This window comes from Cydia fagiglandana, chromosome 20, assembly GCF_963556715.1.
Source record: "Cydia fagiglandana chromosome 20, ilCydFagi1.1, whole genome shotgun sequence".
Classification (NCBI taxonomy): domain Eukaryota; kingdom Metazoa; phylum Arthropoda; class Insecta; order Lepidoptera; family Tortricidae; genus Cydia; species Cydia fagiglandana.
This window is the reverse complement of record NC_085951.1, coordinates 12,663,602-12,735,690: the sequence shown is the minus strand read 5'-3', so window position 1 is coordinate 12,735,690 and position 72,089 is coordinate 12,663,602. Positions and strand designations below refer to the sequence as shown.

Genomic DNA, 72,089 nt, shown 5'->3' with positions numbered 1-72,089 from the left:
GTTAGTAGGTATATCCTTTATTTTTTTAGGAAACTCCTGTGCTTTTATATCTAGCCGATTGGAGAGTTTAAAAGTAAAAATGTAATACTTAGAGTTAGACCGAGATAAGTATGCAACGATTTTGACAGCACACGCAGTGCAAGTGTTATTTTTAACGTCAAACTTCTATGAAATGATTAGGTACTTGCACTGCGAATGCTGTCAAAATCGTTGCAGACTTAAGGATGACTCACACTTGAGTCATCCGTTATGTTGGTCTCATCATCATCATTATTCTTAAGAGCCTAGCTCTTGTCGGTGGAGTACTTAATCGCCATTCCGTTCTTTTCTCTGCCACTGTTTTGAGCTCCTGATACGTCACTACGTTGATTTTCTCTTTGGCCTCGTCAATATACTTATGCACGTCTTGGTCTTCCTCTGCCTCTCTGTTCTACTATTTTGCCTTCATTCTTATTAAAGCCCCCCCCCCCCACATCTGGCGTCTTTCGAGCGTCGTAAAAAATTTTTATTTTTGAAAAATCTGATTTATAATCATCGTTTTAGGAAGGGTTCTTAACAACAAAAAATATACTGTATGAGGCACCTCTGTACTTATTATAGTTAGCTAGATATGGGCGTTTAAAGATCGACATTTGTATGCCACTATTTAGCCTTTCTTAAGGCGCTCTTGACATGTATAAGGCATTTTTTCGACATTATATGGCAGTATCGACATGTATATGCCACTATTTATTATTTTTCTTGCATTTATAAGACCCTGACGACATTTGTATGGTACCTTCTCGACATCTGTATGACACTATGTCGACATTTGTATCTTATACTTAGAAGTATCTTGGTATAACTCTAATAAACATGATTTCAGGGTCCTTTTATTGCCACTTTGGTGCGAGCCGAGAAATGCAAGGATCCGTCCCCACCATACGCAAAAGACTTGTCCGGAGATGTCTCAGTACAGTTATATAATACGAGCAAGAAGACGTTCCTGCGGGGAAACTATACGGCTTATAAGGCAGATCGGGGTCTGAAGGTAACATGAATTAGTACAGTACCTACCCACAACAATAGGTCAGGCAACGAATGCTCAAAAAATGTAGTAGAGGGAAATGCTAGGAACCCAATCCCCTCTCCCCCCGGCATTGGGGCTACGGCCGGGGAGTTTTAATATGTTCAGGTCCTAACTAGTCCAAAAAAAGTTACCAAAATTGTGTTCCTAGCATTTCCCTCTATACCTTCTTATTGCTTGGCCTACAAGCTAAGCCAAACAAACTCCCGCTCGGCGCCTGTCTTTCGGCGCGATTCGTGGCGTTCCACGGCAAAAGGTACTATTGCCCCGGCTGAATATTGAAGCGGCGTCGCTATCGCTTCGACAACGAAAAGCATTATGTCTCTCTATCACTCTTCCGTATTAGTGTGACAGTGACAGTTGCGTTTCGATCGCTACGGAGCGTAAGCGATTGGTATCTTGGCTACGCGGCCTGATGACCTGGTAAAGGTCGCGGGAGTCTGTTGGATGCGGGTGGCTCAAGACCGGTCATTGTGGTACTCTTTAGGGAAGGCCTATGCAGTGGACGTCCTAGCTCTGGCTGATATGATGATGAAGATGATTTGTATTGCAGCTTACACTCCAAGATTATTTTCTGGTGAACGGCGAATGGCAGCAGACCTTCCGTATCGGCGACATGAGCTGCCGAGGCCGCCTCGTCGGCATGATGGGTCAGATATTCGGCATAAAGTTTGATAAAAAGACCTGCTCAGTCCCGAAAGTAAGTTTACTTTCAGCCTTCGTGTCAAAAGTGACTCGTGTTTTTGTTTTAAGAAACGTCATCTTTAAGAGCCCATCAACGTGCACACTAGCGCCACTGCTAAATAATCGTGATTATTTAAATTTGGGCTGTCAAAGAGAAGGCGGAGGACCGCCAAACATGGAAATTGCTCCACCGACAAGAGTCATACTCTTAAATATATGATGATGATTTAAATTTAACGAAAGATATTTAAAAAAGATATTTCAATCTATGCGTCCAAAATTAAAACGGCCGTATTTATTTTAAGTTCGTAGATCGACGAAACCAGCATCATAAAAACTAGTCTGATGTATTCAAAAGGTACTTAAATACAAAATACAGTCCGTAGCAGCCCCCTTTTTTAAATATCTTACGTTAAATTTAAATAATCACGATTATTATGCAGTGGCGCTAGTGTGCACGTTGATGGGCTCTTAACAGTGACATACCTATTTAATCCGCGGTCTCGGATCTACCGCGATATAATTTGATTGTTTTTACCTTAAATTCACATCGCAGTAGACCCGTTTTTGTAATTAAAAAAACCTTGTTTCCAAATTCAAATGGCACTTTGTTTTATGGTGGGTCAGGAGGATATTACGCAGCGTACTAATATGTAGGCGAACAACACGCGAACGCGACGCGAATCGATGCGGCGCGGGGTGAATCAATCCTTATGATACATATATTAAGCCCCCTCCAGACTATGCGCGTGAATCGAGGGCGAAGCCGCGAACGCAAGTGTGGCGTCGATTTCGCAGATTGTTCACGCCTTCGCGCCTTGTTTGCCGTTTTTTGTCGGTATTTCGGCACGCGTCAAAGGACGAGACGCGAAGCGCGAACTTGCAAGACTCCACATTACACAATATTTTGGCTCCTCTGTGGCAAGATAAATATGAATTATATTATGATTATATTATATTAAGCAGCTATATTTTACGGTTTTACAATAAAACAAAATGGAAAAACAGCTAAATCACGTATGATGCCATAGATAACTGACAGTTAAACTCGATCAGCTGATGCTTTTCCGCCATATTGCCGCAAACCAAACTGCGAAATCGCCGTAAAGTGTGCGAGTGTGGAGTCATACGTCAACTTCGCGATATGTTCGCTCCGCGACGTCGCGCCGCGATTCACGCACATAGTCTGGAGGGGGCTTTATAGAAGTGTAGTGTCCCACGTGGGCGATCTCGTTGCGAACGCGAACGCCTTGGGCCCGCCGCGTCGCGCCACGCCGCTTCGCTTCGCATTCGCGAGTTGTTCGCTTACGTAAGACGCACCGTTAAACAGAGAGTCCATTTCAGGGTGTGTACGTGTTCACCAACGTAGATTATGACTTGGTTGACCACGTGTTCGTGACGAGCAGAGACTACGGCCGCGCGCTGAGGAAGGTGACGGTAGCCAGCAGGACGGGGACTTCCGTGTGTCTCGAGTTCGAGTCTGTTGTCACCGCTAAGATACAATAAACCGAGTACGATACACGTGCGAAGAGTGGGAAATTCGCAACGAGTGGCGATAAACTAAAACAGTATGACATTAAATAATTGCGAACTGGTATAGAAACATATACTATCTTGCCGTAAGTTGCTGACCAAGTATCAATTTCGGCTGACCAAATATATATTTTTGTTCGTCAAAATAGGAATATTCTGTAGATCGATTAAATGACATCCAATTTAAAGCATTTTCAATTGAAAAAGTTGTATTTATTTCGTTTCTTTCGATTACAAATCAAAGCGAAAAATACCTTATTTCCTTGTTTCAATTCAAATGGCATTTTTTGGTATGGTGGGCCTCAGAAGGATTGAACAGAGAGTCCTTTTCAGGGTGTGTACGTGTTCACCAACGTAGACTACGACTTGGTTGACCACGTGACTACATGTTATTTCTATTTTAATATTAATAAAGGCCGGTAGCTTGAACATGTCATGCTCGCTTAAAAGTCTTTGCTTACGGTGGCGTCGTTGATCGGGTCGCCACTTTATCGAATGAAGGTTGAGGGAGGCGATGGCTGAGATACGCGTCATACTCGTGAACGGGTGCTGTTTGTGGAGACTGGTCTGTTTAAGCTAACACGAGCTATTATACTTAGCAACTTTATTTTTATTAATTAATTTGAGTGAGACGCCTCATTCTGCTCTCGTATGTTTCTTTTCTCTTAATGAATGTATAATTATACAGGATATTTACTCTTGGAGACCTTATACATCTCTAAGGATAACTTGATAAACTATAATCTTATAGTTCTGACACCTAGAGACTTTTACACCTCTAAATATTATAGATTTTTTTTGTGTGTTTTGTATGTAATTCGACATTAAGAGACCATATACATCTCTTAGTAATTGTAATACGTTAGATTGAATTGTTAGTAATATTTTGTAAAATTGTTGATGTTATTATTTTTGCTTTTATGTAAATTCAATGTTGACGTGTAAAAGTGCCCTTGTGGCCTATTTGCTGAATAAATGTTGATGTTGATGTTTCTTTGACGTGTTCGCTACGAGCCAGGACTACGGCCGCGCGCTGAGGAAGGTGACGGTCGGCAGCAGGACGGGCACGTCCGTGTGTCTTGAGTTTGAGTCTGTTGTCACCGCTAAGATACAATAAACCGAATAGTACATTACGATTTGGGCTGCCATCTCTAAATTTGCTGAACCCGGACACCCAAATATTTGGCGTAAATCATTTTTCCCCGGACGTTTATTTATACGGTTTTTACCTATTTTGTACACAATAATTCCGGTAAATAATTAAATTCAATAAGATGTCTCCTCACATAAAAAGTGTCCGGGTGGTACAAGTGCGAAAAGTAGGAAATTCGTAACGTGTGGCGATAAACTAAAACAAGACCAAAATCGACACGACTTGCGAATTACCTTTTCGCACGTGTATTGTACAACGTTTTACAGTACATAATGGCCCTTTTTTAGACATACGCACGTACCTATAAGTAGTACTAGTTACCGCACTAGGGCGCCGCCTTCGGTCGTGCTTTAATTTGCGCACTCGTTGCGAATTTCCTACTTTTCGCACGAGTATCGTAATGTATTATTATATTACTACATAATAATATGGAGCTACTTAACTTCCCCGCAGTAGTGCGAATAAGCACTTTCCGTGCCTACGCCGAAAATTTAAAGGGCCTTATGTAAAAACGTTGTACGATACACTCACGAACAGATAATTTGCAACTCGTGTCGATTTAAAATACTCCCATCGCTCGTGTTTTAATTTATCGTCACTCGTTGCGAATTTGCTACTTCCTGCAAGTGTACTTTACTTACACACGTCACTTTGCACATCACATGTTTACACATCTTTATTCAATATGCATCTTTGCTCATAAGTCATACCTAATTCTGTCAGGTCTGGTCATATAATCACCTTACTATAAGTATTACTAGTATGTACTAGTATTACTACGACAATTAGGTATACTGCTTTATAAATGTATTTATAGGGTTTGCGTGTGGGAACAAGGAGAGAAAATTATTTGCATAAGTTTAAAATTTCGTCGCGACCTTTAAAGTCAGAACTCGGGATATTTTCGGTAGGGATGTCTTTAGGTTTCGGAGTTTAGTGAAGACATGCATTAACTTATTTTAATGACTCTACGACTTAAAACATTTTTATGTTACGTCCTGTAACGTAGACATTTTCTTAGATTTTTAATTAATATTTTTGGGTTGAATTCCTTTTCTTATTTCAACGTTTTTAACAATATCCCAAACTAACTCGATTGATTGCACTTCTTTGCATAATCTGTTGCATTCAGATGCACCTTTTGATGCTTATCTGTTGTCGGGGTTGTCATATGAGTAAAAATAATTAAAACTTGAGATATTTATGTTGTCACTCCAGGAAAACTTTGTATGATTTAGGTATGACTTTTTTAGATAAAAAATAATATTGATGTAAAACAAAACATAGAAATTATAGACTGACAAAGTGGCTCTGGAATGAAACATTATTAGATTTAATGATAAAATATATTTCTTAGGCTCAAGAGTGAGTTGTTAAGTTAATCAGTTCAGAAATTTCGAAGGATTTGTGTCTTCAGGGATTGGCACCCTACTTTTGTTTTTTTGCCTTTTGTTCTCAAGATATGAGGAGGTCATTCTGAGGTGACATGCACTTTTGATGTGTGGACCCCTCCGGGGACGCACGCTCGCATGAGCCCTATTTTGTGATAAGTCCACACATTCCACATGGTGGTCAAAATGGTGGAAGCAGTTCGAGTCCTTCGGTGTGTTCCACTGAGTAAGTATAAATGGAATTTAGTTGTGATCAATTCCACAATGGCGCGAAACATTGTGGGTTTGTTCTTAACCAAGTTTTGGTTCTTTACAGAGTTGGCTCCTGCTCGAGGGAAGGGAGCGCTCCGCCAGAAGTCCTAACAGCTTCCAGTGCGGTGAGCTAAATTTCCAATTGTTTCATTTTTTCTCTAGCGGCCATAAAGGGCATCGGCTAATATATCCTTTTCTCGCTTTGCAGGAGCCGGGATGTTTCTAGATGTTTCTAGAAGCTTTCGATGCTTCTAGATGTTTCAAGATGTTTTAAGAGCTTTCGATTTCTTATGAAATTTATTTTGAAGATGTTTGGAACTTTTAAAATGCTGTGGGATCTGTCCCACGCCATCTGCACTGGCCGGCTCCAACCAGGTCAGCAGCCAGCTTCCCGGGGATTGGAGAGGTCACTCCCCGCTGCTCCAGTTCCAGCAGCTGTTTTGAGGTCGGTCCAATGCATCCTTGAATTTTGTAGGGCATCTGCGCTCAGCTACAAATTTAAAATGTAATTGAAGAGAGATAGTTTTTTTTAATTTAAAGTTTTGAAAGTTCTGGTGCATAAAACTTAGGTATTTCGAAATTTAGTCTTTAGTAATTAATTAATTGGTGTAAACCTTATAACATGAACCTGTGAAGCGACCCAGCTATACCACTGAGCTTTTACACTATAACTTTAGGTTAATAAAGTTTGTTAGATTTAAATTTGTTTAATTGTTTCTCCTCTTAGCTTTCCTACAGCAAGGTTTCCATTTAGTTTATTTTATTTTATTTTGATTTAATTTTATTTTGTTAACATGGCTGTTTTCATTTTAGACAAGCCGGAGCTTTTCAATCATTTATTTTACCCCCTTTCAAAACACCCGTGTTACAGTCCTTTTTCAAATGCTATGGTTTTTTTATTCAAATTGATATCCACGTATAGCCTGATTTTAGGACAATCAATCAAATCACTTATTTCAGAAACATGACTATAGTTAGTGCAAAAACAAATATCATTGCCAGCAATCCGTAGTTCCTATACTGCAAAACGTAATTTAAGACCAAAAAAAGGAAGAAAATGTTGGCACTTTTTACTAGCGCGTCTTGTTTTTATGTAAAAATAAGTAAATAAAAATACTTTTTTAAATCGTAGACCTACGCCTGTGTAAAATTACTAATAAATAAATAACCTTAGCGTGATTATTTATCAAAAGGAATTTACTATTTCGCAAACAAATTATTGCAGTAGCAATATTGTCTTATTTTTTTGGTCTTGAATTACGTTTTGCAGTTTAGTAGAAATTATAAGACCCTGACATCTATCTGTAACGCTACGTCTTACGTAGGCGAACAACGCGCGAACGCGGCGCGGCGCGGCGCGGCGAAATCAATCCTTTGATGCCCATAGAAGTGTCCTACGTAAGCGATCTCGTTGCGAACGCGGTGCGGCGCGATTTGCACGCGAATGTCAGGCGGCGCGGCGCGGCGCGGCGCGGCGGCGGCCGCTTTCGCCGCGCCGCGCCGCGCCGCGTTCGCGCGTTGTTCGCCTACGTAAGACGTAGCGTAATGGTGTTTGAGCTGCCCCGGAACCCGCCTCGTCTAAATTATAATATTATGAATATGTTAATAATAACATACGTGCGGGAAAATGCAACGAAAGTCTTTGACGTTCGTATAGTAAATGCTGACGCTTCCTCTTACAGCAAACTCACCTGGCAAAAAACTGCACCGAGACACGGCCGAGAGAAACATTTAAAATACCACAGAGCAACATAGGACCTAGAGCCTCTTTTACACCACTATATAGTAATTTCATGCGACGTAGCCCTAGGGACTGAATACAATAGTTTCTTAAAGAAATCAGTATTAAAATTAAAAGAGGAAAGGCATAATCACCAATAATTTTCTGGCCGAAAGTTAAAATCCCTGTCATAAGAACTATCTCCGTAAGAGTCAGAGGCACGAAACGACATATTATTATCAAAGCGTTCGAATGCGAAAACGGAGCAGGAATCCTGTACTGAAGATTTTCACGTTCCGATCTTCATCCATTCTCTCAAGGTGGCCCAACCAACGGAGTCTGTGAGCTTTAGTCTCTCCCATGATGTTAGGTTCTCTCCCATAATTGTTTTCGTCGAAATAAATGTTGCCTGCTTCTAATATTACATGCACCAGGTACCTAGGTACCCGTCTATAATAATATTTAATCCGGTTTTCGGTTTCAGACCAAACTGCCGCTATCCGACACTAATGCCGGCTCATTCTTGGCAAACTGAAATTTGCAACGAAATATTCACCGATTTATGTCATTCTGCCGGACGTATTTATTCCCCGGCTAGTAAAATGGAAAGAATAGAGTTTGTGAATACAAAATGTAGCCGGAAATTCAACGGTGAAAGAAGATTTATGCATCAGTGGTTATAAATAAGTAAATAAATCATGTAGATTAATTAGAATTCTTCCCTTTATTCAATGTACTTATTAAAACAGGCCACTTACGTTTTTAGAGTCGCAGATAGCTCAAATTCGCGACCTTATTGAACGACAGACGTGTTGCAGATGTAGTGCATAATTATTTACAGTACATATAGTCCTATTTTCCCGCACTAGTGCGTGAAATAGCACTTTTCGTGCGTATGACAAAAGTTCAAAGGGCCCTATCTACTCTAAAATGTTGTACGATACATGTGCGAATACGTAATTCGCAACTCGTGCCGATTTAAAACACTCCCTTCGGTCGTGTTTTAATTTATCGCCACTCGTTTCGAATTTTCTCTATTCCGCACTTGTGTCGTAAATTACGATTTCCTTCGTATTTTCACGGAAACGTACGAACGCGTCTTGCTATTGCAGTCAAGGTTGACTGCAGTATATAGAATCCCGTATGGTGACTGTGCCTGTCATTGTAACACTACTTAACTAATCTTAAAAAACAATGGGAAAGCGATTAATATAAACAAAGACATATAGGTACCTATAACTTCGTATTAAGATGAATAAAGTCTAAGAAAAAAACGTGCCTCGGAAATCAAGAATAAGTCATTCTCGGATAGATGCCGCACACACCTTTGGCCTATGCTCGGCTAGATGGCGTGACGATACCGTTTCATATTTAACAATTGTAACACATAGATATCAAAGAATGACCATGGGTCAAAATGATATAAAAATAATAAAATAATTTATCCATTTATATATACACTATTTTGATAATTTTATACGTACGTGTTTATTTTGAGTTTTAGTCGTGTGTCGATAGATGGCAGTAATTTACTATGACAGGACCCCTCTATACTATCTATATAAATAAAAGCGAAGTTATATATTGGTAGAGACCACGACCAATAAGGAATGCGACTCAAAGAGAAGGAAAATACGGCATGGATAATAGGTATAGGTTTCAGTTGGCATTTAAATAGGTACCTAGTTAAATAGATGCAATACTTTATAACTTTCGGTGTATCACCCACTCTACACAAGAAGGCGCTCCTACGTGAGACGGTCTCGCAAACACAATTTGTCGGTGTATCCGCATTTGCATACATATTGGAGTGTTTCGGGGGCATTGAAAGATTGCCCTTTATCGAGTTGCGGGTTTTAAATAAATGCAGTTCCAAATTCTTCAAATTGCAAGCAATTTTTCCTTCATAAACATGCGCACATTATTGTAATTGTAGGTACAAGTTATCAATCGTTTCTCGGTAAAAGGGGTGCCCCTTAATATGCCTAACATTAAGTGTCATAATATGAATTCGCATAACAGTTTTGGCATAACATTGAACAGGCATAATATTAAAAAAGCATACCACTTATTGCGCATAATAATGAATTCGCATAATTTAAATATGTATAACATTATTAATTATGTATAACTTTATTTGGCACAAAGTCTACGGTAGCATGGGTGCCTTAAATGATTACTTATTTAAATACATTCATACAAAATGTTTTTACTTTTATTCCGATAGTGTTATAACCGGACAATTTTCCTTAAATGTTAGGTAGACTAAAAGTCTAAAGCTACACAGGTTTAAGGATGACTCACGTTAGACCGGGCCGTGTCCGACCCGGAACTTCTGGCGCATCGTTTTCTATGGAAACCGTCACGTGATCGCCTGTCATGTCATAGAAAAGGAAGTTCCGGGTCGGACACGGCCCGGTTAAACGTCAGTCATCCTTAAACCTGTGTAGTTTTAAACTTTTAGTCTACCTAACATTTAAGTAAAATTTTCTACCGGTTATAACACTTTTTGTTACAACTACCTTGGTCCTGTTATTGGTCGCGATGCAGGCATGCCTAATAGTGCTGGTGCCAAAGCACAGAATAAATAATAGTTCTAAGACTTCTAAGTACAGAAGACTCACTCTCTAACAAAACGCGTCTGTTACGATCAGCACAGATATGGCCGCTAGGTGGCGATAGCGCCACACGCGGCTTATGGCAAACCCCAAAATTGGAGCCGAACGGATGTACTTTTAGCTACCTGTAGCAAAGCGATGAAATCGCGGAGTGAGACACGCCTGGCCAAAGTAAAGGATGACTCACGTTAGACCGGGCCGTGTCCGGGCCGGAGCTTCCGGCGCATCGTGTTCTAATTTTCTATGGAAAGCATCACGTGATCACCTGTCATATCATAGAAAAGTAAGCGCCAGAAGCTCCGGCCCTTTAATCTTGTAGGAAGTGTAAACTCGATGATAAATATTTTTCATTTTTAGGGTTCCGTACCCAAAGGGTAAAACGGGACCCTATTACTAAGACTTCGCTGTCCGTCCGTCCGTCCGTCCGTGCGTCCGTCCGTCCGTCCGTCCGTCTGTCACCAGGCTGTATCTCACGAACCGTGATAGCTAGACAGTTGAAATTTTCACAGATGATGTATTTCTGTTGCCGCTATAACAACAAATACTAAAAACAGAATAAAATAAAGATTTATAAGGGGCTCCCATACAACAAACGTGATTTTTGACCAAAGTTAAGCAACGTCGGGAGGGGTACTTGGATGGGTGACCGTTTTTTTTGCTTTTTTTGTTTTTTTTTTTTGCATTGTGGTACGGAACCCTTCGTGTGCGAGTCCGACTCGCACTTGCCCGGTTTTTTTAAACCGCAATAAAAATGTAAAACACCCACAATATTCGTCCAAAAACAATAACTGGTTAATTGATTTACAGCCTTTCCATTGCCATGCAGACTGTTTCAAATAGAATTTGCATCCACTCGCAATGTTTTTAAAGCTATTATCTGAAATAAATCGCATGCCCAAGAGAATAAAAGTGAATTTCAGAAGGCAGAAACCGATTTTAGAAATCAGAAAACATTTTTCGATTTGCGTTTCCTATAACGTTCGTCTTTTTACAAAAGGCTACCCGACCCTTTTAATTAAATCAGTTAGAAAAAGATTAATAATTTTACTTGCACTCGTGGTAAAAAAAATGTCCTATAATATATTAATATAATATATAATATAATACTTTGGAGGCGCATCAGTGTCTGACTAAAGAAGATTTTTGATTTTTGAGCATATTAATTATGCATCAAAATAAGTCCAATTTGATCTACATCTGCCGGCCTAGCCAAGGTTACAATCGCTATCGCTTCGACAACGAAAAGCATTATGTCTCTCTATCACTCTTCCGTATTAGTGCGACAGTGACAGTTGCGTTTCAATCGCTACGGAGCGTAAGCGATCGGCATCTTGGCTACGCGGCCTGTGTCGTCTGTGGGTTTCTATAACGAAACTCGCTTGCGTTCGCTAAAGCAATGAGAATATAAACTAGTGACTCGGCGCGGATAATCTAATGCCGGAAAATCTAAAGCTTAGTCAGGCGTGGCTCACTCCGCGATTTCGTCGCTTTGCTACAGGTAGCTAAAAGTACATCCGTTCCACACCAATTTTGGTGGCTAGCCATAAGCCACGCGTGGCACTGTCGCCACCTGGCGGCCATATTTGTCCTGATCGTAACAGACGCGTTTTGTTAGAGAGTGAGTCTTCTGTACCCAGTACTATTATTTATTCTGTGTCTACGTGGAGTTAAATGTAAAAAAGTTGTTATTAAAAAACTAGTCTAGCCTAGCCCGACGTACGAGCAGGTAAGTATTGTGGTGCGCTGCGCGCGATCCAACGACAGGCGCGCGGGCGCATGTCGCCTCAAACTGATTTATCCATGGAGATCGGTGCCATCCCAAAAATAAATATAATTATTATAAAGCCGTGTAAAGCAAGTTACTTTTTATAGTATGCAACCGGTAGGTTGTATATATATTTAGTACAAGAAGAAACATCGGTAAATTGCCGGTTTTCCGGCAATTTCTATGCAACTTTTACCAGGCTGCATTCCCTACTTGTAAGCCCTCCCTAGATCCACTCAACATATGTGTACACCGTCACGTACAAACATTATGCGAGAAGTTTTGACTAAAATTTTTACACAAAACATGTGCAGAAACGCGTGCTGCCTCGTTATGGTTTCATACTTTTCAAGTCTTCCTATTCAACATTTTCGCTTAGAATGACGTTGCAATAAAATTTCGTGTTTCTGTGTAGACATTTTTAGTAGACCTGAGATTCTGTTGTGTTTTATTGTTAATAAAATGTATTTTTATTCTTAGAACACGACGGCTATAATAAATATTTTTTCGATTAATGATTTGTTATCGATTATGTTTTGTCCCATCACTAGCTATGTAAGTTCTGAGGAGTAGGTATATTCTCGTAAAATTTAGGGTTTTAAAAACGTCTATAACTTTTGGATTTTTACATAGATCCCTGGAAAAAGGCAGGTGCAAATACACAGGGATGTAGTCTTACATTCAGAATTATTTTTATTTAAAATCGATAATATTCCACCACCTGTAGCCACCGTGCCAATGGTTAATGCACCGTAGCGTATCGTAGTCATCCCTCTCTATCACTCTACCCCACTAGTGTGACAGTGACAGTTGCCTTGCGTTTCGTTCGCTACGGAGTGTTAACGATTGCACGTTAGAGTCAGACTATGAAAAGTCTGCAGCGGATTTGATAGCCCACGCAGTGTACGTGTTATTGTAAACGTCAAACTTCTATGAAATTATGACGTAAAATAACCCTTACACTGCGCGAGCTATCAAATCCGCTGCAGACTTTTCTTGGTCTGACTCTAGCTGTACTCTAAAAACCTAGCCAATCGTTTAGGCCGTAGCAAATGAAACTGTAATGTCTCTCTATGACTCTTTCATAATTATAAGTGCGACAGAGAGACATTAGCGTTTCGTTTGCTACGGCGCAAACGATTGGCATCTTGGCTCCCAGGTCTATAGGGACCTTTAAATTCAGGACATTGTACGGGAAAATGTAGGCCATAATCTCAAATCAGGCAGTCTTTTTAAGGGTATATATGACTCGTAAAGCACTGGTTGCACGTTTTGGTTTGGCGCTGCCGCATCAAATGTATTAGGAAAATCGTATTTTGGACTAATTGTAATCACTGTAAGAAAGCCAAAGCTCAATTAAAAAAACAACGGGGTGCACTCCTGGAGTGCCGGCAGAAGTGAAAACTCAACGACATTGTAACTCAAAATATTGATGACAGCGCCATTTAGTGCAAAATATCTGCAGACTATGTATGAGTTACTTGACTTAATACAGTTATACTTATATTATTACCAGTTTGACGGACACTCACTAGATGGGGTAAGTAATATAATATATACCAATTATTAATACATATAACATTGACAAGATATACGCTCACTTTGTATAATTTTGATTAATATAAGTTTTGCATTGTATAAAACCCAAATAGTATAATGTCAAAATGGCTAATTTGTTTTTGAATAACATTCAATGTAGATAATTTCATATTGTATAAAACTTGAATGTCATAAAAATTATATAGTCGAACGATCAAAAACTATATCAGTTACTAGATCTAAGAACATGAATGAATAATAAATTCTGGTAAGTTATTAAACCATGGACCAATTTCGTTCTGGCGCTTCGCCGGCCGCTGCCGCGGCACGCTCGCTTCGCTCGCTCGGCTCGCGCACTGTTTGTTCGCAGTTCAACCTAACACTCCTCCTCGCTTCGCTCGTCGTCGTACCTAACGGAGACCTGCTTTAGTAAAGAACAACCGGCAGAAGATACTAATTACTTTGTTACATGTATGATCATATATTTTGGAAGGTATTTTTCTCATGTAATTGTTATGTTATAATATAATATATAAGATATTTCAACTATCTTTATTTGTAATAATTCCTATAAGTTATGAATGTTATATAAAAAATAATTAGCCAATACAAACTTTATATTATTTATTAATATATACGAAGTATGTTAGAGAATTTCTACCATATATGTTATAAACATATATTATTTGTTGGTAGCCCCAACGTGTGTTATATGTTGTGAATGATATTAAAATTAGATTATATTAAATGTTGGTATATATTATACGACGCACCCCACTAGATGGCATTTAAATAAAAAAACAATGACATTGTCCGTCACACATGACGTCACTCAAAGCCTTACGCGTTACGCTGTCTCGAGTTTAACATTTTTTTCCCACCTCAAAAAGTGCACAGTGCCGCTAAAGAAGTTTTCACTTCAAAAATAAACACCAAAAATTAATATTGATTTGATTAGTTATCTTAATTAATTGACAGGCTTGATATCAGACTCAAAATCGCGGCAAAAGATGGTCCCAGCGTTGCTCCGCGCCTCCAAACGCCTTATCATCCGGCCGTACGCGCGCAGAGGCATCCAGAGGTGATCCAACTTGTTGTAGTCAACCTCAAACAGGAATGAGCCCTGAAATAATAGAAATACTATGTAAGTGACAACGGCAGGGACCGTGGGCGTTGGAGGGTCTGCCATCTTGTGGCCTGAATCGGAAACATATGTGCACATGTACTTTGCCAAAGCAAGTGCTAATCCATACCATACCATACTTAAGCCTATTGCTATTCTTAGGCTACTTGGATAGAACCGTGCCTATTGCCTTGGAAGGGAGAGCCTGTAACTAGTGGCCCGACTCGGGGGTCGAAACTGCCAGAATTCGAGCGTGTCCAAAGTAGCAATGCACGCACGAGAACTTTCCAAAGTTGCGAAACTTTCCACATGAGAAATTCTCGGTAACTTCTGAGAATGTTCTCGAGAACGAGAATTTATTTATTTATCGTAGTTTATACCTTGAATATTCACGACAGTTTAGGTGTAGTCCTTACCCCCAGAAAATTCCGACTTTTGGTCGTCCGCTTCCGGTCAGAAAAATGTATGACGGCCCGACCAAACGGTCAGACTTAGGTGGGGGGTGCTCGACCAAATGTCATAGAGGGACCCTGGCAGTTTTTGACGCCGCCATTTGTTTTCAATATGGCCGACTTTTTTTTTAAACTTTTTTAATTTTGTCCTAGCGCGCTGAAATTTTGGTCACGGACCCCTAGATACTTATGAAAAATTTTTTTTTGGAAAAATGCGACAATTGGGGGAAAACTGGCCACTTTTATTTTGTATGGCAACTTTTAAACGGTGCGTGACAGGTGGTGGGTGCTCGACCAAATGTGATAGAGGGCCCCGAGACAAAACAATCTGCATTAAAAAAAAACAAAATGGCCGACTTCTTTTTTAAATTTTTTCCAGGTTGGTCCGAGCGCGCTGAGATTTGGCATGGCGGGAGATAGAGGCCTCTAGATGCTAATAAAAACAAAAAAAAATTTTGGAAAATATTGTTGTAAGTCGAAATGTTCTCTGATATACAGTGAGAATTTAAGCAACTTTTTGGTAAATTTATCACATCAACAAAATAGCTAACTGTAATAGACAATAATATATGCATAATAACGTTTAGTTTTAAGTTATGCCTATTTAAACTTTATTTCAAGTATATTCTCTTGTTTAAACAATAATTTCCATGTTGCAAGAATGTTCTGAGAACATTCTCGAGAACGTTTCCGCTTTTTGGGAATGTTCTGCAATTTGTACATTGCTAGTCCAAAGTCGTCCGGGCTGTTTTCTATAAGTGTGGCATGGACTACCTCTAGGCGAGGGGAGTCCCAAGCCCGTTGAACGTGCCTGGTGTCTGGCATGTCCGCACTCGGGCATGACTGACACCAGGCTTCTCTGGCCTCTCTGAGGCTCGCTACCTCATCATCGAGTATCTGTGGAAGGTTTAGAATGACACCCATGAGAGACAGCGAGCCATACACGGAAGACAGAAAAGCAGGTAAAGCCCAGCTGGCCGAAGTGTGAACTCCGAGCCTCCCAAACGTAATTGGAAGAACCGCCTGGGTCCATGACCTAGTATCAAACTGTATATATTTAAAATTTTGCACGCTATCATAGAAGGGAGGTGTCAATGGAAGAAAGAATAGAGGGAAACTTCCAAATTGGGCAGCTGCGTAACAGGTACACGAATTTTGGGGTGAATAGACAGAAACGGATGATGAAGATAGAGCTATATGCGGGTTTATTTTAAAAAGTAACTCTGATATGTACATGTAAACCTGGGTAATTCGTATTAAAAGATCATAGGACCTGCCTTAGCTATCGTACAGGTTTTCTTGTTAAATCGCATGCCGACAAACTCCATCATGATAGAGATGAGTTTGCTGCGACAACTCAAGTCACTGGCGATGAAGGTTGTCGTCCATTTGCCGTCGATGTAGTACAGGTCTTGCAAAGTGGCCTGAGGATGATTATTAAATTGATTAATCACAGGCCAGTTAGAACGAGCTCTACTCGTATAATCGTATGTAGATTCGTAACAGACCCCGAACTGGTAATCCTTTGTCTATTGTTAAGTAAAACGACAATTGCTACTTACCTGCAAAAAAGGTCTTAATTATTCTAATTGGCACCTGAGCGCGGGCTAGTCCAACGCTCAAAAAACCAGTGTAGGTGCGCTCTCCGATAATGCGCCTTCGTTACGCATCTCGATGACACATTTTAGACTGGTTCGACTCGTCAGCACTCATCAGTAACCATAGAGAATTACACGACCCTTTTTTTACAGGTAGAGGCACGTGCGGTTTTACTAACAATAGACAAAGGATTAGCGGCTCGGGTCCAATCACAAATAGAATCTACAGACTATACAACAAAGCGATATACTCTGAAAGTACGCTTCTAATTAGAATTCCGCTAGTCAAATTCCTCGGCTATATTACTAGGTACAAGATGTTTGCATAATTTTTTACCATAAAGATCAAAAAGATAAACCATAAAGATTGTTTTGTAGTGCAGAAAGACCTTAGCGAGCTCGGCGCCGTCGACTGGACAGAAACGGCTTTGGACAGAGTAGCATGGCGCTCTTTGGTGTCGGAGGCCAAGATGTGGATCTTGGCCTCCGACCTTCGAGTCGTTGCGCCACAGCAGTAAGTAAGTAAGTTTACCATCGTATTTTCTCGGAAGAATTTACTTTTCACGGAAACGTTCGTATTTGTCATGCTACTTCAGCCAACCTCAGTACTTTTTGTACCGAGATACACTGAAATAGCAAGACACGTTCATACGTTTCCATGAAAACATAATGGAAAATAACTATGCACTACGTTTGTACCTATTTTATACTAAAATTATACTGCTATAGACATGTTGTCGTGGTTTTTTGGGTTCCGTACCTCAAAAGGAAGAAAACGGAACCCTTATAGGATCACTCGTGTGTCTGGCTGTCCGTCATCAACCGAACTTTAACATTTTAAGCTTTTGAGTCTGCTTTCTCATAATATGCGTACATATATTATACTTAGGGGAAGCCCGGACAATACGCATAATGTGGGTAAAAAAATAATTCATTTTTCTAAAAATGGGTAATGGATGGCGCTTTGACATTTGCCACCATGATTTGGCATGCGGTGACGCCATGGCAGTTTGACCAAAACAATGTAATCGCTCGTTTGTTGCTAAGAAAAAAAAAAGAATTCGATTTTCGCAAAAGTTTGTGCAGAAACTTTTTTACTATACATGTAGTGTATAAATGTAAGTTTTATTTGTTTAATGGCATATTCATTTAAGTATAATTTGTGATAGTAGTTTTTTCATAATCTACAAATAACATTTGAATTTTGTTCATCGATCTAATAATGGCATTATGGGCAAAACGAATACGGGCAAGACGGATAATTATTACAGACCGTTTTATTACCGATGTTTTTCAGGTGGTTTTAAAATTACAAAAGAAAGCATGATAGGGCATCGTGATCAGAAAAATCGTTAGAGCAAGCTGTAAAAGCAGTAAAAAAAGAAGGAAAGTCTATAAATTCTGCCTCAAAAATGTTTCGGATTCCACTTATTACCTTGCAATGACACTTAAAATCAAGAAGTGTCTCGAATGCCAAAATTGCGTGTATGAAAATAGCACATCATAAGCAGTTGTAGGCAGCTATTTTTGTGACGAATGCCAAGACTGACTGACATTTTAAGTTATCCTTTGTGCCCTAGTGGCATATTCGTTTTGCTCGACCCCTGCGGGCAAAAAGGATAATAGACACTTTTTGATTTTAGTGGTGTTAATAGAAGAAATTGTATAAGTTTTAATTTTTTTTATAGCTGTTTCCAAAGTTTATGAAAGGACGTACAAATTAAAAGTAAAAAGAGTTAAAATTATTAGATACTTGTATTTAAGGCATTTACTCACGTATGTACCAATTTATTAAAACTTATACGAACTATTATTAAAATTAAGTATAGACTAAATAAATTAAAACTAAAACTAATAAAATAAATAAATAAATAAATTAATAAATAAAACTTACCCACCTACCTTGTATTTTATTTTGTCACTTTCCCTTAACATATGCGTTTTACCCGGGCTTCCCCTATAGTCTAGATTACGAGGTTAAAGTAACATTTGGTTAAAAGTTACTTGCCCGGACATTACTAGTTTTCCCAGTAAAAGTTATATTTCCTATAATAATACTCGTATTTTCTTTGATGCGAAGATCCATAATGACTTTTGGATCCTTCACAAAAGGTGCTTCAGGGTTCTGACATGGTACTATACGGTTGAGTACATTAATGTAGGAATTCTGAAAAATATTTGAATAAAAAAAATAATTAGAAATACTTACATATAATATATAAAAACAAAAACATGAAAGAAACAAAAAAAAAGTTTAACTTGTGAAAGGTTAAAAGTATAAGTAGGTAGGTACATTTTTGTGTTCAGGTACATGGATACCAGGCAGAACATAATACTTGATCAAGCAGATCTTGTCAGTAGAAAAAGGCGGCAAATTTGAAAAATATAGGCACGAAAGGATATCGTGTTATAGAAAATTTGAATTTCGCGCCTTTTTCTACTGACAAGATTTGCTTGACCATCCATAATTATGCACGAAGGGTTCCGTACCATTACGCCAAAACGGCAAAAAATCACATTCGTTGTAAGGGAGCCCCACTTAAATACCTATTTATTTAATTTTATTCTGTTTTAAGTATTTGTTGTTACAGCGGCAACAGAAATACATCATCTGTGAACATTTCTACTGTCTAGCTATCACGGCTCGTGAGATACGTATGTACAGCCTGGTGACAGACGGACAGTGGAGTTTTAGGTTCCCATTTTTACCCTTTGGGTACGGAACACTAAAAACAGATTTTCGTACCCAAGTCTCTTTAGGGTTTGCGCCAGTATTAACTGTGGGGACAAATATCAAAAAAATACAAAATACACAAAATTGTAACCAAATAAACGACATCTCTCTACTGCGGTACCAGTCAGGTATATTTTTGTGTAAAACATGTTTTTTTGATAGAATGCAAAGTAAATTGATAAATTATAATTAATTTGAATGTTTAAAAGGACATTAGGTGTAGATGTATGATCATAATATATCAATACTAAAATAGATTCAAAGACTAAAATATATTTCACATTAATGAAACGTTTACAAAGACGTCTAGAGGTCACCATAACACGTGCCGCAGGATTTTAATTGTAATACCTAGGTCAGTGGTTCTTAACCTTTTCAGTCCGGTCACCCCTATGACTAACTAGGGAACCTGATTTTACCCCTCCTCCCAATGGTAATAAAAAATAAAACGTGTACGTTTGTTGTATTGTTATAATTAGGTTAGCTTATTACCCCCGTAAAATACCAGTTTTACCCCCACGGGGGTAATTACCCCTAGGTTAAGAACCACTGACCTAGGTACTGTTCGAAGTAAAACATTTTCTTCTTCCTCGTGTTATTCCGGAATTTTACGGCTGATGGGAGTCTGGGGTCCGCTTGGCAACTAATCTCATGGTTTGGCGTAGGCACCAGTTTTTCTTTGTTCCAGTACAAAACAATATCCGTTCTTATGGTCCCTTTGTTTCCCATAAAGTTTTAAGTCATAATGTATTGTTTGTCATATTATCGTTATTCATAAAACTGTAATCGTTAACTTTTCAGGATTTTCGTAAGGTTATTCTATAGATAGGTTAGGTTTGTTTTATGGCAATCCTGAAAAGCTACACGTTTCTGAGAAAAACCAATTATGACTTACGAAAATTCGGACAAACAATACATTATGACTTAAAACTATTAGGGAAACAATAGAGACCCATCTGTTCTGACCGCGGCGCCATGTTGATTATTACTAATTAATTTACAATGATTCTTGTGTCCATTATTCTTTTCTTTAATAAAGGAGGGTAGCACGACATATTTATACTTACTTACTTACTTACTTTGTTGGCGCGGTGACCCAAAATGAGTCTTGGCCTCCAACACAAGAGCACGCCACTTTGATCGGTCCAGAGCGGTATCCCGCCAGCTTTCGCCGACGCCGAGCTCACGGAGATCTGCCTCCACTCTATCTGCCCAACGGTATTTAGGACGACCAACAGGACGGCGCCCAGTTGGTCGACCCAGGTAGGCCCTTTTGGCTGCCCGATCTTCACCCATCCTTTGGAGATGGCCAAGCCAGCGGAGACGATGCGCATCGTCTCCACGACATATTTATGGCAGAATTATTTTGTTAGAGAATAAACTGAACCTGTTGTTCCATGTATCACGGGTGTTGCTATGCCAAGATAAGGGTGAAATGCCTATGAAATTATGACGTTTAAAATAACACTTGCACGCTCTATGCTATCAAACTCGCTGCAAACTTATCTTGGTACGATTCTACACCATTTTATACTACAACACTCTATCCTCCTAAGGCCCAGACATACAAATGAAAAATCCAGAATTTTCCACAGAAATTTGAACCTTTAGTGCAGGGAATAGAGTTGCTTTTGGTTTTGTTTGAAAATTGAACGAAAAAAAAACAAACTGTCAAAGGTTTGCATAGATGGCGCCATCATAGCTTGCCCCTTTTTCTATGAGATTTGGCTTAAAGGGCTGGCATCCAGGGTATTAAAAAAACAAAAATTTGACACAATTCTAGGGATTGACAGGGCAAGCTATGATGGCGCCATCTGCTAAAAACTTCCACCGGCCATCCCCATTGAATATGATTTAAATTTCATCGAACTGAATAAGTACTATAGGTCATGGGAGGCTGTATTCACTCGTTGAATTAGCCCACTTTTGGTTTGTCATCAGATTTCGACTTATTTGGTCCCAGCGCGCATAAGTTGTTCGCAGAAATCGCGAAGCGTCTGGTTGACGTAACTGCCGGCTTAGCCAAGGTTACAATCGCTATCGCTTCGCCAACGAAAAGCATTATGTCTCTCTATCACTCTTCCATATTAGTGCGACAGTGACAGTTGCATTTCGATCGCTACGGAGCGTAAAGCGATCGGCATCTTCGCTACGGGGCCTAGTGACCGAAGAGCTGGCGGCTACCTCACACAACGTATCAGTATTGCGATATAGCGGGGAAATGCCGCCAGCATCCTTGGTACAATGCCTCAGGGGCCTATTTTAGATTTAAGCTAGTTAAAAATTTCGTTTAGTTGTACCACTGTATATATATTGTATGTAAATAAATGTTTTATATTTGTGTGAATAGAAAGAGTTCCCTATTTAATGAGTGTGCTGTATTTTCGTAACACAACGAACATTGTTTTTATTACAAAATTAAATGTTTAAAAATACATTAGGCAGATGCTTTGATCTTATCAATAGGTGCTTAACGTTGTTTTGTTCAAAATGCTCAATCATAGATCTCATCAGCGGAAGTTTTATTATCCGATCCCGTATTGGGATACTCTCCTACAATTTAGGAGGGAATTAAATCTTCTCGGGTCAGAGGTGTAGGGTTAGAGCCGGCATAGTTTTATCGCGTACGAGTATCTTTAACTTTACTTTAAAATAGTTGTAAAAATGTAAAGCTGTTGTTTGTCTGGTAGGTCAGGAAATGAATGCTCAAAAAACGTTGTAGAGGGAAATGCTAGGAACACAATTTTTGACTCCGTAACTTTGTTTGGACTAGTTAGGAGGTGAACATATCAAAAGTCCCCGGATGTAGCCCCGGTGCTGGGGGGTAGAGGGGGGTAAGAAGGTCGAATTTTTCGGTTTTTCATTGATATCTTGGAAACTTTGCGTCTTAGCGACATGACTACTAAGACAAACCGAAAGCTGATAAAATTAGTTACAAGTTTTATCCAGTCAAGTTTTTCGATATCTTGAATAGTTTTTGAGATACCCGCTCTTGAAAGTTTATTTAGGGATTTTAATTTTATCTTGATATCTACATCAGTGAAGCTGTTAGGCCATGTTTGGTATCATTTTCGTATAAATCGGGGGTGCTGAATTCATTTATGGTATCACATTGACACTATTCCGAAGTAAAACCAAAATTAAAAAAAATATATTTTTTTAAATCCCTCTTCACGCTTAAACCGCTGAACCAATTTCGTTGAAATTTGGTATAGAAATAGTTTCAGTCTCGACACAGGACATAGGATAGTTTTTATAACCAAAAGCATCTTTTGAGGGTGTGAAAAGTGGGGTGGAAATTTGTATGGGGAGTCAATAACCGCTGAACCGGTTTAGATGAAATTTAGGATGGTATACATCTGTGTTTAGATGAAAATGATACCAAACATGACTTCAAACCTTACCTTAAGCAGTATTAACCTCAGGAATTCAGTTTCGTCGACGAAGTTGAATTCCCCCCATACTCCATTTCACAACTTTAAAGGATGATTATTGAGATAAAAAGTATCTTATGTCCTGTCTAGGGACTCGATATATCGGTATACCAAATTTCAATTAAATCGGTCAAGCGGTTTAAGCGTGAAGAGGAATTGAAAAAAAAAGGTATTTGTTTAAAGTTGATATGTTTTTTCTTAGGAATGGTGTCAATGTGATACCAGAAATGAATTCAGCAACCCCAATTTATATGAAAATGATACCAAACACGGCCTAGTAGCTTCACTAATGTAGATATCAAGATAAAATTGAAAGCCCTAAATAAACTTTCAAGAGTGGGTATCTCAAAACTATTCAAGATATCGAAAAACTTGACTGGATAAAACTTGTAACTAATTTTATCAGCTTTCGGTTTGTCTTAGTAGTCATGTGGCTAAGACGCAAAGTTTTCAAGATATCAATGAAAAACCGAAAAATTCGACCTTGTTACCCCCCTCTACCCCCCAGCACCGGGGCTACGGCCGGGGACTTTTGATATGTTCACCTCCTAACTAGACCAAACAAAGTTACGGAGTCAAAAATTGTGTTCCTAGCATTTCCCTCTATACCTTCATATTGCTTGGCCTATGGGTAAAAAACTTTTACTAAAATATACTTTACTTAATATACTTTTACTTAATATACTTTTACTAAATTGACTTAATATACTTTTACTAAAGATAGCTTTCCAAGCATTGTATTGAAGCAAGCTGCTGCTGTGATATCCCCGAAACTGTCAGAAGTTATGAATTGCTCTTTTACCTCTGGTTGTATACCCCGGGATTGGAAACATGCTCTAGTAACCCCAATTTTTAAAAATGGTGACAAGACCGACCCTTCCAAATTTAGACCAATAAGTCTCACGAGCATCATCTGCAAGTGTATGGAAAAAATTATATGTAAGGAGTTGACGGGTTTCCTCAATAGGGAAAATTTAATATCGGTGAAGCAGCATGGTTTTGTACAAAAAAGATCGACAGTCACTAATCTCTTAACCTGTGTACATGCGTGGACCAAAAGTATGGACCTTAACCTCCCGGTAGATATTATATATTTAGATTTTGAACGTGCATTCGACAAAGTTCCTCATCAGAGACTACTTTTGAAACTAGATCATTTTGGAATCCGTGGAAAGTTACTAAAATGGATAGAAGGGTACCTGTCAGACAGAACCTTCAGTGTGCGAGTTGGTGACTGCCTCTCTCAACCACTAAACGTGCTGAGTGGAGTACCTCAAGGATCTGTCCTCTCTCCAACTCTGTTTGGAATATTTGTGACTGACTTAATAGCACTAATAGAGTCGGAGTCGTGCTTTTTTGCAGATGATGGCAAGTTCTTTGCTGACCCTCATGTTTCTTCGGGCCAGCTGCAAGCTGACTTGGATCGGTTAACGGAGTGGACCTCGCAGTGGATATTGAAATTGAATGTTAACAAATGCGCAGTTCTGCACTTCGGTAAAAAAAATCCTATGGTCCAATACATGATAGGAAACTCTCCAATTGCAGCGGTGACGTCTCAAAAGGATCTCGGTGTGACAGTTACAAATAACCTGAAGTGGGGTGAGCACATAAATAACATAGTCAAAAAGGCAAACTCGTTCTTGTATGTTATAAAACGCTCATTTCAATGCATATCTGTTGAAATTTTTATCAAAATTTATAAAACATATGTCCGCCCCTTGCTTGAATATGCTTTCCAAGTATGGAATCCTTATTTTGTCAAAGACATTGACCTTCTAGAGAGTGCGCAGCGAAGAGCCACCAAGATTCCTTTTAAGCTGAAACGCCTACCTTATGAAGAAAGGCTAAAGGTACTAAAACTGCCCACACTCAAAGCCAGGAGAGCGAGAGGAGACCTCATCGAGTGTTTTAAGATTGTTACCCATTGTTACAACCTCCCGGACATTCACGATTTAATCAATATGAGAACTATCAGCCGCGAGACCCGAGGTCACAGCCTAAGAATTGTTCGCACTCCCACTACTACTAAAGCTGCATATCATTCCTTGTCCAACCGTGTCGTGGCGGCTTGGAACCGTCTACCGGATAGTGTTGTGACTGCTCCTTCGGTCAATGTGTTTAAAAACAGATTGGACAAGTGGCTTTTAAACAATAAGTTAGACTGATGTTACTAGTGATGTGATATGACTTTACAAACTTTGAACTATAGAGTACTGAACACTGTGTGACATAGGCTCATCAGCTAAATAGCTGCTCGCCTATAATTATATAATAATAATAATAAAAATCAAAAACGGCTGGACCAATTTGGTTAATTTTGGTATTGAATCATTTGTAGAAGTCCACGGAAGGTTTAAACGGTGAGAAAATATTGAAAAATTCAGAGAAAGATAGTACAAATGAACAATTTTGTTTTCCCATACAAACTGCTGCTACCAACCCACCAGTTAAACATGATATCGGTCTGTCGGTACGGTATACTCGAGTTCCTCAAATTGAAGATTATTAAAAAACTAGCCTTATGAACAATTTTGCATCTATAACTGGCCTTAAAATGTATAGTTTATGATGATTCATTATTTTGTAAGTGGGTAGTTTTTGCACAGTGTAGTTTTCCTCAGTCACCCGTTGACCACGAACGCTGTAAAGGGTTCGAAACGTCGGGATGTAGTATGACTACAGTATACGCGATATAATCCGTTCCAATAGTTTTATTTCATGACAATTATTATTTACTAATTAGCCGGTTTGATATCAGAGTCGAACTCGCTACACACGATGGTCCCCTCTCTGTTGTGGGCCTCCAGACGTCGCAGCACTCTCCCATACTCCCGGTACGGCATCCAGGTGTGATCCAGTTTGTTGTAGTCCACCTCAAACACGTATGAACCCTGTAATGACAAGTACAGGTGTACTAGATGATGGATATGATAGATGATGATGATTAGAGATGCAACGGATAGTTGTTTGCGGCGGAACTATACCTACATTTCGGTTTTTCAGGTGCGCTTTGTGCAGATTTTGAACTGTTTCGTAGTGAAAGTTCGCGCGCACTCATTTCTAGGTTCGAAATGAGTGCGCGTGCAAGTGAGTGGAATGTTTAAATTGTTTTAAAATAATAAACGAGTACGATTACGATATTTATGTGACTGTTTCTTATTCAAATTTTGTTCACTTCGAAATCAAGCAATGTTACTATCCGGTATCCGGCCGGATGTTAAAATAATGGCTGGATAGGCCGGATACCGGATAGTAACCGAATATCCGGTGCATCTCTAATGATGATGATGGCAGATGTCGCTAGGGTCCCCTTGACCCATAATATGCTGGAAAGATTTGCTGGCTATGGATGAGGTCTTGGTAGCTTAGATGGCAGAGCGCTGGAGTATCGATCTAGAGGTCGTGAGTTCAAATCTCACCCAAGACAGTAATTTTTCCACTTTTAAATTTATTCTAAGCTTAACAGCATCATTCGTAGACGTTTCTGCTTGTTAAAAATTAACAAAGTACAGTTGTGCTCAGTTGTAGTGCATAATTATTTTCCATCGTATTTCCACGGAAACGTACGAACGTGTCTTGCTATTTCAATCAGTCTCCGTACAAAAAATACGGCCGTTGACTGAAGCATGACAAATACGAACGTTTCCGAGAAAGTACGATGGAAAACAATTATGCACTACGTCTGTATGATTATGTAATTTTCAGCTAAAAGCTAATACATTTATAATTACTTGTGGATTATCGAAGTGTGACTTGTATCTCATCCACTTTGCCGGTCACAAAAAGCTTTTCGAAGTTGCCAGTTACTACCGTCTTTCCTTGCTATATGTCCGAAGTATTCAAGGACTCTGTGTAGACATTCGGATGACAGCCGCAACGAGATCTTGAGTTCTCGCAGTATGGAGACGTTAGTCCGAAATGCTGTCCAGGGTATACGGAGTATCTTTCTCCAGCACCACATCTCGAAGGCGTCAATGCGCAGTCAGCATATTGACGTATAATATTTAAGGACGGGCTAATGGGGCACTAAAAATTGTACTAGTTCAGCGGTGTTACTCACGAATTCCGGCCAATCGTACAGTCTAACGCAACTAGTTGCGACCAATAGCGCGCGTAATGCGAACTCATCAACCAATCGCGTTGCAGCGGTGTCACACCGCTGTACTGGCCCCTGTCATGCCTCATTATTATTGCCCGTAAAGCCAGTCCCTAGAAATCCATGTCAATGGATCAGCAGCTTTCCACGTCCACGTCTCAGCGCCATACGAAAAGATTGAGAAGACTAGAGTCCGATGGGAAGCCACAATTATCTCATGTTACCTCAGTGGCGTAGCTAGCATGGGTGGCACCCGGTGCGGAAATTGTGGGTGACACCCCAAAATTCAATCAAAATTGTAAAATATATTTAGAAAGAGTAATTGTAATTTTTGTTAAATAGCTCAGGATTTACTCGATTTACGAATTTTTATAGGTGGCACTACTGATGTTCACGGTCGGGTGTCTCCCCTAAATGGGTGACATCCGGGGTGGACCGCCCCCGCCGCCCCCCCCTAGCTACGCCACTGTGTTACCTTAGGAACCGCGCAAGTTCTCTTGTCATAGTGCACCCCGAGGAGTTCCACCATCATGTTGATCCATTTGCTGCGGCAGCTCATGTTCTTAGCGATGAAGGTCGTCTGCCATTGGCCGTCGATGTAGTACATGTCTTGCATGGTCACCTGAATAAGCATACACATACATACATTAATGGAGGGGGGGGGGTCCCTTTTTCTTCCTCGTGCTATCCCGGCATTTCGCCACGGCTCATGAGAGCCTGGGGGTGTCAGAAAAAATGGTACAATTTACTTTTTATCGAAAAATTATCTATTTTTGGGTTATTTAAACTCACGAGTACTATTGAATGAGACAAAGATAAAAAGTGTCCCCAGTTTTTCATACAAATTTTGGGTGTCAGTTTTGTAACGGTCCATACAAAATATACTTAATTACTTATGTGAAAATGCGAAAATGAGGGAGTTTTCGGGGGCAAAAAATCGATCTAGCTAGGCTAGGTCTTATCTCCGGGAAAAAGCGCATCTTCAGGTTTTTATGTTTTCCGAGCAAAGCTCGGTCTCCCAGATAAGTAATATACGTTTTACATATGTGTACCTACATTTCATAATTTTGAATGTAAATGAAGACCTGTAGTGTAGGTAGGCCTATAGGCCCGATTCGGATTTTGAAATTATATCTTAGATATCTATTACTACTAGATATTTATATTAGATATCTTTTAGACATCACCAAGATACGATAATGATATGTTTAAGATCTAACCTGTCAAATTTGACATTTGCGCGATTCTGAAGATAGTACTCTTGAACGATTTCCACAGGATACGACTTCGAGATCCAGTTCACATCTAAGAGATCTTACTCTATCTAACGTAAAAGTGCCATTGGTTGCCCGAATTGCGCTACAAAAGAGAACTATAGTTGATATGTAAACTATAACGTATCTAGAATGGATCTAGTAGGTGTCGTCTCTTGTGAATATCTTGAAGTTCGAATACGGCAGTATGTCGATTATTATGTCGATTATTGTATATGTAAGCTTGTCCCTTGTTTGTTTTACTTACCTGGAGATTCTTATTGGTTCCAATGATAGTGAAATTTCCTTTGACTATGTTATTCTTCACGGTAACGTCTAGCAAAACTCTCGGCTCCTTCAAGTACGGCACAGCAGGCTTTTCGCATGGTACTATACTTTTAAGTACGGTGATGTAAGGTCCCTGAAAAATATTAATTTTGATGATAATTGCTATTAACTTACTACCTATTAATGAGCCTACCACTTAATTTTTAGGGATCCGTACCCAAAGGGTAAAAAACGCTATTACTAAGACTCCACTGTCCGTCCGTCTGTCTATCACCAGGCTGTATCTCACGAACAGTTGAAATTTTCACAGATGTATTTCTGACTGGTTAGATCATTTTCCCAAAATCATAATTTACCTGTAGCATAATTTCTATTCGCATTTTTTCCTATTCTTAATTTACACCAGACGTATTAATTCCTAGGTTAAATTTTTCTCATAAAGTTAATTTTTAGTGTTCCGTACAAAACTTTGTTCACGGGTCACTTATGGGATCACTCCGGTCTTGCAAATCAGTTAAATGCGTTTTTCTCAGAGACCGTTTGACGTAGATACCTAAAATTTGGAACAGTTATTTCTATTCGCATAGAAATTATGCTACAGGTAAATTATGATTTTGGTAAAATGATCTAACCAGTCGTTTACATTTATGTAATATGTATTTATCTTACCGATTTCTCCTTAATTTTTGAAGTAGTTTTAGAAGTAGCCGTTGAGGCAACGACTAAAAGTTTACAAACTGTAAAAATCAGTATCCACTTAAACGCCATGTTTTGACTGCTTGTTAATGGCGCAAATGATGCTCGTTTACGGTAAAATGATATTTTGGATGATATTTAAAAAAACATTAAACATAGATTTTCCATATCATTCATATCAATGTATGCATATAATTACGGAAATCATCTCATGATTAATTTGACAACATAATTGGATCTATTTTTACCCGACTACGGCAACGCAAAAGGAGGGTTATGATTTTGACCGGTATGTATGTGGGTATGTATGTATGTATGTATGTTCATCTGTTCCCTCATAACTTCATAACTACTTATTATTACCCGACTACGGCAACGCAAAAGGAGGGTTATGATTTTGACCGGTATGTATGTGGGTATGTATGTATGTATGTATGTTCATCTGTTCCCTCATAACTTCATAACTACTTATTATAATTTAACAAACGATATGTCATTCGAATCGTCTTAATCGTCCGCTGGTTATAGGCTATATGACGTCACAAAAAAATGAACACTGCGCCCTCTAGAGGTCATAAAGTCACGAACCAAAAAACTAAAATTAAGTACTGATGATGTGTTATACATCATTGGAAAGAGCTCAATTAGCACATTTCAAATATATAAATATTGTTAGCTTTTGCATCCGGGTTTGCTTGCATGCGCCAGATAAAACATTAATTTTTCGGTTAGGTGATTCGAACTATGAATCTACAAGCGCTCTGGATTCTATCCGCGTGTTACGCGACTACGGCGATACAAGAAGGTTTTTGTAAAAGAAATTTGTTTAGCCGCTATACATGGTGTTTTTTTTAATGTCCTGCAACATTTTATAACGTGAATAGGTATAGAAGTCCTGATCAGCCAAAGTGTATGAAACAGTCAATTTTTTTACAAGATACGTACGCGTTTCGAAGTCGGGCGCCTTCGGCACCCTCGTACTAAAATTGTCGGGCGTAGCCCGACGTACGCGTTCCAGATCCGGGCGCCTTCGGCGCCCTCATACTAAAAGAGTCGGGCGTAGCCCGACATACGCGTTCCAAAGCCGGGCGCCTTCGGCGCCCTCATACTAAAAGAGTCGGGCGTAGCCCGACATACGCGTTCCAAAGCCGGGCGCCTTAAAAGTGTCGGGCGTAGCCCGACGTACGCGTTCCAAAGCCGGGCGCCTTCGGCGCCCTCATACTAAAAGAGTCGGGCGTAGCCCGACATACGCGTTCCAAAGCCGGGCACCTTTAGCGCCGTCATACTAAAAGTGTCGGGCGTAGCCCTCCTCCTCCTATCCTCTGAATCTCTGTAAATATATAAAAAAATCAGTAAATTATATTACGTTGTATTTTTTATATAAAAAATGGTAACATTTATAATATTTCCTGCTTGATAATTTTAGATAAGAATTCTATCTTGTTTCATACTTTTTAGAGCGCGATTTGCAGTAGTCGGGTTTTAGTTTTTGAACTTATTTTTTATTTAATTAATTTTGGGGTCATGATTTCGTTACTATTTTTTTGAAGTCACTTTATATTACTTTTGCGAGGGCGGCCTCAGTACAGAAATGCACGCAGAGCGCCGCCTATATCGGGCTGCGCCCGACTCCTTTAGTGCCTATGAGGGCGCCGATGGCGGCCGTCTTTGGAACGCGTACGTCGGGTTACGCTCGACACTTTTAGTATGAGGGCGCCGAAGGCGCCCGGTTTTGGAACGCGTACGTCGGGCTACGCCCGACTCTTTTAGTATTTGGAACGCGTACGTCGGGTTACGCCCGACACTTAGTATGAGGCTTTGGAACGCGTACGTCGGGCTACGCCCGACACTTTTAGTATGAGGGCGCCTTCGGCTTTGGAACGCGTATGTCGGGCTACGCCCGACTCTTTTAGTATGAGGGCGCCGAAGGCGCCCGGCTTTGGAACACGTACGTCGGGCTACGCCCGACACTTTTAGTATGAGGGCGCCAAAGGTGCCCGGCTTTGGAACGCGTACGTCGGGCTACGCCCGACAGTTTTAAGGCGCCCGGCTTTGGAACGCGTATGTCGGGCTACGCCCGACTCTTTTAGTATGAGGGCGCCGAAGGTGCCCGGCTTTGGAACACGTACGTCGGGCTACGCCCGACACTTTTAGTATGAGGGCGCCAAAGGTGCCCGGCTTTGGAACGCGTATGTCGGGCTACGCCCGACTCTTTTAGTATGAGGGCGCCGGAGGCGCCCGGCTTTGGAACGCGTACGTCGGGCTACGCCCGACACTTTTAGTATGAGGGCGCCAAAGGTGCCCGGCTTTGGAACGCGTATGTCGGGCTACGCCCGACTCTTTTAGTATGAGGGCGCCGAAGGCGCCCGGCTTTGGAACGCGTACGTTGGGCTACGCCCGACACTTTTAAGGCGCCTTTGGAACGCGTATGTCGGGCTACGCCCGACTCTTTTAGTATGAGGGCGCCGAAGGCGCCCGGCTTTGGAACGCGTATGTCGGGCTACGCCCGACTCTTTTAGTATGAGGGCGCCGGAGGCGCCCGGCTTTGGAACGCGTACGTCGGGCTACGCCCGACACTTTTAGTATGAGGGCGCCAAAGGTGCTCGGCTTTGGAACGCGTATGTCGGGCTACGCCCGACTCTTTTAGTATGAGGGCGCCAAAGGTGCCCGGCTTTGGAACGCGAATGTCGGGCTACGCCCGACTCTTTTAGTATGGGGGCGCCGAAGGTGCCCGGCTTTGGAACGCGTCCTTCGGGCTACGCCCGACACTTTTAGTATGAGGGCGCCGAAGGCGCCCGGCTTTGGAACGCGTATGTCGGGCTACGCCCGACTCTTTTAGTATGAGGGCGCCGGAGGCGCCCGGCTTTCGAACGCGTATGTCGGGCTACGCCCGACTCTTTTAGTATGAGGGCGCCGAAGGCGCCCGGCTTTGGAACGCGTATGTCGGGCTACGCCCGACTCTTTTAGTATGAGGGCGCCGAAGGCGCCCGGATCTGGAACGCGTACGTCGGGCTACGCCCGACAATTTTAGTACGAGGGTGCCGAAGGCGCCCGACTTCGAAACGCGTACGTATCTTGTAAAAAAATTGACTGTTTCATACACTTTGGCTGATCAGGACTTCTATACCTATTCACGTTATAAAATGTTGCAGGACATTAAAAAAAACACCATGTATAGCGGCTAAACAAATTTCTTTTACAAAAACCTTCTTGTATCGCCGTAGTCGCGTAACACGCGGATAGAATCCAGAGCGCTTGTAGATTCATAGTTCGAATCACCTAACCGATAAATTAATGTTTTATCTGGCGCATGCAAGCAAACCCGGATGCAAAAGCTAACAATATTTATATATTTGAAATGTGCTAATTGAGCTCTTTCCAATGATGTATAACATATCATCAGTACTTAATTTTAGTTTTTTGGTTCGTGACTTTATGACCTCTAGAGGGCGCAGTGTTCATTTTTTTATGACGTCATATAGCCTATAACCAGCGGACGATTAAGACGATTCGAATGACATATCGTTTGTTAAATTATAATAAGTAGTTATGAAGTTATGAGGGAACAGATGAACATACATACATACATACATACCCACATACGTACCGGTCAAAATCATAACCCTCCTTTTGCGTTGCCGTAGTCGGGTAATAAATTAATGTTTTATCTGGCGCATGCAAGCAAAGCCGGGTGCAAAAGCTAACAATATTTATATATTTGAAATGTGCTAATTGAGCTCTTTCCAATGATGTATAACACATCATCAGTACTTAATTTTAGTTTTTTGGTTCGTGACTTTATGACCTCTAGAGGGCGCAGTGTTCATTTTTTTTGTGACGTCATATTGCCTATAACCAGCGGACGATTAAGACGATTCGAATGACATATCGTTTGTTAAATTATAATAAGTAGTTATGAAGTTATGAGGGAACAGATGAACATACATACATACATACATACCCACATACATACCGGTCAAAATCATAACCCTCCTTTTGCGTTGCCGTAGTCGGGTAATGAACAGTATTGCAGCTGCAGTTGGAAATGGAATGTCACTTTAAAACTAAACTTAAAATAAATTATAACAAAATATCCACCTGCGGCATGATGCCGTAGATGCTGGCAGCATTTCCTCGCTGTATCGCAATACTTATTCGTTGTGCGTGGAAGCTGCCAGACTCATAAAATTTACATTCGTACGTAACACGAAGGCCTCACGTAGCCAGAGTAGAGGCCTAATTTCGACAGCACCTACACTCTGCGCTGTAATTTGGACCTCATCTACTATTAAATTTACTGTACTGCAGTGCGACTGTTATTAGCTGTAATTTGCCGGCTTTATTCTGGACTGCGTGGGTGTAATAACCTATAACGTTAATAGTTATTTGTTTTACAAGGGGGCAAAGTTGTTGTTTAACTGCTCGTGCTAATATTGATACCCGAGCAAGCGAAAGATTCCAAAATTGAACCACGAGCGTAGCGGTTCGAAAAATGGAATCTTGAGCGTTGCGAGGGTTTCAAAGCACGAGGGTTAAACAAAATTTGCCCCCGAGTGAAACACAAAATTTTTCACCACACCAACCCGAAGCAAATATTAAATGTAAAATATCAAACAAAATCATACCAAATCAAATCCAAATTAATGTTATTAAATATTTATCATCCAAAATCATCATTTAAAAGTTAATTCTAACAGCAAACATAAGAAAACAACTCAAAATTTGCATATGATTACTTTGCCTCACATGTGAATAAAATGCAACTTTGCTATCAGTTTTTGAAGTGCAAAGTAAGCCTTTCCGAGCTGGTGTGGTGAAAAGTAAATTTAGTTGTATACCGTCAGCAGCAGAAGTTGCTAAGCGGGCCAGGTGTTCAAAATGATCTTGACGGGACTTTATTGGTGAGAGAATAAGAGCGTGTGAAGGTAATTGTGAACACCTCGGCCGCTTAGCAACTTCTGCTGCTGACTGTACCTATCTATTCTGTCATGTGATTTATTACGATATAAGTGCGAAAAATAGTAAAATCGCAACGAGTGGCGAATAAATTAAAACACGACTGAAAGTGTTTTAAATCGACACGAGTTGCGAATTACCTATTCGCACGTACCGGGTGTACCTGTAATATGAGCAAACAATTAAACTGTAGGCTGTACTCCTCATACTGACCAACATTTGTTCAGCGACTTTTAAAAATAACTTGTGGTTTCATTTTTAATACACGTTAAAGTTTATTCTAAGACGCAATGTACTGCGAATTTTGTTTTGTTTAAGGCGTGACAAGCAACGTCAATCATAATGATATGGCGTGGCGATGGCGTCCTTTAAAGATAATATTTATTTTGTATGAAAAATAGAGAGTCTAAATACTTCATAAATTTTAAAAGTTGTTGAACAAAAGTGTCACCGTTTGAGGAATACAATCTATGTTTTAAGTATTTGCTCGTGTTACAGGCCACACCCGGTATATCAGTACTTATACCTACACGTAAGTACACCGTTTTACAGTACATAATGGCCCTTTTTCGACATAGTCTCGTAATGTATTAATGTGCTAATTATCGCACTAGTGCGGTAAAGTACCACCATATGTACACACTGTTAAAATAATTTCAGGTTATATTTATTAAAAAAAAAGTACCTTCGAAAAAAAATTATGCTCGAAAAGTTGGCGTCACAACATTGACCTAATACTCGAGTAGATGGCGACACCATCTGATATTTAACAATTTTAACACATACCAGTGAAATAACAAGGATCAAAGTCAAATGGCGTTCTAAAGGTTTTATCCTGTGTCGAAAGATGGCAGTAAAACTGTGACTCCAAAAACTTTGACAATACGCATCTATAGTAAATTCTCTTTGCCGCTAGTAAAGTTCATAAAATATGACAGTTAAACTCTGCAGCTAAATTTGACAGCAGCAGGGCGCACCTTCATTAGTGCGGGTCGTAATTTTGGCCTCATCTACTATTTACCGTACTGCCGTCTCGCTCGGTTAAATATTAGCCTAAATTCTCTTGCTTTAGTCAGGCATGGCTCACTCCGCGATTTCGTCGCTTTGCTACAAGTAGCATATCCGTTCCTACCCCAATTTTGGAGAAAGCCATAAGCCGCGCGTGCCTAGCGGCCATATCTGTCCTGAATGTCCTGATCGTAACAGACGTGTTTTGTTAGAGAGTGAGTCTTCTGTACCTAGTACTATTATTTATTCTGTGGTTTAGTTCAGGTTTAGTTCCAGGGATATAATTGGGTGACAGGTGACATTAGGTTTCGTTGACTGATGAAGAACCTATGTAAATATTGTAAATATATATTGTAATAATTAAGAAAAAAAAATTGAGTAGACAACACAACCCTATTCTTTGGGTTAGGATTTTTGAAGAAGATAAAACCTTTTAAGGCATTTTTAGTTTAACCCAGATACTTAAAAAAATAATTTTGGTTTTCAATTGTATCTTATTAATTTCGACTATTACGTAGGTAATTATTGGCCGTCATTTGAAATACTACTATTTCAAAAAAAGAATTGAGTTCCTAATCTGTTGTTACTAACTAACCTATATTAAGTAAGTACAAACAACTTAATTAAAAAAACGATTAATATAATTATCAGATTGGAAGCCTGAGGTTTTCAGCTGCGTTTTTTTAATCATTACATGTATACAAGTAATTATTAAAAAATAATATATATATAACATACAATACTCAATTACCGTTATCAGGATATCATTGAAGTTAACAGTTTAATTAAAACAAAAAACCGGGCAAGTGCGAGTCGGACTCGCGCACGAAGGGTTCCGTACCATAATGCAAAAAAAAAAAACAAAAAAAGCAAAAAGAAAACGGTCACCCATCCAAGTACTGACCCCTCCCGACGTTGCTTAACTTTGGTCAAAAATCACGTTTGTTGTATGGGAGCCCCATTTAAATCTTTATTTTATTCTGTTTTTAGTATTTGTTGTTATAGCGGCAACAGAAATACATCATCTGCGAAAATTTCAACTGTCTAGCTATCACGGTTGGTGAGATACAGCCTGGTGACAGACGGACGGACGGACGGACGGACGGACGGACGGACGGACAGCGAAGTCTTAGTAATAGGGTCCCGTTTTACCCTTTGGGTACGGAACCCTAAAAATCAGTGGCAGCGTTGGTGCATTTATTATTTCGAAAGTGTAATGATGGCTGTACTGTGGGTGACCGTTGTTAGTAGTGCGTTACTTTCAGCAGTATGGGGTTTTGGTAAGTAAGATGGGATGTGACAAGCAAAAGCAAAAGTCACTAACTAACTAACACCATTGAAATTATTGGACAATAAACCGTGTTACAAGTGTAATAAAGTGAATTGTTACTTTAATTTTTTGATAGTACTTAGTGACTTTTGCTTGTCACCCGACGAAATAAATGTTGTATTTTTTAAGTATAGTTAAACAACACAGTTAAGCTCCGTGAAAAATTGTCCAAACCATACTCACAAATAATCAACTGGATCAAAGTCAAAATACAAATATCAATCATCAGAGCCAGCGGTCTCTCTAAGAATTAGAGGAACGAGAAGAAGGATAAAAAGATTTGGATCTGAAGACGGCTGTGGAATACCCATCCTTGAAGATTAGATTTCTCTTCTTTCTACCGTACCTACAACTGTTTTTAGGGTTCCGTACCCAAAGGGTAAAACGGGACCCTATTACTAAGACTTCGCTGTCCGTCCGTCCGTCCGTCCGTCTGTCACCAGGCTGTATCTCACGAACCGTGATAGCTAGACAGTTGAAATTTTCACAGATGATGTATTTCTTTTGCCGCTATAACAACAAATACTAAAAACAGAATAAAATAAAGATTTAAATGGGGCTCCCATACAACAATCGTGATTTTTTGACCAAAGTTAAGCAACGTCGGGCGTGGTCAGTACTTGGATGGGTGACCGTTTTTAATTTTTTGCTTTTTTTTTGTTTTTTTTTTTGCATTATGGTACGGAACCCTTCGTGCGCGAGTCCGACTCGCACTTGCCCGGTTTTAAATACGTTTAAAATTGTATTATTTAATGTAATAAATGTGTTATTCCCACAATAGGTATAGTTACATAAGGACAGATTATTTATTATACTTTATTATTTAGTTTATATTTATATTTAGTTTTTAATTAGTGTTGTGTCTGTTTACTTTTTTGTTGTTATTAAATAAACACCGATATTGTTTCCACACATACAAATATCATTACAGGCAGAACCCAATGCGATATTGTTGAAAAAAAATCTATAGATAAACAGACAATAAAAACCGGGCAAGTGCGAGTCGGACTCGCGCACAAAGGGTTCCGTACCATAATGCAAAAAACAAAAACAAAATAAAAGCAAAAAAAAACGGCCACCCATCCAAGTACTGACCACTCCCGACGTTGCTTAACTTTGTTCAAAAATCACGTTTGTTGTATGGGAGCCCCATTTAAATCTTTATTTTATTCTGTTTTTAGTATTTGTTGTTATAGCGGCAACAGAAATACATCATCTGTGAAAATTTCAACTGTCTAGCTATCACGGTTCGTGAGATACATCCTGGTGACAGACAGACAGACGGACGGATGGACGGACGGACGGACGGACGGACGGACGGACGGACAGCGAAGTCTTAGTAATAGGGTCCCGTTTTACCCTTTGGGTACGGAACCCTAAAAAACGAAGTATATATACTCGTACTGAGTCTGTTTATAATATTTCCAGGTTTACAAGCAAGTACCAGCGATAATTTCGGTATCTACGGCGGGCATGAAATCAGTATCGAAGAAGCCCCCTACATGGTGGGAATATACGGCAGTACGTTCCTGTATTGGAGGTTCCGATTCAAGTGTGGAGGTTCTATCATTCACGAAAAATTCGTTGTGACTGCTGCGCATTGCGCCGTGTGAGTATTTGGGTCGATCAACTATTTCTTGTTGTTATCCTGTCCCATCTGCCATGAGACAATATATAGTAGCATAGTATTAGAAGAGCTGCTGTACCGTGTTCTACAAACATGCTTAGTAGATGTCCCATTATCGAAAGGCCTTATAACTACCAAAAAATTGGTTTGGTTCATTTAAATACGAAATAACTAGTATTTTAAGAGTGACCCAGGAGACCGTAACCATGGCACATAGTGACAAGAAAAAGTTGAACACCCATTTATACTTTTAATACGCATAATTAGGTAGCTGGTAACCTTTCTTCGAAATATGGTTACTTTAAGAGCCATCCCACACTAGCGTTTTTCGAGCGTCGGTGACTAGTCACCGCAATGGAAAATGGCGTAGCTGCGCAGTTGTGCCAACGTGGCGTCGAGCAGCAGCCATATACTGCCGTATTCGAACTTCAAGATATTCACAAGTGACGAGATGTATCCATCTCGTCACTTGTGAATACCTTGAAGATCCATTCTAGATACGTTATAGTTTAGATATCAACTAGTTCTCTTTTGCAGCGCAATTTGGGCAACCAATGTCACTTTTACGTTAGATAGAGTAAGGTATCTATTAGATGTGAATTGGATCTCTAAGTCTATCCTGTGGAAATTGTTCAAGAGTATCTCCAGAATCGCGCAGATGTCAAATTTGACAGGTTAGATCTTAAACATCTAATAGATGTCTATTTCAAAATCCGAATCGGGCCCATAATTAGATGACGCCGACTCTTTAGAGACGCTAGTGTGCGGGTGGCCTTAAATATAGTAGGTACATGTAATAATCTTTCGGTTAAAATACTATCTAGCTCTTAACGGATTTCAATTTCAGGACAATCGACTTCTTCAATCTTGAAATAATGATTTACCTGTTAAGTCACTTCTTAACAATATTAATGTGTTAATGTTTACTAACGAAATGTAAATAAAAATTATAACTTTATTGAATTAAAAAAAAACAAAACTTCAGATCCACAGCGCGGGTTTCATCATCTTATAGAAAACTGATCCAATTAAGATAATACCGTCGGGTGACAAGCAAAAGTCACTAAATACTAAAAAAAAATTAAACAAAAATCGACCTTCTGTTAGTACTAATATGGTTCACTATACTATGGCTATGTACTTAGTGACTTTTGCTTGTCACCCGACGATACAATAAAATCTTTAATAAAATTAGTGGCATTTGTAAATAAATTAAATTTGTCTAAAATTTTTGATAGTTATCAGAATGATACTGTTTGAAAAAAAGTATGGCATGCGATAAGAGCTTGTACCTAACAAAAAACTAATTTCCTTTATTTTTAAAATTCATGATTTAGATTTCTTATATTTCACGGTAAAAATTCAATCAATCAATCAATCTTAAAATAATAATTTTGTTTTCCCTGATAGAGTTATATGTGAGTAGTTATGAACAAAATTGTTATTCTCACCCTTTTACTAAAGAAAGTACCAAACATTTTTGAAACGCGACTGTCATAAAAAAAGGATAATTTTTTTTGACCAAAACATTTTTTATTTAAAAAAAATCGTGTGTAACTTTATACCAACAGGGATTTCTACTCTATCCAAGTCGCAGTTGGATCCAACCATTTAGACCAGGGTGACTTCATGGCCGTAGATGTGAGGATCACTCGCAACTACGACCACTCGATAATGTTCAACGACATCTGTCTGCTGAAACTGGTCAACTCTATACAATTTGGGCCTAGGATGGCTCCAGTGCAGCTGCCTGAGGATGGATTTGAGCTGGATACATTTACTATGGTCAATGTGACCGGGTGGGGAAAAACTGAAACCGAGGTATTTTTACACAGATGTACCTGGTGCATAATTTTTTCCCATCTTTTTTCACGGAAACGTACGAACGTGTGCTATTTCAGTCAGTCTCGGTACAAAAAGTAGTGAGGTTGAATGAAGTAGCATGACAAATACCTACGAACGTTTCCGACAAAATACGATGGAAAGCAATTATGCAGTACATCAGTATCTTGTTTTATAATTTGGCTAAAATAACCGGATAATCATAAAAATTCAGACTCATTTCTCAATTAAGAGTTTGCGAGTCAGAATATTTGAAGCGCTTATTTCGTGCCAGATACTATATCTGGCACGAAATAAGCGCTTTAAATATTCTGACATGAAAAGAAGCGACGAAAAATATACAGACAGTAAAACTATTCGCTTAGCACTCATATGCATACAAATATGTATTCTATAAGGTTGACTGGAAGAGATCCCTTATAGGGATAAGTTCGCCTTTGTGCATTATATATATTTATGTTCCATTGTAATTTAACCTGTCTTATGTACAATAAAGTGTTTACATACATACATACATAAGCTAATAGTTTTGCTGCTTGAACGTGTTATTGAAATTATAATTGAACTAGACAAAGAGACACCTTTTTATTGCTTTTAATTGTTCATTTGTGTTCAAAGTTGTACAATTTTCGATTATTAATATAAAGCTGGCTCTGTACTAGCCTACAAATACATTATTCACTTTTATCTTTTATTACATGTCCTGTGGGTTAAAGCCTGAACCGCCGACTCACCGTTTTAAATAATTTTGATATGTCTTATAAATACGTTAATAATAAGCTGGCTAAGCTGTACCAGCGTACAAAGGACACATTATTCACGTTTATCTTTAGTTGCCTGCGGGTTAAAGCCTGGGAGCTACTCACCGTTTTAAATAATTTTTGCGCGGCCGGTCTGGCCTAGTGGGTAGTGACCCTGTGAAGCCGATGGTCTTGGGTTCGAATCCCGGTAAGGGCACTTATTTGTGTCATGAGTACAGATATGTGTTCCTGAGTCATGGATGTTTTCTATGTATTTAAGTATATCGTTGTCTAATGAGTACCCACAACACAAGTCTTCTTGAGCTTACCGTGGGACTTAGTCAATTTTTGTAAGAATGTCCCTATAATACCAATCTTTATTTATTTAGATACGTTTTATAAATGGTTAAATATGTGTGTGTTTAAACAGACTCCATCAGCGACAACCCTCCGCCAAGTATCAGTACAGATCTTGCCAGAACAGTACTGTCCCATAGACACCGTGATTTGCGCCGGCTCGCAAGGCCATGGAACTTGCAATGTAAGACACTCTTTATTGAATTTATTTATTCATTTATTCATTAATATTCTTCGTTCTTTATTGAATATGTCGGCGGAATGCGGACAATAATGATTATTATTCACATCGACGGGACTTACCTACGGCACGATTCGGGAAATGAATAGAGATTCACTAGATATGAAATAGTAAAGATATGTGACGTTCCACGCCATAAGGTACCTTATGGCGACTGGCGGGTACGCTATTATTAACGCCGCTCCAATATTCAGCCGGGGCAATGGTACCTTTTGCCGTGGAACGTTACATATCTTTACTATTTCTTATCTAGTGAATCTCTAATTCATTTCCTGACTCGTGCCTCTACTCTAGTAAAATTATATTTACCTCCGAGTCTCAACTTAATAAATAAACTGGACCAAGAGCGGGTAGTTCGAAATACTCGCGCGCCTGTATGTTGATGTCAACTTGCCAGTCTTCTTCGTAACCACGGGGACAACGCCTTGAAACGTCGTAGGTAAATTTAAAACATAATTTCACGTCTGCCGTCCCGTTGTCCCGTCGTTATAATTGATAATGAGTAAGGATCGTGAAAGTTTAAACTGGCTTTGGACAATAATGATTTTACTGCATTATTACCGCGAACGAACTATCTGTTTGAAATGGTACCTACTTTGAAATGGGACCCATTGTCGAGTCAATTTCTAATGATGGGATCCTAGGGAAACCAAGCGAACTCTTCATTTTCGAATATGGCACACCTATAGTGGTTCCAGTATTGCTTAGGTATCTTCCTGCATACAACATTTTTGTACATATTTTGAAATAAATTTTAAACTCTTATTTACTGACGGTTTCAAATTCAAAAACAAAATAAGTGTTTTTGGGTCTCAATTAAGACTCTGAAGTCAGGTATAGTTTGCTCTTAGAAAACAAAATTAGATAAAGTGGAAATTCTGATCAAGACCATTCAGTTACATTTTAAACTGTTTTGAGAAGTCGTGTTTTTTCTTAATACCTACTTATAGTCGGACCAAAACAAATCTGCAGCGAATTTGATAGCCCACGCAGTGAAAGTGTTATTTGAAACGTCAAGCTTCTATGAAATCATGACGTATAAATTACACTCGCACTGCGTGGGCTATCAAATCAGCTGCAGACTATTAATGGTCTGACTCTACTTTTTTTTCTAATGTTGATCCTATTTCTACAGGGTGATAGCGGAGGTCCCTTAGTCTACAACAACGTGCTAGTCGGTTTGGTGTCGTACCGTCGACAGGACAAGTGCGCTGGACCATTTGGCACGGTCTACATGAGAGTGGCCAGCTATTCAAAGTGGATCAAAAGTCATTTGACTTAAGATTGCATCTTTAAATTGGCAATAAAGCATGAAGAAACGATCGATATTATTTTAGTTAAATTATTTGTGTACCTGTACTGATAGTTTAATCTTTCATACATAGGTAGGTATATGGTGGTGGTTAAAATTCAGGCTCCACCGGCATTACTTGACCTTGGCTCAAAACTTAATTTTTGTTTCGCAAATGTAGACTCAAGATTGTGATGATTATTTATTTAGAATATAAATTTCACAAAATACAAAAACAAATACATCCAATATCCAATACATTGACAAATTCTTAATATCAAAATTTTCCCCATAAAATATATTACAATGAAATAAAAACTAAATTATAACTAACAAAAATAGTCCTCCAGATCTGATCCCTATGGAAGGGTGTCCATAATCTTGGCTATATATATGGATGGCTTTATCCACGTGATAGATAAATTGTCACTTTTCTACACGATTGAAAGAGAGTACACTGTTTTTATCACGCTGTCACTAATATCCGTGTTGACTGATTTTGATAATTATGGGCGACATTTAAATTCTAAACGCAAGTCATAATAAATCCATACTAAATTACATTATGGATTGTACCCTTTCAAATTATGGAAGAGCGGGGCCTTCTGCCACAAGTATATTTTATACTTAAAAGAAGGTTCCAACCTTATTACTATTGTAATGGAAATTGTAACCCCTAATCAGGGAATGCAAATCGGATATTTTTTGTATGGAAATAATCGGTTTTTAACAGAAACCGCCGTTATTTCCATATAAAACCGGGCAAGTGCGAGTCGGACTCGCGCACGAAGGGTTCCGTACCATAATGAAAAAAAACAAAAAACAGCAAAAAAAAAACGGTCACCCATCGAAGTACTGACCACTCCCGACGTTGCTTAACTTTAGTCAAAAATCACGTTTGTTGTATGGGAGCCCCAATTAAATCTTTATTTTATTCAGTTTTTAGTACGGACGGACGGACAGCGAAGTCTTAGTAATAGGGTCCCGTTTTACCCTTTGGGTACGGAACCCTAAAAAATAACTGATTTGCATTCCTTACCCGTATAAACTACTTTTTTCATTTTTCATAATATCCTCTACTCTCGCTAGTAAGTTTAGCTATATATACTTTTATATATCTTCTTCTTCTTTCTCATTCATTCTAATGAAGATTCTTTAGGACGGTATCTTTAATCCATTTCAAGTACTTGGCCACCCTGGTGTGTCTCGTCCCGATGATGCCGCATGGGGTTCTACGTTTGATACCGCCAGATATCACCCCGATAAGGACACGGCCGTAGGTTAGGGGTCCTCCGCTATCACCCTAAAAAAAACGACAAATTTTAAAGGAAGATTCTAATTTAATAATTTGTTATGGCATTGAACTGGTTTTGACACGAACTTGACGATCATATTGGTGATTTAATAATTTTTTTTAATTGTTTTTTCTTTATTCCCTGATAGCACACTCTATAAAAATATTTAAAATAAGTGGCGAAAGTGGAGAACCTGACCTTACCCCCTGCTGAATTTTTGCTTTCCTTGTCTCTACTGCTATTTCTATAGTACCTTCTTGATTTTTATAGAGTTCAAAAATAGGTCTTTATAGTCTAATCCAGCTTCTTTTAAAATTCTAAACATACTTTTCAATTGACTTTGTCGAAGGCTTTTCCAAATCTATAAATGCTATATGTTATCTGATTTAAGTCCATATTTACACTTATATTATGAATAAATATAGGACTAAGCAAAATTAGGAATATTGGGCCAAAAATACCTAGTTAGTAAGATGAAGCAAAGTTTAAGGAAGTAGTTACGTAATGCTTCATAACAGTAAGTTTACTTTACGTTTGATTGGAGCGCGTCTCGCGCACAACTTTCACTTCTATTATTGTATTGTAAAATCTTACATGGCAAGATGTATGGCCATGAAACCCCGTGCAAATGATGGTCTTACGTTGTCCACGGCATTCTTCTGTGGATATCGGAACTGTTACCAGTTGCAAAGCGTCTTGAAGTTCGTGCTGTTGAAAAACAAATGAGTTAAAATTCAATTCCGTTTGACAAAAGCATTGCTACGTAGCATTGCAGCACGGTATCATGGTCGCATTTTTATCAATTGTCATATCATGCGTCACTTTCGCACTTTCATACTTGTTAGAACGTGACAGGCATGATAAAAAGGCGACCATATTAGCATAAATCTGATATATTCTTTTCATGTCAATGAATTTAAAAATACGGTGTATGAAATAGAGTTAAACGAAGAAAAGTCTGCAGCGATTTTGATAGCCCACACGGTGCAAGCGGTGTCATAATTTCATAAAAGGTTGAAGTTTAAAATAATATTTACACTGCGTGGGCTATCAAAATCGCTGCATACTTTTGTGGTTTAACTCTATCTTTCTAAAATACTTAGCTATTATTTAATACGAAATATATAAATATACCTACACTATGCTCGGTGTACCCCCATCCAGTTAAGTTGACCAAAGTACCTTCTTCTAATTCATATCTGTCATTAGGTAACGTGACTCTATTTACTTTGCTTCCAAACCGTAAAGGATCCTTCAACTTCAATAAGCATATGTCATTAATGTCATCAATGGGGTCGTATTCCTCATGACAAAGTTTCTTTTCTGGTTTTATGAATACTTTGTTTGCGTTCTTTAAGCTGTCGGTGCCGACATATCCCCACACGGATAAGGGGACAACACTGTTACTGAAAAATAAAAAAAAACAACTATTAAATTTACTGGAAATAGGTTGCTGTAGCAACAATTAAATAAATATTAAAAAAAACCCTGGCATATAGGGGCCGAAAAAAACAATTATATGGGAAAGGGGACGGTGTTTGGTTTGGGACGCTACATGCGTCAGTACGTTCGCCGCCTCCCACATCAGACGTACTATCGCGCGTGGCCGGTGCGGCAGCCGAAACTCAAGCTGATCTAAAGCGTCAAAAATATGCCCCTCTCTCCCCTGCCTGCATAGTCATCCCTTACTCTGTAGAAACGGCGGGTTGCTAGTCTGCCGACGCGAAACGCTTCACTCGTGATTTGGGACGTCGACTCAGACTCCCCGCTCCGAGTCGTTCCTTGTGCAAAGGCTGTCCGTGGTGATCTAGCGTGGAAATGCTGCGAGCATCATGGGCACCTTTGCACCGGGAACGGCAGGGAGCGGTTTGTTTTCTTAAATTTATAGTTTTAATTTTTATTTGTAAGCCTTAGTTGTATGTTATTTGCCATAAATAAATCATTATAGAAAAGAGCTGATACCTACTCTTCAAACTGCTGGATTGTATTTTCTATCTTTTTTCGAAAATCCATCAACTTTTGGGTTACTTCTACTCACAAGGACTATCGATTTAAAAAGAAAAAAAAAGTGTGCCAAAAAATGGGGATACTATTTTTTTTTGTCTCATCTAACAGACTCTTGATTCTGAGTCTAAACCCAAAAAGTTAACCCAACCCAAAAGAAGAATAAGAAGGAAAAGTTGATGGTTTTTCGAAAAAAAAAAGTTAATGGAACCATTTTTTTCTGAATGCTGGTATTGACAACACTTACCGCAAGCAATGTGCAGCAGTCAGGATGAACCTAGCATTGATGACAGAGCCTCCGCAAAAATATGTTTTATTGTTATTTCTGGGTATGTATAAGGCAGCCATGAAGGGAACTTCTTTAATCGAGATCTTTCTTCCTCCGTAGATTCCTAAGTTATTACTGTTGCTAGCTGCGTGAAAGATGAAATCTTATTTTACATATATTTGGTTTCATCGCACAGAGTAGGAAAGAGTGCAGATTTATTTTTCAATCTTATTACACTCAATTGAGTAAGTAAGAGGCTAGATATATTTAGTAATCTATCTAATACCTTTAAATGAGCAATTCTTGTTCATACGAGTGTATATGTCGGCGGCCGATCGTAAGATCAGGCAGATCGTCATGTTCCTGTGTAATGACGATAGTGACATTAAACCAATATATAGGTAGGATAGGTTCGTTAGGTTGCTGTAGATGCCCGATATTCACGATATGCCTAGGAATTTCACGATATGCCTGATCTTACGATCGGCCGCCGACATATACATACCTCTATATTTATTTATAGGTATATTTCGGGGATCTCGGAAACGGTTCTAACGATTTCGATGAAATTTGCTATGTGGAGGTTATCGGGGGCGAAAAATCGATCTAGCTAGGTCTTATCTCTGGGAAAACGCGCATTTTTAAGTTTTCGTATGTTTTCAGAGCAAAGCTCGGTCTCCCAGATATTTTGCAATAATCTGAAGTAGTTTTACCTAATTCAATATTGATGCAGTAATTTATTCAATGGTAATTGACTTCTAACTATATTTTACTATATGTATATTAATGTTAACTAAAAAAATATATAACTCCCCTGAGGAGTCAACAAAATCATACAGTCTGTTTTTTAGCATTAGCAAGAACTTCGAAGAAGTAAGCTTGTGGTTCCAAATCCGGCACTTTTAGCGGTAATAATTTGAAGTAAATTATATGTACCTATTGACCATACTACATTAGATAATTCAATAATTATTAACAATTAAAGAGCCTGATAAAAACTGCATGCTTGCTTCTGTGGACTTCTTTCTAATGCTAAAAAAACGAACTATAGATGTATACCAGTACTTACCAAAACCCTCTGAAAATGATACACTAAACACAAAAACTAACAACAGTTGTAGGCCAGCCATGTTGAAACACATTTGAAATGTATTATGTTGTTGAATTTATAAAAAATACACAGCATAATAATTAGTTAGATAAGGAATTGTTCCGAATTAATAATTTACTTTATCGAATAATTTACTAATAGCTCAACAGATTTTAATTAGTAACATAAATCAACTGTGAGGAAAAATTAGGTCACTATAGTTATAATCTAAGCTTGTTACCATTATTATTTTAGGGGGCTAATTAAAATGGAATAAAGGAAACTAGTACATTACTTATAATACATTTATTTGACTAAACGACAAATATCTAAGTTTAGAAGTGTCAACTGTTAACTTATGACATTATAATATATTAAATAGCCTCGGCTAGCTTACTACAGACTTAACTAAAAATATGAGAGCAAATGTGGGTTTGGCGGCTACATTTCTTATGGTTGGGCACTCTGGGTACGTGGTATAAAAAATAAGGAAAATTATTTAAAGTAAGTTGGGCGCCTTGGAGAATATAATAAATTGGTTGTCTCTGACCTTTTAAGTAGTGACATTAGAAGGAAGGTACCACTGCCGACACACTAATGGAGACTCATGTCGCAGTGCCTCTGCATCCATGGTAGTTGTAGTAATAGCGAACAGGCCCCGACCGCCGGTACACCAAGCTGGCTGGGGGCTGCCTTACAGCCAAACTGTAGACTAAGTGGTAGGCCCTGTAACGAGTTACAGGTAGTAAGACAGGGTTCACAGACTTTTGACAAGCTGGAACCTAAATAAAGGAGAAAAAATCGGTTCATGATTTAAAGAGCGGACCCCCCCATGGGCGTAAGGATTACGAATTCAAAAACAAGTAATTAACTTACCCATCGAGGAGAAGCGGCATACGTGGCCGGGATTGACCAGCATGTCGACTCGATGAGGCCTCCACCAACACACCATCGTCTCACACGACTTCCATATAGGATAAAAATCCGGGACTGTGAAATAAAATTCACCACGCTATTAAATGGAATCTTATGCACAAAACCCACTGCAGAAATCACCAAAATACTCACTCAAAAAGGAGATGTCTCCCGATGGAAGTTATTATAGCCATAAAACAGCTTTCATACGGCGAAACACCGCAAAAGAAAACGATCCTCGATCTCCATTTTGACAGGAATAATGACAGACCAAATGGCAGAGTTGCCACAGCCCGAACTGGATTCGTGAGTTCGAGGTGACTTTGGAAAAAAAACATTACCTTTCTTTTTTTAATTTACTTGGACTAATATTAAATAGAAAGAAAAAACAATATTTGAAGACAATTTTAATTTACAAACCCCTTTCGATTAAAAGAAAACCAAAAATGTAGGAAGAAGCCTAAATTCATTTTTAATATAGCAACCGGACCAAGCTTAGTTCGATAGGGCGCTGGGTGAATACGCCTGCGCTCACTAGATGGCGATAAGGGTATCAAACGAAGATGGGTCCCATACCAGAGATATATATAACTCCGTATAAGATAAATAAAGTCTAAGAAAAAAACGTGCCTCGGATGTCAAGCAAAAGTCACTGTCGAATAGATGGCGCCATACACCTTTGGCCTATTGTCGTTTAGATGGCGTTGGCGACACCGTTTGATATTTAACAATTTTAACACGTATCAGTGAAATGACCCATGTGGTCATTGTGGAACAATAAAAATTAATAATCATATATCCGTAAACATATTTTAATTCATTTATACATTTTCAATTTTATTTTAAGTTTTAATCGTGTGTCGATAGATGGCAGTAAATGTACCGTGACTACAAAATTTACTTTGACAGGACCCCTCTATACTATCTATTCTTTTTGCCCATACTAAACAGTATTGAAAAATGAAGAATTAAAATTTTGTTGTTACAGTGCTCCCCTACCCGAAGAAAATTTTGACTACGGCAAAATTTTGAGCTGGTCCCCAGCTCGCAAAACCACCCTCTTATTTTGTAGACGAAGTCCCAAAAAAAAAATCGACACTAAAGGCATAAAGGAAAGCAACGACCACCCAATTCGAACCCACGCATTAAACTATAATAAAAAAATAAGCACAGCCGAGTTGTGCACAAGTTACCACATACAAACTATAATATTACTGTACTGTAATCTACACTACGATATCCTAAACGTATATTAACCTAAACGAAACTAAACGCTAATAAGCGAAGCTGCAAAGCTCCCTACCTACGCACTGCTTCGCTGTATATCTTGACGGCGCAGCGAGCGACTTGGGTCGCGGGCTGCACGTCCAAATTATATGGCGGAATGTGCGTAAGGTAACAGATTAATCAATAATCTGTGGTAATGACTGAGTACAGTCAATTACCCATATGAGTTAAGGGCAGTGTCCGATAGCTCGGCTAAAGAGCCACTGAGCTACCAGTCGACACTCCTCACAGGAACACTGGCCCTGCAGTGCGAAATCAGGGATTTCGCCCTGCACTGCCAACGCTCACTGTGGATAGACGGCTTAATAGCCAATGAAATTTAACTAACTAATATCGGTGACTGCTACTTTACACCATTCAAGTAACGCGCATTTATCAGGCCGTGCCTTAAGTCGACACAGGTCTGGACGCGGAAACGAGACAAAAACACAACACAACGATACGTTGACCAGCTGTGTCTGAACGACAGGCAGACGGTAACGTTCGAAACAACACGAGACACACAAGGAAGTCGACTGTACAGGCTCCATTTCAAGCAATGCAAGTCTGTCAGTCTGACACACAAAAATCCGATGTTTGCGGACGACGCTTTAAGGCGTGTACCGCATAACAACCCCCTAACATCAACATTAACGTTCACGCATATGGTTTAAGTCATACCGCAAAGCGTTAACAAAAGAAGACGACACTGCTATTAAGAGCTTGACGGTTTAAAATCCGCCAAAACCCGACCAGCCAGTGCCGATTGGAATACTGGTTTAAAACGCCAGCACCCCGGTAAAACACGCGAAGAGTCTTTATATCGTCCTCTTCGCCCACCAACAACAAACAAACCACGTGACTGAGTTACGTTTGCTCAGACACGATCGAAAGAAAGTAATACGTAAACAAAACTCCTGCACGCAACCATAAAAAAAAACTCCTACCGAACATCAACAAAAAAAAACGCGCAATCACCGATAGTTAACTAATAAGTAAATATTTACTTCACCTAAAATAACAACAATAAGCAAAAACTCGATTTAAGTCGAGACAATAGATAAGGAAAAGTAGGTAATAAACATAACTCCCGTATGAAACAATTGTGAAAACTACTACAATAAGATTCGACCTTAAAGGTAAACCGCTATTTGAATATCGGTAAGTTATTTAAAAAAAAACGTAAGTCAACAACAATAATTGTGACTGACTGTACCCAACCACGTCAAGAAACTATTTAATATTAATTTTATTTATTTTAAACTTCAACTCCAAACATCCCGTAATAAACTTAATAAATGTAAACTCCTGCTGACTGTACTTCACTATAACCTCCAAATTTGCTCCCTTTACATTATGTAATAAATTTATAATACGGTCCATCCTTTCAAACAAGATTACCATAGTAGTACAATTACCAGTAACTAATCCTTCACATCAAGTATATAAAAAAAAACAATGGAAATTAGGTATTACATTTTTAACACTACTACTAACCCTCCAGTAAATTATAAACTTTTGTTTGAAAACAAGTCACCAAAAAAAAAATTGAAAGTGAAAAATAAATTAAAGTTTAAGCACTTAAGTACCTCACTACCCGGTAAGGGTTTAACCTTTTGTGAGTGACTCTAAAACATGATATAAATCACAAAAAAAAATACAATAGTCAAAACATAGTGTGTCTGCTATCCGGTAAACTACAACGTCTTTTATAAAGTAAAAACTTTTAACATTAAGAGATACTAAGGAAATACATTTATAAAATAAATTGTCAACTTTATGACAATTGTCTAAAATTGCTTTAAATTAATAACATCTGGAGTTTAAATACCAGCAAATGAATAAGTAATTAGACTACAACTCCTTTACAGTACAACATAAGTATATAAGTAGACAATTGACAACATGTGGCTGTCCTAACCACAATTAAATAGTAATTATTTTGAATATTGCAGTAAACAAAAGTAGGTACAATAAAGCAAACAGGATTTCCAACCATAAGTACCTTTAGCTAACTTATATGTGACTAAAGGGTGCTCGCCAAAAGAAAAGCCCCACGTTGGGCGCCACTGTTACCATTATTATTTTAGGGGGCTAATTAAAATGGAATAAAGGAAACTAGTACATTACTTATAATACATTTATTTGACTAAACGACAAATATCTAAGTTTAGAAGTGTCAAATGTTAACTTATGACATTATAATATATTAAATAGCCTCGGCTAGCTTACTACAGACTTAACTAAAAATATGAGAGCAAATGTGGGTTTGGCGGCTACATTTCTTATGGTTGGGCACTCTGGGTACGTGGTATAAAAAATAAGGAAAATTATTTAAAGTAAGTTGGGCGCCTTGGAGAATATAATAAATTGGTTGTCTCTGACCTTTTAAGTAGTGACATTAGAAGGAAGGTACCACTGCCGACACACTAATGGAGACTCATGTCGCAGTGCCTCTGCATCCATGGTAGTTGTAGTAATAGCGAACAGGCCCCGACCGCCGGTACACCAAGCTGGCTGGGGGCTGCCTTACAGCCAAACTGTAGACTAAGTGGTAGGCCCTGTAACGAGTTACAGGTAGTAAGACAGGGTTCACAGACTTTTGACAAGCTGGAACCTAAATAAAGGAGAAAAAATCGGTTCATGATTTAAAGAGCGGACCCCCCCATGGGCGTAAGGATTACGAATTCAAAAACAAGTAATTAACTTACCCATCGAGGAGAAGCGGCATACGTGGCCGGGATTGACCAGCATGTCGACTCGATGAGGCCTCCACCAACACACCATCGTCTCACACGACTTCCATATAGGATAAAAATCCGGGACTGTGAAATAAAATTCACCACGCTATTAAATGGAATCTTATGCACAAAACCCACTGCAGAAATCACCAAAATACTCACTCAAAAAGGAGATGTCTCCCGATGGAAGTTATTATAGCCATAAAACAGCTTTCATACGGCGAAACACCGCAAAAGAAAACGATCCTCGATCTCCATTTTGACAGGAATAATGACAGACCAAATGGCAGAGTTGCCACAGCCCGAACTGGATTCGTGAGTTCGAGGTGACTTTGGAAAAAAAACATTACCTTTCTTTTTTTAATTTACTTGGACTAATATTAAATAGAAAGAAAAAACAATATTTGAAGACAATTTTAATTTACAAACCCCTTTCGATTAAAAGAAAACCAAAAATGTAGGAAGAAGCCTAAATTAATTTTTAATATAGCAACCGGACCAAGCTTAGTTCGATAGGGCGCTGGGTGAATACGCCTGCGCTCACTAGATGGCGATAAGGGTATCAAACGAAGATGGGTCCCATACTAAACAGTATTGAAAAATGAAGAATTAAAATTTTGTTGTTACAAGCTTTGTGTAAAAATAATTTGACACAGATCGACAAAGATAAGTCTGCAATGATTTTGATAGTACATGCAGTGCAAGTGTTATTTATGTCCGCCATAATTTCATAGAAGTTTGTCGTTTAAAATAACACTTGCACTTCAGTATTTTTCGGACGATTGTTTATTTTTTAATAAAACAACCAGTACTTGTTTTATTGTTCGTATAATCCCAGAAAGATACGCTAGAGAGCTAATATCAGGTGAAATTCACGGGTTGGTGGAGTGAAAAAAGTTCACCTGGCGCCTATTTCACTAACTTGACAATTGATACCTGACTGATAATTCCGCCAGTCGCCATGCATCACATTCGTGCTTACAAACTTATTAAAATGTGACAAACATGGCGACAGCTGTACATTTCTGGGTCAGAAAGTAATAACGGCAGGTACCGTCAATGTTTACTTGTTATGGCTCCTCTACACGATGGCCCAGAGCCGGCAACCCCAAGGGACGCATTTATGAGTTAGAGGGAGCAAGTGATATTGCTATCTCACTCTACCGCATGGCTGCGTCCCTTAGAGTGGCCGGCGCTGGCCCATCGTGGCCCATTAAACCAGCATTGTACGGTGCATTGTCAATGTCAGGCAATTGTAAGTGGTGAAACAGGGGTTGTTAACTCGACTGTGATATTACAAGTTATCGTTAATAGTAGTGGCGATCCAGTCCAGATAGCTGTTGACCCTGGCGTAGACGGCACCGTTGGGCTGGCCGCACCCTCGGCCGTATGACACGATCCCGACTTGGATGTTGTACCAACTTAAAGGACCTCCGCTGTCACCCTGTGTAAATATCAAAAAATCAAAATCACATTTAACTTACCAATTCCAGAAGTCTGTTCCGCCTTTGGGAAACGTTTTGGGGAAAGAGTCAGAGTAACTACCTACAACGCTTTGCTTAAACACTGCAACCTTAAAGATTGTACCAACGTAGAAGCTAAAATACTCTTATTAAATTTTTTACATTCACTTACTTATGCCGAGACAGAAGATATTATAGTTAAAATACTTTAAGTTTAGTTTCCATGCCTTGCAATAAGACTGTATTTTTTTCTCTCACTTGTATTTAAGTGTCTTTCTTTAAATTTGTTACTTGTAAATGTAACTTTATTATGTAAATAATTCAATAATTTTAATTGTAACTGGTTCCCCGCGATACAGGCGTAGCCTAGTGCGGAGACCCCTGCAACATTCTGTTATGTGTTTTTATTGATAATAAAATTTATTCTTATTCTTTTATTCTTTAAATATCATTTATTATCAGGCAACTAAGGCCCATAGATACATACCTACCTTACAAACTAATATACATATACAATAGAAAAATCTTACAAGCTAAAAATTATTTCGCTAATTATTATGACTTTTTTTTTATTAATTTAATTATTTTTTAAATTATTTTAAATACAAAGAAGGGTAAAGGATGATTAAGGGGCCCACTGATTAACAGTCCGCCGGACGATATCGGCCTGTCAGTTGTTCGGAACTGTCAAAATTTTGTTCTAACTGACAGGCCGATGCCGTCCAGCGGAGTGCTAATCAGTGGGTCCCTGTTGGGCCCAAGCCGAGGCGCCCGACATATAATTTTCTCTGGCTGATCATGTGGTGATTTCCATAGAAAATGAAGCGTCGGAAGCTCCGGCCCGGCCTCGGCCCAGTTTAGCGTGAGTCATCTTTAAGAAGAATAAGCAGAAATAAACACTTTTACAAGATATGCATGGGCCTTAAGGCGCCATTGGATAACATGTTGAAGTCGAGAGTTAAGTCTCGCCAAGCAATGTACAAAGTTGCAGAACATTCTCAAAAATTCAGTAACATTCTCGGGAATTTCCGGAAACTTACACGAGAATTTATATTAAATTTCCAATGAGAACCTTCCCTATGAGAATTATCAAAAAATACTATTAGTATTATTTTAGTAAACTCGTAAATAAGACAGTCAGTTAAAATAATTAATAACGGCGGTGTCCAGCGACTTCCTGAATAATTTTTATGGTTCGTAAAATTTAAGTTCTGAGAACATTCCGTATGGAAAATTTCGCAAATTTGGAAACTTCTCCTTGGTGCATTGCTAGTCTCGCCAAGCAGTGAATTCATCAACTTATCCTTTATTTCTAAGCAGAAGCGGTATCATGGTCGCATTGTTATCACCTGTCAATCCTGTCATGCCATGCGTCACTTTCATACTTACACATTTGTTAGAACGTGACAGGCATGGTGACAAATTATAAAGAACAGACCATTTTAGCCCAGGACGGATATGATGGTCGTTCTTGTCTACGTGACAGCGTGATAAAACGGTGTCCGTCACTTTCTATCCCACGGTGTTAAACAGTGACAGTTATTTTATAACGTGGATAAAGATGGATAAATCTATCCATAATACGCCGGCAGGTGTAGGTGATTCTGCTTAAGGGGCTACCCGAGGTTTTCATCGATTTTTGACAAGTTTTGAATCGTATCTCCTTTTTTTGTACTACAGATAGAATTATAAGACAAACGGTTATCGGTTCTTCAATCTTTTATCTCCGGTTTTGTCCACCGGATTTTGAAAAAAATGAATACTTATTTTTTTATGAATTTTTTAAACATTGTCTAAAAAAACACTTTTTTCGTATCTAGTTTGCAGTGAAGGATCTTACATGTACGAAATCTACATATTTGGGTTCGTCTTCGAAGTCTCGAAAATCGTGTCCAAGGTTTTAATTTTAAACTAATTAACACAAAAGTTATGGCCAGAAAACCAGTTTTTTAGCCTAAAATTGTTCAACTTTGATGCCAAATATCTCGAAGACAATGGACTTTAAAGTAAATATGGGATAATATATTGCTTAAAGCCGTTGCTGTTAATATGATAAGCTACAAAAAACATTAGAAAACCAAGGGATTCAGATCGAAGGTCATTGGCGTGGGGGAGCCCCTTAAAACAAAATCAATTTGCGTCAGAATCAGAAGGATGCTGACATCCTAAATCAATTTGGTGTTTGTCGTTTGCGATCAAAATAAGTAATGTTTCTTAACAGTCTGAGGCCGGGTCGAAGCATCCAACACTCATTAACGTATATATCTATGGACTGGCCTTACGGGTACTAAAAATGGTACTAGTTTAGTGGTGTGACTCACGAATTCCTGCCAATCGTGCAGTCTAACGCAACTAGTTGCGACCAATAGCGCGCGTGATGCGAACTCATCAACCAATCGCGCGCGTGATGCGAACTCATTAACCAATCGCGTTGTAGCGGTGTCACACCGCTGTACTGGCGCCTGTCATGCCTCATTATTATTGTCCGTAGGGCCAGTCCCTAGATATCTATGTCAATGCCAACACTAATATTCTATAGAACTAAAGCCACTCCGAGTCTCAGTGATCACGTGACCTTTTCTCTTTTATTTTATGCCATTTTTATATATTGTGACCTTTTTTGCCACTTTTGTCTTATTTCAAAAATTTCCAGACATTATTCAAACTTTCCTTTTTGTTACCGCCATACAAAGTATATGGGAAAATGGTAACACAATAGGAAAAAAGCTCTGGGACATTTTTTTATCCAATTAGGATCGAAAGAGCTCGTGATTCTGAGTAGAAATAATATAAAAGTGGCAAAAAAGGTACCAATATATAAAAATGCCAAAAAATAAAAGAAATGCTCTTCTATAGAAAATAGAAATCAAAGTGTTGAAAGCCTCGGCCCAAACACAGGGCATTCTAGCGCAAGTCATTCTTAATCCAAATAAATAGGAGATCATATCCGGGTGGCCCCAAATACTAGTTTTAATGGAGAAAAATCTGGAGTAGGTAATCTTACCACGCAGGAATCGTGTCCTTTATTTCCGGCGCATATTTGCTTTGCAGTGGTAGACGGATAATATTTACGGCAGTTCTTATCCGACATAATGGGTACTAATACTTGACGCATGTCCTCTACTGCGCCTTTCTGTGTGACATAAAATTAGTTACTTATTTGTTTCACTCGGGGGCAAAGTTGTTGTTTAACCGCTCGTGCTAATATTGATATCCGAGCTAGCGAAAGATTCCAAAATTGAACCACGAGCGTAGTGAGTGGTTCGAAAAATGGAATCTTGAGAGTTGCGAGGGTTTCAAAGCACGAGGGTTAAACAAAATTTGCCTCCGAGTGGAACAAAATTTTTCACCACACTAACCCCAAGCAAATAGTAATGTAAAATATCAAACAAAATCAAATCGAAATAAAATTTTAAAGTCAATTCTACCAGCAAACATAAGAAAACAACTCTAAATTTGCATTTGATTACTTTGCCTCACATGTGAATAAAATGCAACTTTGCTATCAGTTTTTGAAGTGCAAAGTGAGCCTTTCCGAGCTGGTGTGGTGAAAAGTATTTTTTTTAATAGGTTCAATGTGGCTATGTCCGTCATAGGGACTATTCCGTCCACTAGCGTTTCTCGAACAAAGAACAACATTGATAATTTCGTCCACGAAGAAGCGGCAGCTTTTAGTTTCAGCAATAAAAAAACAAATGCTTTTTTCCTATCTAATTAAACGGAGTACCTTTTCATGTGGACATGTGGAAAAATAAATAAATAAATATTATAAGACATTCTTGCACAGATTGACTAAGTCCCACAGTAAGCTCAAGAAGGCTTGTGTTGTGGGTCCTACCCAACGGACAACAATATACAGAGTGTGGCCTGTAACACGAGCAAATAATTAAAACATAGATTGTACTCCCCAAACGGTGACACTTTTGTTCAACAACTTTTAAAAATTATGAAGTATTTAGACTCCCTATTTTTCATACAAAATAAATATTATCTTCAATGGACGCCATCGCCACGCCATATCATTGTGATTGACGTTGCTTGTCAAGCCTTAAATATAACAAAATTCTCAATACATTGCGTCTTTGAATAACCTTTAAAGTGTATTAAAAATCAAACTACAAGTTATTTTTAAAAGTCGCTGAACAAATGTTGTTCAGTATGAGGAGTACAGCCTACAGTTAAATTTTTTGCTCATATTACAGGCCACACCCGGTATTATGTATATAAAATAACGATAAGAAAATTAACCTTTATAACCCTTAACTTTTGGGTACCTACGTCTACAGGAAAGCAGTGAACACAGTTTTGCGTTTGACCCAGTTGTTAACAGAGGCCCTACCTCGAACCGCGTCCGACGTATTGCCTTTCTGTCACACTTACGTACGAATGTACAAGTGTGACAGAGATCACGTCGAACGTGGTTCTCGGTAGACCCTCAGGTACTTACACTATTTTCGGTCTTTCCCCACCCGGTAACATTGACCATAGTTCCCGGTGCCACCGTAACCGAGTCATCAAACGTGATCACTGCAATCTTGTCATTACTATCAATGTCCTGTATCGGTTCCTTCAGTTTTAGCAGACATATGTCGTTGGCATGGCTGGGGAACTGAAATTCGTCATGGCATAGTTTTTGCTCCGGTTTAATGAAGATTCCTTCTTCGTCAAACAAGTTTGAAAGACCGATGTAGCCCCATGAGTTTAAAGGTTCTTCTGCGTTTCTGTAACATTATTTAACTATCATCTTCATCATTTTAGCCTTCAGTCATCCACTGCTGACCATTGGCCTCTGTTCGTGTTCGCAGCGGCAATACTAATGTCCAGCAGTGAAAATACTAATGTCCGGCAGTGAAAATACTAATGTCCGGCAGTGAAAATACTAATGAAATGAAATGAAAACATTTATTTTCAAGCAACTATTGGCCCATAGATAAATAAATAAAATAAATAAATATTATAGGACATTTTTACACAAATTGACTAAGCCCCACGGTAAGCTCAAGAAAGCTTGTGTTGTGGGTACTCAGACAACGATATATATAATATATAAATACTTAAATACATAGAAAACAACCATGACTCAGGAACAAATATCTGTATCAAAATACAAATAAATGCCCTTACCAGGATTCGAACCCGGGACCATCGGCTTCATAGGCAGGGTCACTACCCACTAGGCCAGACCGGTCGTCAAATACATACATATTATAGATAAATATCATACATATTATTACAAAATATATCTTAAAACTTAAAACACACAATTATGGCTGCGATGCAGTTCGCAACCCCGCAGTGTCAGGGAGCCGGCCGCGGAACCGCCGGCAGTGAAAATACTAACGTCCAGCAGTGAAAATACTAATGTCCGGCAGTGAAAATACTAATGTCCAGCAGTGAAAATACTAATGTCCAGCAGTGAAAATACTAATGTCCGGCAGTGAAAATACTAATGTCCAGCGGTGAAAAAACGTAACAAACCGGAAACAATGCGCAGCAGTCAAGATAAACTGTTCGTGGACGATGGATCCTCCACAAAACGACGTGTTCCCGTCTTTGTTCGCCGTCCATAGCGCAGCCATCCACGGTGCGTCTTCGATATCGGTCATATGACCTCCGATAATGCGCTGGGTAAGATCGTCTGAAGCTGCAACCTTTAAAACTGGAAGTATAATAAGGTTTTGGCAAAAATTTCATTTTTGGTACAAGCTTTTCTCGCTGACTGTACTTTTCTTATCACAGGCAACTAATACTCATCGAGACAATTCTAAAATTCTATTCTATTTCTACTCCTTGTAGGAGAAAAAAGTGTCCAAAAGTTTGTAGGTATTTACTTTCCGTTACCATCTTTCGTAGATTTTCTGGGACGGTTAGGGAATACGGGGGCCTTAAACATATCGTTTTAAAATAGGAGCGTAATTTCGACTGTGTGGGGACAGATTTTTGGCGATGGGATGTCTTTTAAATTATAATTTTCTATGAAAATACTACTCACCTGATCCTGCCAATAACACACTTATAGTGACTAACGCCATTACCAACGAACGAGCCATGGCGAAAAACGTGACGAACTACAAAGTATCGAAATTTTTTGGTTAAGTACAAGTGTTAAATGCAACCTGCAATATCCATTTCCTTAATTTATACCCAACTTTAGTTTAATTGGGTGCAGTTGCAATTATCAGCGTTGATAAGGCAAGTTTATGTCCCCGTTGGGCTTGTTTTTGCAAGTTATTGAAAATAATCATTACCTACTTATATATTTTAGGCGGGCATGATATACTGAAAATATACGAGGTAGGTTAGGTAAGGTGGGGGTAAGACTATCACTTGTATGGAATGCTTATACTGTTTGTCTTGTCCCGAGCAAATAAATTACATATGTTAGTCTTACACCTTACCTTATCATGCGTATATAATGTTTTTATTCTTATTCCTTAAACAAAATATGTAAATACGAACTTACCTGTAAAACTTAAAAACGAAATAAAAATAAACTTAATATAAATAACTAATAACTATTCCCCTGCGGCATGGTGCCGTAGATGCTGGCTGTATTTGCTCGCTGTATCCTATTAAGACCCAATCCAATTCTTGCGCTTTTGAATTTGAAACTTTATTCTATTTCTGTAAGAGTTCATATCTCTTTGTACTTGTACAAGTATACGCGGGGACTTATGAAGGTATCGCAATACTTAAACTTATTCTTTGTGTGAGGAAGCTACTAGTTTTATGATCCCCGGTGGCGTCCAATTTTGTTATCTAATTCTGTTTTATTTCATGTATTTGTTTAAAAATAACTAACAAAATAAACAAACTACAACTACTACTAACAATTTAACTAACTAATAAATTCACAATAACTCATTAAATAATACGAACTTATGGTCAAGAGCGTACCTGCATACATTTCTTCATAATAATTTGGTCCCTATAGCAACGTACATTTATGATTTTGACTGTACCCACGTCACTACACGACATATTACTACAATAGTGATTTGTCCAGGGAACTGTATGACGAATCACCTCATCAGAGCAATGTAATTTGGACTCACGGGGAGGCTGGCAAATAAATAACAAAACTCGTTTATAAGGGCTATTTTCTAAATTAGGGGTGGTTTTGTTGCCAAAGTAAATAATAGGGGTTATTGCTGCTTATTTTGGTTCAAAACGTACAGTTAGGAGGTATAAAAAACCGGGCAAGTGCGAGTCGGACTCGCGCACGAAGGGTTCCGTACCATAATGCAAAAAAAGGCAAAAAAAAGCGGCCAAGTGCGAGTCGGACTCGCCTATGAAGGGTTCCGTAACAGCAAGTAACATAATAAAATTGGGGTTTACGGTTTATGACGTATTAAAAAAAAACTACTTACCAAATCTTGTTCAAACCAATTTTCGGTGGAAGTTTGCATGGTAATGTACATCATATATATTTTTTAGGTTTATCATTCTCTTATTTTAGAAGTTACAGGGGGGGGGGACACATTTTACCACTTTGGAAGTGTCTCTCGCGCAAACTATTCAGTTTAGAAGAAAATGATATTAGAAACCTCAATATCATTTTTGAAGACCTATCCATAGATATCCCACACGTATGGGTTTGATGAAAAAAAAATTTTTGGGTTTCAGTTCTATGTATGGGGAACCCTAAAAATTTATTGCTTTTTTTCTATTTTTGTATGAAAATCTTAATGCGGTTTACAGAATACATCTACTCATCAAGTTTCAACAGTATAGTGCTTATACTTTCGGAAAAAAGTGGCTGTGACATACGGACGGACAGACAGACAGACAGACAGACAGACATGACGAATCTATAAGGGTTCCGTTTTTTTGCCATTTGGCTACGGAACCCTAAAAACGGTCGCCCATCCAAGTACTGCCCCGCCCGACGTTGCTTAACTTCGGTCAAAAATCACGTTTGTTGTATGGGAGCCCCACTTAAATCTTTATTTTATTCTGTTTTTAGTATTTGATGTTATAGCGGCAACAGAAATAAATCATCTGTGAAAATTTCAACTGACTAGCTATCACGGTTCGTGAGATACTGCCTGGTGACAGACGGACGGACGGACAGCAGAGTCTTAGTAATAGGGTGCCGTTTTACCCTTTGGGTACGGTTTTAAAATACCAGATTTTAAAGAGAAGAAACAGATTTTCTCATGGGCTATTTATTATATTATATGGCGCGTCGTGGCAGCTGTTAATGTGTGTAAATCAGAGTAGCCGCCAAGGACAACAATTAAAAAACGAACTGTCTTTTGTTACCTGAGCTAAAATTTACTAACTTCTGTTTCTTGTAATCACATTCTCATTTGAAATGATGCGTCGAAATTCTCGTGCTTACCTGAGGAGCTTTTTGTGCTATAAATCAAAGTATAAGCCAAAAGGGTTAGGCTAGGTTAGGTATCGTAGGACCCAGTAAGGGCCCCCCCACATCTGGCGTCTTTCGAGCGTCGGCGTCTGTCGACGAAAACTGAAAATGACGTCGCTGCGCAGTTGCGTCGACGCCGCGTCGACGTTACGTCGACGTCGGCCATAGAATTGTAGACGCCGACGCTCGAAAGACGCCAGATGTGGGGGGGCCCTAAAAGGGTATGAATAAATCGTAGGTCATTCGATTGAATATTAGTGCTATAAATCATAAATGGCCGGTCGTTAGTCAGGCGACAGATGTGGATTAATGTGCTTGCACCGCGATCAGATGAATCTCCATATAGACGGAGAGCTAGCCTACCGGAAAAGTGTATTTATTATTTTAAAAAAATAACCACCTTATCAATGAATTATTAATAGCAGAAGCATAGTCTGAAAAAATGGGATGAATACGGCAGCTGAAGCCTGAAGCAGATATCGTAAGCTAAGACGAAACAGGAGCTGAGTTTTAAAATATTTTAGGTAAATATACGGGTGTCTCGTTAACGGAAGCAGCTCCTAAAACTAGTGCGATATGGACAAGGCGAAAAATCCTGCGTAAAAATCTCAAAAATCGAGGTTTCGTACTCGACTGTTTCCTCCTCCAAAACTTAACCAATCGTAACTAAATTTGGAAATCTAAATGATTAATTATTATCTATCTATCTATCTATCTATCTTCTATATATATAAATGCAAGTGTCCTGACTGACTGACTGACTGATTCATCAACGCAGAGCCGAAACTTACAAAGCCAGAAAGTTGAAATTTACACACCAGATTGCATTTATAAAGTGTACAAGAGATAAGAAGCGATTTTGAGAAATTCAACCCCTAAGGGGGTTAAAAAGGGGATGAAAGTTTGTATGGGGTTAAAGTTTTCTTTTAAGCTAGGAATTTGAAACTTCGTAAAAAGATATGTTATTAAAATATAAGAAAACTAATTTCAGCGTTTTTGAAAATTCATCCCCTAAGGTGGTGAAAAAGGGGTTGAAAGTTTGTATAGAAATCAAAATTTTTTTCGAGTGGTGGACTTGAATCTTTGTATTTAGGGATATTATTAGAAGACAGGAAAAGTAATTTCAGCGTTTTGTAAAATTCATCCCCTAACAGGGTTAAAAAGGGGTTGAAAATTTTAATCCATTTCAAATGCTTTGAAACTTCTTAGAAAGGCATAATAGCCGATTACAAAAAAAAGTATTTGCAACCTTTTTGGAAATTCAACCCCTAAGGGGGTTAAAAAGGGGATGAAAGTTCGTCTTCGGGTGCAAATTTTATTTTAAGCTAGGAACTTGAAACTTTGTAAAAATGTATCAAATTTAAATACAAGAAAACTAATTTCAGCGTTTTAGAAAATTCATCCCCCAAGGTGGTGAAAAAGGGGTTGAAAGTTTGTATGGATATCAAAATTGTTTTCGAGCGCGGGACTTGAATCTTTGTATTTGGGGATATTATTAGAAGACAATAAAAGTAATTTCAGCGTTTTGTAAAATTCATCTCTTAACAGGGTTAAAAAGGGGATGAAAGTTTGTATGGGGTTGAAGTTTTCTTTTGAGCTAGGAATTTGAAACTTCGTTAAAAGATGTATTATTAAAATACAAGAAAAATAATTTCAGCGTTTTTGAAAATTCATCCCCTAAGGTGGTGAAAAAAGGGTTGAAAGTTTGTATGGATGTCAAAATTTTTTTCGAGCGCGGGACTTGAATCTTTGTATGTAGGGATGTTGGTGGAAGGCAATAAAAGTAATTTCAGCGTTTTGTAAAATTCATCCCCTAACAGGGTTAAAATGGGTTTCAAATTTTTAATCCATTACTAATGCTTTGAAAATTCTTAGAAAGGCATAATAGCCGATTACAAAACAAAGTAATTGCAACGTTCTTGGAATTTCAACCCCTAAGGGGGTTAAAAAGGGGATGAAAGTTCGTCTTCAGGTGCAAATTTTATTTGAAGCTAGGAACTTGAAACTTTGTAAAAAGGTATGAAATTAAAATACAAGAAAACTAATTTCAGCGTTTTTGAAAATTCATCCCCTATGGTGGTGAAAACGGGGTTGAAAGTTTGTATCGATATCATACATTTTTTCGAGCGCGGGATTTGAATCTTTGTATTTGGGGATATTATTAGAAGACATTATATATTAGAGGATATTATTAGGGTTAAAATGGGGTTCAAAGTTTGAATCCATTACAAATGCTTGAAACTTCTTAGATAATAGCCGATTACAAAAAAAAGTAAGTAATTGCAACGTTTTAGGAAATTCTACCCCTAAGGGGGTTAAAAAGGGTGTGAAAGTTCGTCTTGGGGTGTACATTTAATTTTAAGCTAGGAACTTGAACTTTTTGCAAAAAAAGGTATTAAAATAAAAAAACATGAAAACTAATTCAAGCACTTTTGAAAATCATCCCTCAAGGTGGTGAGAAAGAGGTTGAAAGTTTGTATGGAGATCAGATATTTTGTGAGTGCGGAACTTTAATCTTTGTATAAGGGCATAGGTACCTATTATGAGATTACAAGAAAAGTAATTTCAGCAACCAACATCAAAATCCACTTGAAATAAAACTTCATACAACTTGCTAAAAAAGAAAAGTACCTACTTAATTTCAACATTGCTTGGATATGAAAATTATAGGTACTAAAGATGTAAAATGTTGAAGATAAGATTCCACGCGGACGAAGTCGCGGGCAACAGCTAGTGAAATTATATGTGTCCGACCGTTTTCATTTTTTGGCTAATTGATATCAGTTTTGAATACTATGCCTCTCATTGCGGCATAGTCAATGAGGCCATTTTGGCCATTTTTGAAGGGCGCCTTAAAAAAGAAAAATACTTATCAAAAAAAGCAAAACGGTCAGACACAGATATTGACAATATTAATATGTGTTGAAAAAATCATTGCTAGCATCAAAACCCACGGAGGAAACAGTCGAGTACGTTTGTATGGAGATATGACCACTTCTGCTGGCACTAAACGTTAGAAAATCGAGCGCTCGAAATTCAAAAATTGGCCCCAAGGACTATTTAATGAATTAGGTAGTTTTAGGTTGCGTTTCCACCAGAGGTGTTCGATTTGCATAGCGACAGTACCACGTCTAAATACTAGTTCAACTAGTAGTAATATATCTTCTTTTTGGTTTGTTTTGAGTTTTTTTCTTCCCTTTATAGCCAGACTAGGCTCGGTGCATTAGACCGACTTTACACAAAGCCGCGGCCAAAAAGCATTCAAACTCCATTTTTAATTCTTTAATCACGAAACAAGCCTTTATTGCGCCGTCTGATTACTGCAATCCCGCTCGACAATTAGCCGAGGACATTATCTGGCGGCCATTTTACTTCCTGGCCTGTGGATTCTTCTTGCTTGACGAGCACAGGCAACTATTTCACTAACTTTACAATTGTCACCTGACACTGACAATAGTATAGGGACCGTGCGCGTTGGAGGGTCTGCCATCTTGTGGCCTGAATCGGAAACATATGTGCACATGTACATTGCCAGAGCAAGCCCTACAATCACAGACCAACCCCTGAAATCCACGTGAAAAGGTCCTCCTTTTATTTGGAGAACTATGATAAAATCATTTCTTACATGCCCACAAGCTATTAACTATTGCCCACAGGAGAGAAAACTAGTGTGTTCGCGCGAACTGTAAATTTTTCAAAAGGGTTAAAATAAGAAAATTAACCTTTATAGCCCTTAACTCTTATGTATGTCTACAGGAAAGACGTAACACAGTTTTCTGATTGACCCTTTACCCTTTTTATTGGAAATAAATTATTGTTTGTATGATGGTTATACTGAAACTTTGACTCGCCTCAGCTCAATAGCGTTTGTAACAACAGCAGAACTTTTGGCGCGAACGGAAAATTATTTCCAGTGTTGCCACTCCGCAATGAATTGCCATTCGCTAGGTACTCTATGGTCTGTGTTGCTTTATTGTTAATTAAGCTTTAATTAAATTCTGTTTCGTAAAACCGAAGACTGCTTTAAAGTAGTACGCGAAGTTATTTTTAATGAATACTCAAAGATCCGGAATCTTTGAGTATTTAGTAACTGGAGATGCCATGGCTGTCATTTTCTGTACAAAACAGTCTGCCGATTTTTGCGGGGGCGGGGTGAGTCAAATACTATGGCTATATGTACATGATTTGTACGGAACGTACAAATAGCAAGACATTCATAAAAGTCAGTTCAAACAAAAGATTGCACAGTTGTGCAAGGTTTTTAGCACAGGGGTAAACTCTTAAAGGCAACTCCGGTTATTAAATGCTCTAAGATCCGGGTATACAAAGACCGTCTTACATTTTCCGATAAAATAGGTTACCTAGAAACTTTATCGTTTTGTGTCATTATAATTTTAACAAGACACTGCAATGGAATACATCTATGATAAAGGAATATCTTAAGCAAGGAAAATAGAGTTGCTGGGACATCAATCAGCCGCGACCACGACCAGTGAAACCTGTGTCGAAACGTCGGGAAATCAAGGTAATTGAATAAAATTCGCGTTAGACCCGTCTATAATGTGAGTTAATATGTGTTCAAAACGCGAAAGTTTAAAATATTAAATAGAGTTAGGTCAAGAAAAGTCTGTAGCGACTTTGATAGCTCATGCAAGTGTTATTTTAAACGACAAACTTCTATGAAATTATGACGTATAAATAACGCATTGCGTCTGTTGTCAAAATCGCTGCAGACTTTTCTTGATCTAACTCTAGAAACAGACTAAGACAAGTATGCAATGAATTATGATGTATTTTATTTCGGTTCACTGGGTTTATTTAAGTAATATATTCAGACCGTAAAAAGTCTGCAGCGATTTTGATAGCCCATGCAGTGCAAGTGTCATTTTAAACGTCAAACTTCTATGAAACTATGACATATAAATAACACTTACGTTGCGTGGGCTATCAAATCCGCTGCAGACTTTCATTGGTGCAATATCAAAAAGTTAAGAGAAAAAAATAAACTTTTTACACAAAACGAGCCGCACAGATTTATACTTAGAAGACAAACTGTCATTTTCGACATCAAAGCGTCAAATTCTGGAACCTCAAATATCTTACAAAATTACAATAAAATGCTTAGTCAGAATTTCTCTGAAGTAAATTACGCGCAGCGCGCCAAATTACCGCAACGATTTGGTGATTCAAAATGTAAAATTACAGATGAGAGTGTCATGCGAAAATGTCCTTACAAGGCTTGTAATAAGGCCGATTGTCGTAAGTTCTGGCACACGCCCTATGCGGCATATGACCCAGGATTTGTGGGACAGCTATGGCCTACAGTGTTGGCCGTTGGGATAGCGGAGATCTTTTTCGGTGCGATTTTGATAGCAATTGTGATCGCGAAAAGAGAAAAATATGACAGCATTTATGGAGTTGATGCGGCTAAGAGTAAGTGATTTTGAACGTTTTAAGGCCTGTGCACAGCTGCGTGTGCGTGACGTGCACGTTGTAGTATACAGATCCTTATGAGAGACGGCACACCGCTTGCGTGACGTGTGCGTGCGCGTCTCCAACATTTTAGCGCACGCGTACGTGCACGTTTAAGGCCGAGCCACACCGGCTTGCGTGTGCGTGACGTGCGCGTGTGCGTGCGCTAAAATGTTGGAGCCGCACACGCACACGTCACGCAAGCGGTGTGCCATCTCTCATAAGGATCTATATACTACAACGCGCACGCGCACGTGCACGTCACGCACACGCAGCCGGTGTGCACAGGCCTTTAGTCAAGGCTGTTCAGTGTTCATACATTGCGGTGGACCAAATGTATGAACGGCTTTGATTTGTCGCAAATTGATAGTAAAATCACGTTTTACGTGGAGTATAGTCAGCGTTATATCACATGCGCCTTTAAAGATACCAAATGCGTCTCAAATGCATTTTAATTTCGCAGTAATATGTTTAACAAATATTGTTGGTCTGCTCGCACTGATGGTGTGTGGGGTGATGCTGCTAGTGGCACTCATTCTGGACTTGCGCAGAGTCATGTGGGTAAGTAGGTCTTTAAATTTAATTAACTATTAAGTATAGTAGTGAGACTCCACAGTCAAACAAAATTTAGTTTTGTGCAGCATTGTCCATAACAAAAAAGTAGTAACTTCTTGTGTAATAAAACTAATAAATAACTAAATAAAAAAAAATATGTAGTTTGGCAAAAATTTCATTTTTGTTACAAGCTTTTATCGCCGACTGTACTTTTCTTACGACAGACAACTAATATTCATTGAGACAATTCGAAAAACCCCTAACACAATTAGGTTGTGTTGTTTCATCACAGAGTTCCTATGGCCACCTCCTGTCTCCATCATCAGATCAGCTCGATGGTACCATAATATTGTATTGTCACCCGACTTACATATGTATGCAAAACTTCAGCCCAATCGGAAACCGGGAAGTGGATCAAAAACTTGCAAGATTTGATTACACACAGACAGACAAAGGTCAGGTGAAACTAAATAAAAGCTTGTAAAAATAAATAATAATATTATATTACAAGCGCGGACGTCTGGCCGAAGGGAGTGTGGTGTTTCGACGGTTCCGGGGCAACCTGCCGAACCCTACGCCGAGTCAGACGACACAACGGAGCCACGCTGTTGTGGCTCCTTTACACGATGGGCCAACGCCGGCCACTCCAAGGGACGCAGCCATGCGGTAGAATGAGATAGCAATATCACTTGCTCCCTCTAACGCATAAATGCGTCCCTTGGAGTGGCCGGCGTTGGCCCATCGTGTAGAGGAGCCATTACGTCGTCGCTCAAATCCAATGTTTAACTTGTATTTTGTTCTCATGTATTGTTTCTTTGTATTGTATTTTATTTTGAAGTTTCACAGTTCTATTTGTACTCTGTTTTCAGATCCGCATTTTGACCTCTACAGGTTTGGGCGGCTATGTTGTGATACTTTCAATCCTTAAAATGCATTTCGCTCTTATTGCCATTGAACGAGGTAAGGTTTAAATTATAGACCGACCGGTTAAATGAGTCCTCGCCTGCGCGGTACGGGGGTGACGGGGAGGGGCCGTACGCCTGCCGCCCGCACCTTCCCCGCCACCCTTAGTCGTCACTCCCCGTCGCCCCCGTACCGCGCAGGCGAGGTCTCATTTAAGCGGTCGGTATATAATTGTTAGCTATCAATTTTTTAAGCGGCTTTGTGTATTTTCCAGTCCGTTAACCTTACGACTATATTCAAGCTAATTTGTTTTAAATAGTTTTTTCTGCATTCAGTCAGATTATAACCAGATCGGTCGAGTGCTTTAAGTATATCATGACGAGCGAGTCCTCCAGCGAGGCGAGCATTGACAATTTTGGGTTGTCTATGTATGAGCGATTTTTTAATAGTGGGAATAGGTGCTATGCGTATTAGGGTTATGTAGGAAAATAAAAAACTCTAATGTTTGTCCATATATTTAAGTAGTCTTCTAGTCTAGGTTAATTTGCGCATATTTGCACTGAGAGAAAAATCATTAGTAAACTAAACCAGGAATTAAAAAACAGTTCTGTACTGGGGGAAAAAATGAAGTTTAGTAATAATTATAGACGTTTCACTATTTCTGTAAAGTTTATTTATTTCTACAAACAGCTCAGTAATCCTAAATCTAATTTCAACAAACAGATAATAGAAATTGCAAGAACTAATAGAAATTGCAAAAGTCAATTTGTTCCTATTAGTTGACTCTCCTTGTCCCCGGATTAAGTGCCACAAATGTGTGTACTGTATGTGATGCGTGTTACTTAAGTATATGTTTTTACTACATGTCTATTAGCGAGTTCCTGTAATTGGCTCTATAAATCTATTTAAGATTCCATTGTCATTTAGTTAGCTGTTGGGTCTCCTTATGTAAATAAATAAATTGAATACTTTTCTTCCAGCTCCATCAGCATCGATATCACAAGCAATTATATTGAGTGACGCGTGCATGCTGGAAGTTTTTACTCTAATCGGAGCAAGTAAATTCCCCATATCGTCGGCCTAACTCGCAAACCTCGTAACTCCTCCGGGGGAGTTACGAGATTTGTGACTATAAGTATTGTTGTCCAAGGTAGCAATTACTAATTTCCTTGAAATGGAGTTACGAGGTTTGCGAGTTAGGCCGACCATATATATGTCAGCGGCCGATCGTAAGATCAGGCAGATCGTAATGTTCCCGTGTAATGTTTTGACGATAGTCACATTAAACCAATAATATAGGTAGGATAGATTCGTTAGGTTGCTTCAGATGCCCGAAATAGGAGCCCCGCGTAATAGCTCCGTCGACTCAGGGAACGGGTCAAAGATTTTCACGTTTCACGATATGCCTGATATTACGATCGGCCGCCGACATATACATATATATTATCATAAGCCTTAAACGTTAACTGCTAGCCTCCGAAGGCTACTCGTATCTACAATGTCGACCCTTATCCAGACCGTCAATAGTCGTCAGGCACCCAGTGGCGGATTTGCCGTCTTTGCCGCAGGCCCTATAGCCGCCCCATTCGCAGCACTCATCATATTGACTACATTTTAAGTTAAGTATTTTTTGTTATCATCAGCGAATTTTTTGTCACTATTTGCCGTCCTAGGCTCGGGCCTACTGTGCCTTAGGGCAAATCCGCCGCTGCGCAGCACCCATCATATTGACTACATTTTAAGTTATTTCTTGTTATCATCAGCGAATTTTTTGTCACAATTTGCCGCCCTAGGCTGAGGCCTGCTGGGCCTTGGGCAAATCCGCCACTGCGGGCACCTGTGGCACAGTATAATAAATAGTACTAACGCAGCATGGACACTCCCTGCCTCCCGTTGAAAGTGCCGCCCACCCGCTCTCGGTTACCTCACAGTTACCGGCTGGCAAGGACGCGACGACGCGGTGCGCAGAGCGGAGGCCACGTAAAATACCTATTCAAATATTAAACAAATATTTAAAACACCTATCAGATCACACTGAAAACAACACAATATCTATATGAACAAAAAATCATGTTTTCAACTTACGTAATATTTTGGTGGCCTGATTTCCTTACAAAAATTTTGTTACTTCGTTTATACTGATTCAAAATAGGAAACTATTGTGTAAATCGAGCTTAGATACCCACCTTACAGCATAATACGATTCTTATTTATTCCTAATTCGTGCAATGAGTTTTGAGTCACTGAGGTCATCGAACTTGACAACAAAATTAAATGGCGAGAACCCTCGCGCGTCTTATCTCACTCACACAAGCATAGTACGCGTTCACCTACACGAGCTTAGCTGTGCGCGTAGGGACGCGTTTGTTTCATACATTTGATCGCCAGTGTCCGGGGTGTGCCTGTGGTGAAGAAGCCACGTAGCGGTATGGCACCGCTGCATCGCGCGGTACGGCGGAGGCGTCACGTAAAATTTTGTATCAGTGTCAAACAGAAAACTGTGTTCGCGTCTTTTCTGTAGACAGAAAACTGTGTTCGCGTCTTTTCTGTAGTTCGCGCGAACTGTACATTTTTCTCTCCTGTGGGCAATAGTTAACAGCTTGTGGGCATGTAGGTAATGATTTTATCATAGTTCTCTAAATAAAAGGAGTCTACCTTTTCACTTGGATAGTGTTAAATAAGAAAATTAACCTTTATAGCCCTTAACTTTTGTGTATGTCTTCAGAAAAGACACGAACACAGTTTTCTGTTTGACCCATCACGGTATAGGTAATACACCTACACTGAACACAGCACGGCGTCGCTTCCTTCCTTCCTTTTGGCCATTCTCGGCTACGTTCAAATTAATAAGCATTGCTCCGAGAAATTATTAGGGTTGGCACAACTTGACGTCCCTTTGCGTGTGAGAGCAAAAATAAGATAATAACTTGAATTTTGACAATCCTAAATAGCCGAAAGG

The 72,089-nt window shown here is 39.0% G+C and overlaps 2 protein-coding genes across 2 annotated transcripts; one reads left to right on the top strand and one right to left on the bottom strand.

Moving 5' to 3' along the window:
- Positions 1-36,578: 36,578 nt before the first annotated feature.
- On the top strand, positions 36,579-42,812 carry LOC134674895 (chymotrypsin-1-like). The gene is made up of 5 exons (XM_063533051.1): positions 36,579-36,639; positions 38,118-38,298; positions 39,888-40,137; positions 41,329-41,439; positions 42,632-42,812. Exons 1-5 carry the CDS (start codon positions 36,579-36,581, stop codon positions 42,776-42,778), a joined length of 750 nt encoding a protein of 249 aa, XP_063389121.1. The 3' UTR covers positions 42,779-42,812.
- A 1,095-nt stretch (positions 42,813-43,907) lies between these two features.
- LOC134674894 (chymotrypsin-2-like) lies at positions 43,908-47,484 on the bottom strand. The gene is made up of 5 exons (XM_063533050.1): positions 47,424-47,484; positions 46,334-46,499; positions 45,221-45,521; positions 44,677-44,790; positions 43,908-44,090 (listed from the first exon to the last, which is right to left on the bottom strand). Exons 1-5 carry the CDS (start codon positions 47,482-47,484, stop codon positions 43,929-43,931), a joined length of 804 nt encoding a protein of 267 aa, XP_063389120.1. The 3' UTR covers positions 43,908-43,928.
- Between the last annotated feature and the right edge of the window lie 24,605 nt (positions 47,485-72,089).

Coding starts and splice junctions, on each gene's coding strand:
- LOC134674895 (XM_063533051.1), top strand. CDS start 36,579: ATGGCTGTACTGTGGGTGACCGTTGTTAGTAGTGCGTTACTTTCAGCA. Junction 38,299..39,887: donor ACTGCTGCGCATTGCGCCGT/GTGAGTATTTGG, acceptor TTATACCAACAG/GGATTTCTACTCTATCCAAG. Junction 40,138..41,328: donor GGGGAAAAACTGAAACCGAG/GTATTTTTACAC, acceptor GTGTTTAAACAG/ACTCCATCAGCGACAACCCT.
- LOC134674894 (XM_063533050.1), bottom strand. CDS start 47,484: ATGGCTGGCCTACAACTGTTGTTAGTTTTTGTGTTTAGTGTATCATTT. Junction 46,500..47,423: donor ATCATTTTCAGAGGGTTTTG/GTAAGTACTGGT, acceptor TCTTTCACGCAG/CTAGCAACAGTAATAACTTA. Junction 44,091..44,676: donor ATGGCCATACATCTTGCCAT/GTAAGATTTTAC, acceptor CGTTTTTTTTAG/GGTGATAGCGGAGGACCCCT.